The following is a 71262-nucleotide window of genomic DNA, read 5'->3' on the forward strand; positions in this document are numbered from 1 at the left end:
TACTTACGTTTTCTCGTGAGATCAGGCTGTCCCATCTGTGGCTAAAAAAACTATGTGATCCGAACTGAGATTTGTGATCAGTTGCACCACTAGCCAGGGCATTTTTGGCCCATAAATCAGCTAAAGCGTTAAAAAAAAAAAAAAAAAAAAAAAAGTTTTGTAACATTTTGCTATCGTTCCCATTAAGCTATAGAAATTTCATCTCTGAATATTTATTTTTTGTCAGTAGTGAGACTGTTAAGGCAAACGTAAATGTTTCTATTGTGCAATTGTTAATTTGAACTTGCACCAAAAATTTTGAAATAAGAACTAACATTTAAAAATATGTTTGATGAACATAAACCTAAAATACGCTCCAATAATGATATATAAATAAAATGTGTTATATTTTAAGACCTGATAACTTTTAGTTTTTTTAATATTTAGAAAAGGTTAATGTACAAGTGCAAAGTACAAGTGAGTTAAATCAGAGAAGAGCCAGCAGACGATTCAGCACATTGTAATCTTCAGTGCTCACTGTAACTAACATAGTTTCAGCTCAAAATCTTTTTTAAATGTTAGGTATAAACTAAATAATGTCATACACTTGATGATAATAATTGCGAAACCAACATCACTACTGCTATACACTTTTATACACATATACACTTATTTAACAACACACTTTACATGCCAATTTGCACATAACAGCTGCACATATAACGTTGTATATAGTTATATACCTGTACATACACTTGTCAATCTGTATATTTGCACTCACTACTTACTTCTATTTTTTAAAATATATTTATTATCTGTTTTTTGTCCTGTCTCTGTAATCCTGTTGCACTGTAGAAGCTCGGTCACGAAAACAAATTCCTAGTATGTGTGAACATACATGGCAATAAAGCTCTTTCTGATTCTGATTCTGATTCACATCTTTGATGAGCAGAGGATAAGCAAAACAACAGCAAATAATCATACTTGGGAAAACAATCCTTTAAAGGGCACCTATGGTGAAAAATCTACTTTTCAAGCTGTTTGGACAGACATATGTGCATGTATGGTGTATAGAGTGTCATATTGGGGTGATATAAACACACCCAGTCCTTTTTTTTTCAATTTAGCAACATAAAAACGGTGGATCAATTGGAGCGGTTTTCAGATCGACCGCAGCTTTACGTAGGAGTGCTTCAATCCTGGTTTGTGGACATTAAATCAGGTTTATTTTGTACATTAACATAACAGATATCCATACAGCAGTGGATATTGACACATCTGTTGTCTGACGCAGCCAAGGGAGGAGATTAAGGCACGCAGAAAGGCACGTAGAAACAGTGGGCGGGGAGGACTAGTCTTAAAGGAGCAGTACACCAAAACCGCCACCCAGTGCCAGGGGTGTAGTGGACATTTTAAAAGTGGGGGGGACAGCCAAAGGTTTACATTTTTAATCACCTGTTTCTAAATGGTCTGTCTCTAAAAGTGCGGGGGACATATCCCCCTCGTCCCCCCCGGTTGCTACGCCCCTGCCCAGTGCACAAATGTATAAATAAGAATTTAATAAAAGGTATGATAAAAAATCTGATGGGTCTTTTGAGCTGAAACTTTACACACACATTCTGGAGACACAAAACACTTATATTAAATCTGAAATAAGGGGTAAACTAGGTGCCCTTTAAATAAAAGATTTATAAGAACTACAAGTGACCAGTGGTGTGGTTAAATAAACATACAATTTACTTGTTTTAAACAATTAAATTCAGGTAAAACTTTCCAAGACCTATTTGTACCCATCAATTGATCCATGATTCAATTCAAACAGCATAAAAGAGCCAAGATTCAATTAAAGCAGTTCAAGAGCCAAGATTCAATTCAAACAGCCAAAAAGAGCCAATACTATTCAAACAGCCCAAAAGAGCAATGATTCACTTCAAACAGTCCAAAAGAGCCATGATTCACTTCAAACAGTCCAAAAGAGCCATGATTCAATTCAAAGAGCCCAAAAGAGCCATGATTCAATTCAAAGAGCCCAAAAGAGCCATGATTCAATTCAAAGAGCCCAAAAGAGCCAATATTAAATTCAAACAGCCCAAAAGAGCCAAGATTCAATTAAAGCAGTTCAAAAGAGCCAAGATTCAATTCAAACAGTCCAAAAGAGCCACGATTCAATTCAAACAGCCCAAAAGAGCCACGATTCAATTCAAACAGCCCAAAAGAGCCATGATTCAATTAAAGCAGTTCAAAAGAGCCATGATTCAATCCAAACAGTCCAAAAGAGCCAAGATTCAATTCAAACAGCCCAGAAGATCAATTATTTAATTCAAACAGTCCAAAAGAGCAATGATTCAATTCAAACAGTCCAAAAGCGTCATGATTCAATTTAAATGGTCCAAAAGCGCCATGATTGAATTTAAACAGCCCAAAAGAGCCATGATTCAATCAAAGAGCATAGAATTACCAAGAGGCGATATTCAAGTGCAATTTGGGAAACTAGATGGTGAGGCGGCCATTTTGGAATGAAAATTCCAATAGAGCAACAGCATATTATAAGTCTGTAAAATAAACTATTAAAAGTGCTGATGATTGTGATAGTAAGTGTTGTATTGTCGTCTTACGGGTTGTATCTCAGCTTTAATGCGCTTTTTAAATATATAAATAAAAAACAAAGCAGCTGCTTGCCATCACGACAGCAAGATCCAATGGACAGCTGACCGCTTTCACTCCAAAATAGCGGAATCCGGGGCTGTTGCTGGGCACTACTGTTGCAATGGAACGTTCTATTGAGTGTCGCCTCTTGGTCATTCTAAGCTCTTTGATTCAATTCAAACGGTCCAAAAGAGCCACGATTCAATTCAAACGGTCCAAAAGAGCCATGATTCAATTCAACCGGTCCCAAAGAGCCATGATTCAATTCAACCGGTCCCAAAGAGCCATGATTCAATTCAACCGGTCCCAAAGAGCCATGATTCAATTCAACCGGTCCCAAAGAGCCATGATTCAATTCAACCGGTCCAAAAGAGCCATGATTCAATTCAACCGGTCCAAAAGAGCCATGATTCAATTCAACCGGTCCAAAAGAGCCATGATTCAATTCAAATGGTCCAAAAGAGCCATGATTCAATTCAAACGGTCCAAAAGAGCCATGATTCAATTCAACTGGTCCAAAAGAGCCATGATTCAATTCAACCGGTCCAAAAGAGCCATGATTCAATTCAAACAGTCCAAAAGAGCCATGATTCAATTCAAAAGGTCCAAAAGAGCCCTGATTCAATTAAAGCAGTTCAAAAGATCCATGATTCAATTCAAACATTCTGAAAGTTCTCTATTTTTTTAAGCAATTTAGAAGTTCCAATATTAAATTTCAACAGTTCAAAAGTTGTATTATTAAATTCAATAACTACAGAAGTCCAATCATTCAGTTCAAACAGTACATCAAAATTCAATTTTGTTCAGTGCATCATGGCTCAAGCTTCAAACCTCTTCACTGATCAACTGAAAACTCATTTCTCAGGCCTCAATTCCACGTGCCAAAAAACACTCACACTCATTAGAAGCTTAATATCCAGCACATAAAAGGAGATTAAAAAGCACAGTACTTGTTCATCTTGTGTGCATTCATCCTGAAGCACAGACACTGCAATCTAGGAACTCCACTCATGTTTAATGCAGACTTGTGGCATTTCTCATCCATAGCGAGAAGATAGTCCTTAATCACTGTATTAAAATCCAATAAATGATCATGTAAAACTCTTCATCAAGAATCACAGATGGAACAGAAAGCAGGCAGGCTCTGGGCATGTGTTTTCCAAACACAGGTGCACATGTGCTCTTTTAACATGCTTCGTTACTCAAGACTCTCTCTGACACTTATCACCCTCTGGTGGACATTACAAAATGTTACATCTATAAGTTAGTAAATACTATAATAATAATAAATATTAATATAGTTAGTTTAAAGTAAACTGTTAATAAGCATCACTAAAGCATCACACAAAAAATGTTCATTCAGATTCTCCACCGCAACTCTTTAAATCAAACTGACCAAAAGATCCATGATTCGATTCAAATAGTTCAAAAGTTCCTCGATTCAATTTTAAGAGTTTGAAAGTTAAACAGAAATGGAGCATCACTGAAGCATCACACAGCGGGTTAAAAATGAATTCACACTGTCTGCTGAGTCTCTTCAAGCAGTGAGATGATGATTGACAGCAGCATATTCACTGCACTCCTGTTGATTGACACTGTCAGGACAGTCTGGTGTCTTGTGGAAATTCACCGCTGAGTAATTCACTTCCTCAGCAGACGAGATGCAGATCTGAGAGTCACCAGAGGATTCCTGAACATTGGAGTAAAGACAGGAATCAGAGGGTAATTGAGCAGTGGCGTAAGCAGCGCTAGAAGAGCCAGAGGTGTTTCTGGGTAATTGTTTGTGAGTGTCTTTAATTTCTTCATTATCACGACCAATATCAGGATGGAAAGCAATAAACTTAATCCTCATTATCATCAGAAAATAAACGTAACTAACCGCTTCAGTATTTCCATGAGCAGTCTGAGATGTAGAGTCACCACCTGCTGAAAACAAGTCTTTAATGACATTTCAACACTGATGTAAATGTAAATATTTACAGTACCACAGGACTCTTGAATGCTGGATTCTGATTAGCTGATGAGCTTTCTAAAGTGTGCATTTTTTAATAATTTAATTGTCTGTGATCATTTAATGAAGTATCTGTATGTTCCTTATGTCTTGTTGCAGCCTTTAGGTGGCGATATAATCAACACATCTTGTAAACTCCATAAATAGAAAGTTCCTGCATCTGTAGGAGTGAAGCAGGAGGAGTTTTACCTTTAGTCTGGTGCTTCCTATAGTGAAACAGTAATAAGAGAGCAGCGATGATCAGAAGCAGAAGAAGCAGAACCAGAGGGATGATCAGAGAAGGGTCTGGAAACAGGAGATTTAATAATTAGAATGACTATGAGTCAAATATCAGATGCATGATTTTATTCAGAACTTGGATACCTGTAAAAAGATCAGACTTTAAAGCTGATGTGATGTTAGACTTTCCTGAAACATTTGTGCTCATTGGAGTTTTGAATGCGGAAACGCATGATGATGATGATGATGTTGTTTTTGGAACATCTAAAACAAATACACAGATGAATAACTAAAAAAATACATGCATATTGAAGGATAGCATTTTTTATTGTTAGGCTTTGTTAACATTTGCTAATAAATACAGACATAAAGGGTTTCTTTTTTGAGGAATTAACTGCTACAGTATATTATTGCTGAAGGTTGCTGAGAACAGTACATTCTGTTATTGGGTATGGGTGTATAAAAGTGCAGATAGTTTTGAGGATGACAGAATGTATGAGCTGTGTGTTCGTGCTCTGAAACATCTGCAAGGTCAACTGTCAAGAGAAGATACACAGATGCCAGAAAGAGGAACGTCTGGTTGCTGAATGGTCAAACTGTCAAGGCTTGGGATTAGATAATGTGCGAAAGACAGTATAAAAGCATGAAGGAGAGCCTAAAAAAATGAGAGCTGAACTGAGGTTACATCTCTCCTGCGCAGAACTTGTACTCTCTAACTTCTTCCATTAAAAATAAAACTTCTTAATTTTCAACTCAGATCTCCGTCAATTTTTGAGCATGCAATGGACTACTTGAGTCCTACAATATCCTTCAGAAGCTTCATAGACTGTTGATCTAGAGCACAGGTGTCAAACTCAATTCCTGGAGGGCCGCAACTCTGCACAGTTTAGTTCTTACTGACACCTACAGGTAAGTGTGTAGGAGCAGGGTTGAAACTAAACTGTGCAGGGTTGTGGCCCTGGGGAGTTCGACACGCCTGATATAGAGCCAAAACATCCAATACAGGATATCCTAAACGCCCTAGTGGTTCGTAATAGGATAACAGCCGTTATCAATGAAAAACTAAGATTTAAATGATTAAAATGAACATAATAAATATTATATTTGTTGACCAGCATGGCACAGCGAGCTCAAACTAATAGCAGAGAATTGTGCAAGGACATGCAAATGTGTCTTTAAAGTACTGAATTAGTAATTACATACAAATGTGCATTTAAATAATTGCAAATCCTTTAATACGAGAATTAAAACATCCATCTACACACACACACACACACACATTAAATATACAGGCAGTTGTGAGGACACTTCTTTTTTGCTTTGTCAAACACACTGCTGCACTAGAAATAACGCTGCATAATAATCTACGAGAATAGCCTGGCTTTTTACAGTCAAGCAACACACAATGCTGTTAAACAAACACAGTACGGGGCCAAGTTCCGGTTCATGAAAGAGTTGCAACTGGGCCACAAGAACGCAAAATTGAACTCTATGCCATACCACATTAATCTGAGTTTCCTCTTTGAGAACCAATACCCATATTTGTGCACATCATACGCTGGGTGCAAAGTGGCACGCCACCGTTCAGTGTCTGTTCATATAATGTAAATACAGTTGCTGTGTTTAATAGTGTCTGCATATTTAGACATGCATTCTCAAGCAATTTCACATAATAGAGCTAGTGACCTCTCTAGGGTTAGTGTACACATTAAAAGCATACATGACTGAGAGTGCATGTGCACCTGGTCTGTAGCCAGACCCTTCTTGTCCTGCATGCTAAGTGACCCGCTTAAGTTTGGACAATGAAACGGAAACACTGACCAATTTAGTGTTTAATGTTTCATGGCTAAATTTGAGAGTTACTGTGTAGAGAAGCTTCAAAAAAGCGTACCACCCAGATTGCTGCATGCCCAGTGTAAAGCATGGGGTGGATCAGTGATGGTTTGGCCTCAATATTATGGTATTCCCTCAGCCCAATACTTATGCTAAATGAGTGCGGCATTGCCAAGAACTACCCAACCATTCGGGAGGAACATGTGCAGCCAATGGGTCAAACATTGTACCCTGAAGGCAGTGCCGTGTATCAGGATGATAATGCACCAATACACACAGCAAAACTGATGGTTTGATGAACATGAAAATTAAGTTGAACTTCTCCCATGGCCTTCACAGTCACCAGATCCAAACATTATTGAGCACTTTGGGGTCTTTTGGAGGAGCGAGTCAGGAAAGGTTTTCCTCCTCCAGCATCATGTAGTGACCTAAACACTATTGTGAAGAACAGCTCAAAATCCATCTGGCCACTGTGCAGGATTTGTATCTGTCATTACCAAGACAAATATATGCTGTATTGGCTGCAAAAGGAGGCCCTACACCAGGGGTGTACAAAGTCCTGGAGGTCCGGTGTCCTGCTGACTTTAGCTCCAACTTGCTTCAACATACCTGCCTGGACGTTTCTAGTATACCTAGTAAGAGCTTAATTAGCTTGCAGAGGTGTGTTTGATTAGGGTTGGAGCTAAACTCTCCAGGACACTGGCCCTCCAGGACCGAGCGTGGACACCCTCGCCCTACACCAAACTAAAACCAGGCGTTTCAGTTTCCTTGTCTAACTCTTGTAATTTGGCACTCCAATTGGTCAATGTGGCAAACCCATAATGGATGATGGGTAAAAAAACAAACATTTTAACACTACATTTTCTGTGCTGCAGACAAGGCATCACCCTTTTAAACTATGAAACATTACAAGATGCATAATATATTAACTTTAGATTACATGTGTCATGCTGAATTACAGACCCAATCTTTCCAACCCACCAGAAAAATCCAGCTTAAACCAGCCTAGGCTGGTTGGCTGGTGTTAGCTGGTTGACCAGCCTGGTTTTAGAGGGGTTTTGGCCATTTTCAGACTGGTTTTTAGCCCTTTACAGCCTGGTCTTAGCTGGTCAGGCTGGAAAATGACCAGCTAAATCCAGCTAAAACCAGCTTGACCAGCCTGGTTTAAGCTGGACATAGCTGGTTTTGGCTGGGCTCCCAGCCTGGCTAGGCTGGTCAAGCTGGTTTTAGCTGGTCATCTCCCAGCCTGACCAGCTAAGACTAAGCTGGAAATGGCTGGAAACCAGCCTGGAAATGGCCAAAGCCCCTCTAAAACCAGCCTTGTCGACCAGCTCAAACCAGTCAACCAGCCTAGGCTGGTTTAAGCTGTTTTTTTCAGTAGGGAAAGCACTCGAATCAGCCATTTTAAACAACAAACTGCATGTCTGTGCAAGTTACATTCACATTAGTATAAGTCAAGATGTTCCCTAATCTAGTCAATTTCTTGACATCACGTATAGGGGTCGAATAAAACCCCGGCAGTTCCAGCTTGAGCAGAGTAAGCACAGATGCAGATCTGCAGAGTGCCAGAGGGGGCGCCAGTGACTCCAATACAACACCATTACTGTCAACAAACCAGTAGTCATTTAAAAAAGAAATACATTTTTAGAAAATTACCAGTCATTTTACTAGGTAAGACCCTTATTTCTTGGCTAGGATGATTCAGAGCGTACAGAAGCTGCACAGAAATTGCATTTTAGAGGTTCAAACTCGTAAACTCCATTGAAGTTTACTATTTTGAAAAAACCTTCATTATGACTGTGTTCTGGAAGTGAACCAATCTTTTAATATCATTAAAAATCTGACCTGCATCAGTGAAGTTGATGATCATTCGTGTAATGAAGCTCTTGTGTCCTGCAGACTGAACTCCACACCAGTATTCAGCTGAATGTTCTGGACTCTCATGACTGATGGTTGCTGTCAGGAGCTGCTCTTCTCTGTCATCATACAGCCGGATCTTTCCCTCAGCTTTTCTTCCTCCGCTCTCCTCCTCAGACCGCGTCTCTTCAGCACAGAGATCAGCTCCAGATCTCCTGCAGATGAACTTGACATCAGCAGTGTGGGATTGTGGGTATTTGCAGCTGATGTTGACAGATCCTCCTGCAGCAGCTGATAGACTGATGCTCTTCTGACAGCAAGCAGCTGTTGGAGATTCAGATCAACAGTTAAAGCAGATCTTCAGCACTTCTAGCACATCAACAAATGCAGGAATGACTGAAAGCGGCTCACCGTGTGTGATGACCAGCTCAAACTCAGAGAACAAGCTGTAGTCTTCAGAAACTCTGACTATAATCCTATATTTTCCAGAATCCTGGACATTCAGCTCTCTGATAAACACATGTAAGAGACCTGCAGATCTGTCATCATTAATGGAGAATCGGCCGCTGTGATTCCATTCTGCTGCTCCATTAATGCTTATCAGAGTAAAACAAATATACTTTGCAGATTTACAGACATATTTCAGATAGTTCCTGTGTTGTATCTCATATCTGTAGTTTATAATGACGCTTCCTCCTGAATAACCCTTCACCGTGCCGATTTGTGAACCTGCTGAACACAGATTTTAACATTTAAAACTCAACAAACACATATTTGGTCAATCCTTAAACGGGTGGTCCACTACGTTATAATATTTAAAACTTTAGTTGATGTGTAATGTAGCTGTGTGAACATAAACAACATCTCTGAATGTAAGACGCTCAAATTCAATGCAAAGGGAGACATTGGCTTTTACAGAGTTAGCTTTGTAAAAGCTTTAGAAGTTTGGGAACTACAAAAAAATACATCCGGGCTAGTGAGATGACAAACGCTTCAGGTTACGTGCTTTCACCACACACATACACCCCGCGCAGCAATGGGGCGTGGCCAGAGCACTGTAATGTTATAGCAGAGAAAGCTAAAATGGCGTCCAAATGCTGATTTTCCACAGAGCTTCTTCTGTTTCTGTATTTGGGCTTCCGACACAAGGAGAGAAGAGCTTACAATTTAATTTTATTATTATTATTATATTATTATATTTAATTATTATGTTTCAGAGAATTCGAAATATATATAGCTACCATTTGACAAAGGACAGCTTCCAGAATCTCTCCCTGTTCAGTGCTGGATTCAGCTAAAGACTCCTCAAAGAAGGAGCACCATAATAACAGAAGCTGCGGATTGTGAGCCACAACCTGTAAGTGTTTTTATTTGGTAAAATTAATCTATTATGTGCACAGTGTCTAGTGTTAAATGTATGTTGTAGCAAGGACGTAAACAAGGATGTAAATTATGGGAAATGCTGTTTGGCACCGCTAACAATTTAGCTACAAATACAATCCGTCAAACCACTTTAAACACCCACAATCTTCACCCGCGCTGCAGTGTCTCTCTATGCCCGAGTTGGCCAACCTTGTTCCTGGAGATCTACCTTCCTGCAGGTTTCAGTTGCAACCCATATTAAACACACCTGCCGGTAATTATCAAGTGCTGTTCAGGTCCAAATTAATTGGTTCAGGTGTGTTTGATCCAGGTAGGAGCTAAACTCTGCAGGAAGATAGATCTCCAGGAACAGGTTTGAGCAGCCCTGCTCTATGCGGACACTTTCAGTGTCTTTCTATGTGGCCGCTTTTCCTGCGTTCTACATCTCAAATAACAAACTCGCAAAAGATATGTTAACGTTTCATATTAAACATGCTTATAACCAGAATATATATATAAAGACACTTGTCAGATTTTATTTTAGAGAGCAGGACTGAGATTTTCCTGGTGACATGGAGCCGATCAGAAATCTGTTGTTTTTATGTTAGCAGAGTAGCTGTATATAATCAAAATAAGACATATGAAAAAAATAACCTGATTTTCTATAAATGAATCATGAGCACACATTGCTTTGCATATTATAAACACAACCAAGCCTTAAAATACACTCTGGACCACCCTTTTAACCATCAATACTGTACAGTGTATTGATTTAAAGCATTATCGACAATTGATCAGACATTGATTAATCATGGCCATCCTTGATTATAAATCTGCAAAAATGTTGTGGAGTGTGTTTCAGGGTAAAAATAAGATTAGTGGATAGAAAATAAAGTGGTAGTTATTTACCCCCTTGAACCCCCCTGCAGTCAGTGTTGAGTTTGGTAATGTTGTGGAGCTTCATGAGCTCTCAGCCACTCACCTTTTATAACCTTTATATGCACGTTAGTGCTGAGATAAGATCCATATACATCAACTCCACAGTAATAAGTCCCAGAATCCTGTTCTGTCAGATCTCTGATGGTCACAGTGAAGACTGCTGCTGTTGTGTCGTCATACAGAGAGAATCTTCCAGACTGAACCCATTTATTTTCATTTTTCCTCTTAGTCTTGATGAGATCAGAGCATGTTATCCACTTTCCTTTACAAAAATACTTTGCATCTGTCTTAAATTCTCTATCATATTTGCATGTGATCATGACTCCTCCTCCTGAATATCCCGTCACACTGATGGAGCTCAACACACCTACAACAACCAACATCTATCACAACACTAATACAGTATAATCAATTCAATGTGTTTTTAAAGGTCATTTTACCATATCATCATTCATCATGAATACATCTGGTCAGTGGTCATTATATTTAATCTCTTCAGTGATGTGATTGTTGGATCAGGATGTGATCAGACTCTTACCAGGAATCATGAGCAGAGTGAAAGTCCAGATGATCTTCATTCTTCTCTCTTTTTCACTGATCTTCTGTCAGTAGTAGATTCAGCTCTTCTCAAACTCTTGTCTTCAGATTAGGGTTGGGTCTTTTTTCCTGGTTGAACATGAGAAGATGAACATGACAGAGAGACGCCCATTTCCTCTGAGAGAAAGACACTGAAGTTGATAAAGAGGAATTGAAACTAATTCTTCACACAGGCTCTTAGAACAGACAGAGGCTTCAGATTGTAGGTGTGAAAGCAGATTAATTACATGCATAAAAACAGTTAATTTGCACACGCTGAAGAGAGGAGGGTGATTCTGAGCAGCATTTACCAATCGTATCTGGAAGCAGCCTTTATGATGCAAGCTGAGATTGCATCACTCAGCGATGCAATGTCAGACACAATGCTCTCAAGGAAGCGAGTGACGTCACTTTGAGGGGTAGGGTTAAGGGTGGGGTTAGGTGAGCCCATTCAAAAGCATTGCATGCAGCTCAGCACTGCACCAGGTCTGCATCCAGACCCCTCTCGCATTTACAGCAGTTCTGAGAGCTGTAGAAGTGGAGGATCCTCCAAAATCCTCTGAATCACACAGTTTGGTTGATTATAGTGTAGGCACCCTGCCTTATCAATTTGAACCTTTGTACACAAACGAGAGCCTGAGTTCCTGTCAAGGCATGCACTGAAATCTCACAAGGGAATTGTTCCCAACTGTGTCTGTTAAAAATAATTAAACAGGTAATACAATGGCGGCGGTTCATTCTGCTGTGGCGACCCCAGATTAATAAAGGCACTAAGCCGAAAAGAAAATGAAGGAATAAATAATGCAAAGACCATTGTTGTGTTGTTTTATAGATAACAAGGTGGGTCAGGGGATAGCATGATCGCCTAACAGCAAGAAGGTTGCTGGTTCGAGCCCCGACTGGGTCAGTGGTCATTTCTGTGTGGAGTTTGCATGTTCTCCCTGTGTTGGCGTGGGTTACCTCCAGGTGCTTCGGTTTCCCCTATAGTCCAAACACATGCGCTATAGGGGAATTGAATAAGTTACATTGACCATAGTGTATGAGTGTGAATGCAAGAGTGTATGGGTGTTTCCCAGTGATGGGTTGCAGCTGGAAGGGCATCCGCTGTGTAAAAAATATGCTGGATAAGTTGGTGGCGTTGGTGGATGTTTTGGACTTCTCCTTTGTCTCTCACACCCATTACAGAGCTTTCTGTCTCTGCTAATGAGCTACTGATCTGAATCAGAGGTGTTTGGTTAAGGAGACAGGAAAATGTGCAGAGCTGAACAGATGAACATGACAGAGAGACGCCCTTTTCCTCTGAGAGAGAGAGAGAGAGAGAGAGAGAGAGAGAGAGAGAGAGAGACTGAGATTATGATGGTCACACATCCAAAGAGCAATGGAAAACAATGTAAAGTGCAGTTTAAAATAAATGTACACACAGATGCTTCAGAATGATTATAATAAATAATGCAATATACATTTGAAACTGGCTTTAGTAAGCATACAAATCAGATTAAAGGCAATTACAATTACAAAGAGTTAAAATAATGTAAGAAATGTTTACAATGTGAGATATACACATACATACCACATACACTTCAGCAATGTGCATGTCGAGGACAAAAGGTTGGCCTGAGACTGGTCAGATAATGTCATGCACTGGGCATGCAACAGACGTGAGGATCCAAGTCTTACAAACTAACTTCAAGAGGAGCATGTGATTTGATTGATCACGGCTGATCTCTCATCTGTAATCAGCAATAATCAGATTGATTCAAGAATCCCCCCTTCCACCCCATCTCCTCCTTTTCTACCTTTTACCAGGGGGAGCTCTCCAGACCTGATCTTGGACCCCCTTACATGCTAATTGACCAGGCGGGAGTCCTGGGCTCAATTATCTCCAAGCTCAGGGTTATCTCCTGGGGCAGCATGCCAAACCTGCTAATAGCATCAAGCGATATCTATGTGTGAACTTTTGAAATAAAGATGATATAAAAACCGCAAAAAAAAAAAAAATAATAATAATAATAATGATAAGGATAAATCCACAAGAGCAGGGGTGTCCAAACTCGGTCCTGGAGGGCCGGTGTCCTGCAGATTTTAGCTCCAACTTGCCTCAACACACCTGCATGGATGTTTCTAGAAAGCCTAGTAAGTGCTTCATTAGCTGGCCCAGGTGTGTCTGATTGGGGTTGGAACTAAACTTTGCAGGACACCGGCCCTCCAGGACCGAGCTTGGACATGCCTGCACAAGAGTAATCTGGTTTGAGTAATATGTGCAAAGAATTATGGGAGTTGGAGTCTGAGTGGCTCATCTGCTCTCCTACTAATGTCTGTTAATTAAAAACTCAAATGTTTTCTACTCTGAGCATCTGTGTTCAGTCTACAGCATCTGTAGTACTTGATGTCAGTCCTCCATCAGCTGAATTCTGCGTGGTTTAGTGCTTCTGTCACTTTAAGAGATTCAGCACCACGGACAGCAGCTGTCAATCAGACTTCAGCACCACTGATCACAGCTTAACAACAAACTTAGCTCAAAATCTGCATCGCCACTTTAACATTCCTGACTTTGATAACGAAAACATTCAAATTAAATTGAGGCTTTGTAATTAAACATTAAAAAAAACTAAATAAAATAATTGATAATAGCCAATTCATGCAAGCTTACTCTTACATTCCAGACAATCATGAAAATCAGAGTCATGTTTTGACCTTATTCTGCAATGTGAAGGTAAGTTCTATTTTCACGATTGTTTTAGGACTTCCGGTTGTCTATAAGTAAATAACAAGGCATAACAAATGGCAACAAACAAACTACTAAATAAACTACTCGCTCTAAAACAAGTCTTGTTTAGAATATACATATCAATTATATAAACAATGTGTTAAAGAAATACCAGTTTGCAACAATGAGCATCATGCGGTGCTGATGTTCCCTGTTAAAATTACTGGAAGTAAATGACACCACAACTCTCAAGTATTACTGTAGGTTCCAATGGCTGCATCAGTTCTTATGTGAAAGAATAAGGACCAAAGTTGTTTAAAATGTTATTCAAAATCCTATTTTTAATGTTAAAGTATGATTAAAATGTAAAACCCACCTACAATTTCAGCCATAATAAGACCATACTAGGTTTATTTCAAATTAAAATGATATTGTCCACTAGATGGAGCAAGAGGTTTCAGTTTTGATGTGTGGCGATGAACAGAAAGAAGAGGAAATCACAAACACAACCTCCAGAGAGTCTAATGGACAAATCTGAGCAGTTTAATAACTAGAAGAATATCTAATATCTAACAGACAGCTTAAAAATACTGCAGTTAATAAAAATGTCATACTGACATGACTTTTGGCAATCAGAGAATCCATCATAAGCCCTTAGTCCTTTGTAGATAATAATGTGATGTGGCGACGCAGTGGCGCAGTAGGTGGTGCTGTCACATCACAGCAAGAAGGTCGCCGGTTCGAGCCTCGGCTGGGTCAGTTGGTGTTTCTGTGTGGAGTTTGCATGTTCTCCCTGCGTTCGAGTGGGTTTCCTTTGGGTGCTCCGGTTTCCCCCACAGTCCAAAGACATGCGATACAGGTAAATTGGGTAAGCTAAATTATCCGTTGTGTATGAGCGTGTCTGAATGAGTGTGTGTGGATGTTTTCCAGAGATGGGTTGCGGCCGGAAGGGCATCCGCTGCATTAAAACGCTGGATAAGTTGGTGGTTCAATCCGCTGTGGCGACCCCGGAATAATAAAGTGACTAAGCCGAAAAGAAAATGAATAAATGATAATGTGATAGGCAATACTTTCATATATTACTCAAATTTACAGCATCTCTTTGAGTTGTAAAGTTAGTGTCCATCGTTGCTAAAGAAACCGTTTCCTGTCTTTATCACACTTACTCTAGGTGTCTGAAGCGCATTTTGTGTCGACCATAGTAACATAAATAGCAAGAGCATCAGCAAACCACAAGCAGCTCATTCCAGTTTCTGTTTAGCAAACTGACCACACGTTAAACAAACCTGCAAAACATGAGCAGATACAACTCACATTGCTTTTCTAGATCAGTGTTTCCCAACCCTATTCCTGAAGGCACACCAACAGTACACATTTTCAACCTCTCCCTAATCAAACGCACCTGAATCACCTAATTAGAACATAAGAAGAGACTCCAACACCTGAAGTTAGTCAGGTAAGGGAGACATCCAAAATATGTACTGTTGGTGTGCCTCCAGGAAAAGGGTTGGGAAACACTGCTCTAGATCATGTAAAATCCACAGTCTGAAATTAGTCAATTAGTTATTAGTATAATGTTAAGTTTTATGATTTCAAATAGGACTCACTTTTGATCTTTATCATATTCTAGGAATATTTAAAGTATATGTTTTAAATATTGTCTCATTTAATAGACTTTATTTAATCTGTTATTAATATGTTTTACTTTTACTCTATCTCACTGTGCGTTTCCTGAACATTTCTGAGAAGAGAGAATAGAGACCCTAAACCTTCACCTGGTTTCTGTGGTTTGAGCTGACTGAAAATATCCTGTTCATCACACAAACGCAAAACCAACCAGTGTTCAGGAAACACTTCATGACAAAAGAACAATCAAAGACTGTTTCCATTTTTAAACGTTTTTAATAATTTAATAATAAAACAAAAACATAGTAATTCATTTATAATACTGGGGGTTAAAATCAAGAAATTAACTTTAGTGCACTTTAGTGCATGAAGACACGCTCACCACTTCACTGTGTGTCGTCTGGTGATGATGATGAGATCATTCTTGAGATCACAAGACTAAATCAAACATTAACAACAGTGAGAAAAATATGGGAAAATGGCATTGTAAATTGAGTTTGTGTCTCTGTGTTTACATTGTAAGCCAAATGTCCCCTCAAGTATAGCAATACCAGTAAATTTGGACATTTTTTGGTCCCTATGATAAGGAAAACAGCCTACAAATCAGACAAAATTAAGTATTTTGAATATGCAATAGTGTGTATGTGAATGGCGTTTATGTAGTGAAGGATATCAGTGTAAATGATCTGCTTCTGTGCATATGTTGGTGTCCAGATTGAAATCAGCTGTAGCAGGTAATCAGAGTCTGAATTGGCACAGAGTATGATGGGATGTGTAGTCCGGGTGGACAGCTGGTGGAGTGTATATATAGCTGGAATGCCTTCTAGTAAGTCTGGTTGGTACTCAAGCTGAGGACCATAAGGAAACTTTTCCTCTGATACGCCAGTCGTTGTAGGTTTAATAAACAGTATAAGCTCTATTCACATAAAGGGCAGTGTCTGTTTTGGGCCCTAAATAAATGGACATCCCAGACTCATTTAATATGAATTATTTCCTGACACACATTCTCTGCAGTGGAGATTCAATCGATGATGAAGATGAGGATGATGGTGATGATGATGAAGTTCTTTCTGAAGCATCTGTATACAACATAGCACATCAATAATCTTACACAGACCTCTTTTCTTATGGTTAAAATAAGTGTTATTACATCATTCACACATTCATGTCTGCTAATGCTCAGAAACAAAGCTGTGAGTTTCCAGAACTGAAGCCTGAGGTTTCACAGTGAATATTAATGTAGAGTTGATTTAAAGCATTATCGACAATCAATTGGTCATTGATTAATCATTGGTATTCTTAATTATGACTTTGTTATTAAATTTACATTTACATTTAGTCATTTAGCAGACACTTTTGTTTAAAGTGACTTACAACTGAGGAGGGGTTCAGTGATTCAACAAAGAGACGCAATACACATAACAAGTGCTAATTATATAAAGGAAATGTTTGTGCTTAGAGAATTAGTAATAGAGTAAAGAGGGGGAAGGTTTTTCTACAAGTGGTTTGTCAAGCCCACTCACCTAAATGTGGCACACCCAGAATTAATAATATTTTGGGGTCGGCATGTGATGTGGTTGGGGAGAGAAGAGGGTCTTGGTTTTGTTCACAGGAGCCATATTATCATGCAGCCGAAGAGCAGTTACTCACTATAGCAGTGGTGAGCCTGGTCAGTACCTGGATGGGAGACCCCAAGGGAAAACTAGGTTGCTGTTGGAAGTGGCATTAGTGATGCCAGCACGGGGCGCTCAACCTGTGGTCGGTGTAAGCCCTAATGCCCCAGTATAGTGAAGGGGACACTATACTGTCAGTGGGGGCCGTCTTTCCAATGAGACGTTAAACCGAGGTCCTGACTCTCTGTGGTTATTAAAAATCCCATGGCACTTCTCATAAAGAGTAGGGGATGTCCTGTCCAAATTCCCTCCATTGGCCCTTACCCACCATGGCCTCTGAATCATCCCCATCCACTGAATTGGCTCTATCACTGTCCCTCCACTTCACCTATAGCTGGTGTGTTGTGAAGCACTGGTGCTATTGTCCTGTGGTTGCCATCGCATCATCCAAATGGATCTGCACACTGGTGGTGGTGTGGAGAGACCCCCCTCATGATATGTCTAAGACCCTCTTCTCTTCCCCACCTCATCACATGTCAACCCCAAAATGTTATTAATTCTGGATGTGCCACACACAGGTGAGTGGGCTTGACAAACCACCTGTAGAAACATTCTCTCTTTCAAAAAAACCTTCCCCAAGGACCCACACACACTCGTGGACACACTCTTGATCTACTTATAACTAAGGGTTTACACATTTCATCGACTGTTGTTAAGAATCTGATCGTTTCTGTATATTCTTTAATATATATTGACCACTCCAGCTGTTCAAGACAGAAAGAGTCTCTCTGTCAGAAAGAGATGCATAAATGAAAACACTAATGAGCAGTTTATGAAGGCCATATCACTAGCACTAAGCATTTCTGCAGACTCTGTTGATTCACTCCTTGATTTAGTTAACTCTAAAGTTAAGAATGTCATAGATGACATTGCTCCCGTTAAAGTCAGGATAAGAACTGGGAGAAAAAATCATGGACAAGGTCAACAGGAGTTCAAATGATGAAAAGACAATGCAGAAAAGCTGAGCGTATATGTGGAGGAAGACCATTATAATATCTATAAAGACAGTCTTCATGCTTTTATTGTGGAACTAAACACTGCTAGGCAGACTTTCTTTTCAAGCCTTATAAACAGCAACCTAGATAACCCCCGCACCCTCTTTGCAACAGTAGAGAGACTCACAAAAATCTCAAATCTCCCTTTTATAGGCAAAATCATTATGTCTGATTTCATGGCAATTAATGGTAAAATCTTAGAAGAGATCATGCAAGTTATGAAAACATCACCCTGCAGTCTTGATACACTCCTCACATCTTTCTTCAAAACAGTGTTTACCTGTTTAGAAATGGATCTTCTAAAAGTGGTAAATGCTTCACTTCTCACAGGGATTTTTCCAAACTCACTTAAAACTGCAGTTGTTAAACCCCTCTTGAAGAAGAGCAACCTGGATAATACCCTATTGAGCAATTACAGGCCCAACTCAAATCTCCCTTTCACTGGCAAAATCTCCCTTTCATTGGCAAAATCATTGAAGAAGTTGTTTTTAACCAGGTTAACAAGTTCTTAAACTTCAAGGGGTGTTTAGACAATTTTCAATCTGGTTTCAGACCACATCACAGTACAGAGAGCGCCCTTATAAAGATAATCAATGATATACGCCTAAATACAGATTCAGGCAAACTAACAGTGCTGGTACTGCTCGATCTCAGTGCTGCATTTGACACTGTCGATCACAGCATACTTCTGGATAGGCTGGAAAACTGGGTTGGGCTGTCTGGGACGGTCCTCAAGTGGTTCAGATCTTACCTTGAATTGAGAGGTTACTATTTTAGTATAGGTGACCATAGGTCTAGGTGGACATCCATGACATGTGGAGTCCCACAAGGCTCGATTCTGGCACCTCTCCTGTTCAACGTTTATATGCTCTTTCTGAGCCAAATAATGAGAAAGAACCAAATTTCCTACCACAGCTATCCTGATGACACTCAGATCTACTTAGCCTTACTGCCTAATGACTACAGCCCCATTGACACCCTCTGCCAATGCATTGATGAAATGAATAATTGGATGTGCCAAAACTTTCTTCAGTTAAACAAAGGGAAAACTGAGGTCATTGCATTTTGGGAACAGAGATGAGGTTCTCACTCAAAGTGAATGCATACCTTGGCACTAAAGGTCAAACAACAAAAAATAAGGTCAAGAATCTTGGTGTGACTCTGGAGTCAGATCTGAGTTTCAATAGGGATGTTAAAGCAGTCAGTAAATCAGCATACTATCATCTCAAAAACATTGCAGGATTTAGATGCTTTGTTTCCAGTGACTCAGAGAAACTTGTTCATGCTTTTATCAGCAGTAGGGTGGATTACTGTAACGGCCTCCTCACGGGCCTTCCCAAGAAACAATCAGACAGTTGAAGCTCATCTAGAACGCTGGGGCCAGGATTCTGACCAGAACCAGGAAATCAGAGCACATCACACCTGTCCTCAGGTCTTTACACTGGCTCCCAGTTACATTCAGAATAGATTTTAAAGTATTATTACTGGTCTATAAATCACTAAATGTCTTAGGACCTCAATACATTATAGATATGCTCACTGAAGACAAACCTAACAGATCACTCAGATCTTTAGGATCAAATAAACTAGAAATTCCAAGAGTTCAGTCAAAGCAGGGTGAATCGGCATTCAGCTACTAACAGCGCCCCTCGCTGCTGGAATCAGCTTCCAGAAATGATCAGATGTGCTCCAACATTAGGCACGTTCCAATCGAGACTGAAAACACATCTGTTTAGCTGTGCCTTTACTGAATGAGCACTGTGCTACAGCCCACAGATCACTTTTTTTTTATTATGTCTTTCTTTTCTTTTTTTGTTCTTTAATAACCTGTTTAACACATTTTAATCTGTTTTTATCTGTTTTTAATCATTTTTATCATTTGTTTTTTTTATTTTCTTATACTTGTCTTTTCTTATTCTTGTTTTTGTAAAGCACTTTGAATTGCCACTGTGTATGAAATGTGCTATATAAATAAACTTGCCTTGCCTATAGCGCATGTGTTTGGACTGTGGGGGAAACCGGAGCACCCGGAGGAAACCCACGCCAACATGGGGAGAAAACTCCACACAGAAATGCCCACTGACCCAGCCGAGGCTCAAACCAGCAACATTCTTGCTGTGAGGCCACCGTGCTAACCACTGAACCACCATGCCACCCTAAACAGCACCATAGTATGTGTATATACTGTAGGTTACAGAAAATCTAAGACTTACCCATTTTAACCCTGAGGTTGACTTTAGTGATGACGTGAGCTCCACACCAGTAAACTCCAGAGTCGTCTGCTCTCAGATCAGTGATGTTGACAGTAAAGACTCCAGCAGATGCTTCATCACTGATAGAGAATCGAGCATCTCTGATGGTCTCCAATGAATCTCCATCCTTCACACACGTGGAGGCTTCATGTGCTTTGCAGAAGCTTTTCTGATCTCCATCATGATGTCTGCACTGGATGGACACGTCGTCTCCTTCATACTTAGTCAAGCTCAGCTCTGGAAATGATCAGAAACACAAGAACATCAGTGGACAGGCCTAGTTTTCCACATTCAGATGTGTGAAGCTTCCTCACCCTGCTTGATGATGACCATCAGATGAGTGTAAAGATAATTCAGCTCTCTGTCTAATGTCACTGCGCACCAGTATTTCCCAGCATCCTCTGCTGTCAGTCCAGTGATGGTCCCAGTGAAGACACTTGCTGTGACGTCTTCATGCAGAGTCAGTCTCTCTTTCTCTTCTCTCACAGTCTCATCCAGAGGATGTGTGTCTCTAGTGGAGCACTTCCCCTTACAGAGAGACTTTGACTTTGATTGATAGATTGAATCATAAGGGCAGAAGATCTGAGCAGATTCTCCTTCACGTCTCACTACTGGAGACACTGCACACAAACACACACACATTTAACACACAGATGATGGTGAACAGACTGGATTTACTCCAGAATCATCTGAATGGACTCACTGATGACGCTGAGCTGGATTTTAGTGGTCAGGGAGATGAAGGTCAGATGTGTGTCTCTGGTTTCTGCTCCACACCAGTAAACTCCAGCATCTCTGACACTCACATTACTGATTCTCACTGTAAAAACTCTCTCTTCATTTCCCACAGATTCTGCAGGAGTCTTTTGGGGCTCTTCAGATGCTCTTGTTGTCTGGCAGCTCTTATAATTATCCTCTTTGCAGAAATAAACTTTCTGTTCTTCTGGGATCTGACAGCTCATCTTCACTTCTCCACCAAGATGAACAGATTCATTCATGATTTTTTGATATTTTCCATCTGCTAATCAAGATAATAGACAGTCAGAAGAGATACTTTATATACTCAAGTTAAAGTATCTGCTGTTTCCTCACCATGTCTGATGTTGAGCTGAAGTTGAGTGAATCTCTCAGTATATTCAGAGTCCTTCCCTCCACACCTGTATGTTCCTGCATCTGCAGCTTTCAGCTCTCTAAAAAACACCATCAAGACTCTTGCTCTGGTGTCGTCATCTACAGAAACATCTCCATTCTTCATCCATTCCTCCTGACCTCCTGAACATCCAGCTGATGTTTCTTTACAGATGTACTTTGTCTTGGTTTTGTGTTGAGGATGCTCACACTTGATCATCAGAGCAGCTCCTGGGTAGCTGCTGACTATAGACATGGCCGATTTAGCTGCCAATAAACAAAATATCAGACTAAATCAACATAGAAACAAACAATCTTGCTTCATTTTTTTTTGACAGTTTGCTCTACTCACCCATAATGTGCAGATGAACAGTACTAATAATAGACGAGTATCTGCTGATTGCAACACCACATAAATAAACTCCTCCATCATCTAGTGTCACGGTAGAAATTCTCACATTGAAGAAGTTATTACGTCTGTCATCAGAAATACTGAATCTTTCTTTATTTCTTGTGCCAGTGGAGTGTATCATCTCTTCAATTATGTTTTGTCTCTCTTTGAATAATACTTTTGCATCATAAATATGATTCTGGGAATATTCACAACTGAAGACAGCAGTTTCTCCATTATTCACTATCACTTTCTTTGATAGCACACGGCGTGAATCTGTCATTTACAAAAAATAAATAAAAGTTAATATATGTCGAAACAAGCTATTCTTAAAGAGTAGAAGCATCACACGCTTGCTTACCTTCTTTAACATTCACACTTATATCAATATACCACTTGTCAACAACCCTAACTCTGTATTTTCCAGCATCTTGTGATTTCAGATCCCTGATGAAGATCATGAGGTTTCCATATGTGTTGCAAAATAGAGTGAATCTTCCTTCAGCAGTCCATTTACTGTGTTTCTTGTAATTTATTATGGTTCTCCATGGGTCATGTTTAACCATGTATTTAGCAGAGTCACTTAACCAGAGTTTCCCAGAATCCATTATCAGGCTTTCTCCAGAGTATCCAGTGACTGAAAGAGAAAAGCTCTGATCTGAGATCAGGTAGACAGTAAAGAAGACGAGGAATATCTTCATTATTCACTTGAGTTCTGCAGCTGTGTGAATCTGTTCACAGGATGTTACGGACCTTTATGCTTTTGATACCTTGCACTAAAGGGTGGGTTTTACTTTCGAAAGCCTATGACATCAGACTTCCTTCAACTGAGCATTGTGAAAGAGCGCCATCTAGCTGACGTTACTGATTCTATCAATCTTCTTCAATCATTGTGTTTTTTGGATACTGCAGTGAATGCAAGAACTTTACAGGTTTTTTGCTTGTATTTTAATTAAATAAATGAATTAATAGATGAGATAAAGATAAAGTAAACACTTGCTAATGCTTAACAGAACCAACCTCGTGACATAGTCTGAAACTCATCACTGAATTACTTGTTTTATATTTAACATTTGTTATGGTAACATTTAAATGTATTGATATCAATGTGGAGTAATTGGTCATTGATAATATGCTATTTGGCTGACAGAAACTGACCAGATCATTATTAGCACCCGGCATTATAACCTGGTCCAGATAACAGGCTGATAATGGATGGATAGATAGAGCAATCCATCCATCCATTATCAACCTCTTATTTAGGTCCTCTTTCATCAACTTCATCAGCTTCTACATTCCTACTCATTTTGGTTTCATAGGGCCCAAACTGGCTAGTGGTGCCCCTGGGTGAAAATAGAAACAATATCGATTGGTTATTCAAAAGCTTTGCCTTCTGGCTCTTCTCTTTCTTCACCACAACAGACCAGTACATCAACTGCAGTCTGTCCGCCAATCTCATATTGTATCCTTCCCTCATTTATATACAAAACCCAAATATACTTGAACTCCTCTACCTGAGACAAGGACTCACTTCCAACCTGAAGACAGCAAGGCACTTTTTTTCCAATCGAAAAACATAGCCTTAGACTTGGAGCTGAAGGTCTTGAAGGTCCGGGTCCAAGGAAATCATCATCTGCATCATCCCCTAATCAGACTCAGGACAGCTAGTGAAGTGCTGTGCAGGTAAACCTCACTCCTCTGACCTCTAAAGGTGCTCTAAAGACAGATGCTAGAGGCCATGGTCTTTAGCCTCCTTGTAAGAGCAACCGACTCCCATGTGGAAAGTCGCCGATTCGATCCTAGCGCGGAGCGGATTGGGTGGTGTAGGACCGGCAAGGTTACACACCTAAACCTTATAACCTTGCACTAAAAACAAGCCAGGCTTGCTAGTGGCAATGCAAAACAGGAGAGAACAGCCCTTAAAAAAGTGCCTCAGACCCCCTACTCCTAGAGCACCCCCCACTGAATTCCACAAGCAACACAGTCGAATGCCTTCTCCAGGTCCATGAAGCACATGTGAACTTGTCAGGACAGCTCCTGCAAACCATTGAGCAGATGAAACTACATAAATTGTTAGATTGGACAATGTGATAAGGATATTTGGACCCCAACATGTGGTCCCCTTTTCTACAAAGGGGATGCACCACCTCAGGTGTCCAGTTCAGAGTCATTGCCTCTGACCTCTATACGATCATACAGAGGCATGTCAGCCAAGACAGCCACACCACATCCAGAAAACTGAGGTACTCAGTTGTGAATCTCAACTATCCAGTGTATCTCAGACTACCTCAATAACTTTAGCTTGTGTGATAACTGGGTCAGTCCTTCATCTCTGATTCCTCAAGATCCTCAAAGTATTTTTTGAACCATCTGACAGCATCAACAATCTAAGTCAATGGTCTCAAACTCAATTCCTGGAGGGCCACAGCTCTGCATAGTTTAGCTCCAACCACCTCCAACTCACACCTGCTAAATAGTCTCTAGTAGTCTTGAACACCTTAATTAGTTGGATCTTGATTAGTTCGATTAGGGTTGGAGCTAAACTGCAGAGCCCTCCAGGAACCGACTTTGAGATCTATGATCTAAGTCAACAGCAAGAAATGCAAGCGGTCAAGCGTGTTGATTAAAGTTTATATTCTGCTTAAATATACAGCTCTGTGTTCCACAACTTTTAATAATAGCACTTTTTACATGAAACTGACAATACAAAGGGTTCTGTATAAAGATTGTAAGCGTAATCTGAAGAACCAAACACTACACTGTTAGTTAAGATGCCCAAAACACCCAAACTTAATGCCAGAGATAAGGTGAAGTAACATCCCTCAGCTCATTCAAGTCTCTTCAAGCAGTGAGACGATGATTGACAGCAGCATATTCACTGCACTCCTGATGATTCCTCAAACGGACACTGTCAGGACAGTCTGGTGTCTTGTGGAAATTCACCACTGCGTAATTCACATCCTCAGCAGATGAGATGCAGATCTGAGAGTCACCAGAGGCTTCCTGAACGTTGGAGTAAAGACAGGAATCAGAGGGGTTTGTGGGTAGTTGAGCAGTGGCGTAAACAGCACTACAAAACTCAGAGGGGTTTGTGGGTAATTGTTTGTGAGTGTCTTTAATCTCCTTGTAATCACAACCAATATTAGAAACCTGAGGAGAAACAGAGAAATGATTTACGTCTCATTTAATAAACGTTACATCTACAAATAAACGTTTTATGCAGTGACAGTAACTAACCGCTCCAGTATTTCCATGAGCAGTCTGAGATGTAGAGTCACCACCTGCTGAAAACAAGTCTTTAATGAAAGTACATCACATTTCAACACTGATCTGTTGTGTGTAATGAAGTATCTGTATGTTCCTCATGTCTTGTTGCAGCCTTTAGGTGGCGATATAATCAACACATCTTAGCTGTAAACTCGGTGAACAGAGAGTTTCTGCATCTGTAGGAGTGAAGCAGGAGGAGTTTTACCTTTAGTCTGGTGCTTCCTATAGTGAAACAGTAATAAGAGAGCAGCGATGATCAGAAGCAGAAGAACCAGAACCAGAGGGATGATCAGAGAATAGTCTGGAAACAGGAGATTTAATAATCAGAACCACTTTGAGCCAAATATCAGATTGTTGTCAGCACTTGGATACCTGTTATGGTGGTAAAAGATGGTGTGAGGATAGACTTCTCTGAAACAGTTGTGCACAGTGGAGTTTGTGAAGTTGAAATGTATGATGACGATGGTGATGATGAGGATGAAGATGTAGTTTTTGGAGCATCTAAAACAATAACACAGAATAACTAAAAAAAGAAAGGCACAAGCTCTTCTTATGAGGTTTAGGAACTTATAAATAAGCACTGGTAAAATTATTAGTTTTACTAATGACTGATTTAGTTTTTGCCATGATTACAGACAGGGGCGTAGCCAGCAAATTTGGGCCCTATGCAAAAGGTTTGTAAGTGGGAAAAGTGAAGACCGGGCGAGGTGCGAGGGGATTGGGGAAGTGGGTATTTGGGGTGATGATGGTAAAGGTGACTTTAGCGTGATCTCCAAAGTGAAGACCGGGACTGGTGGGTGTGGGGGTGGTCGGGAGGTTGGGATTGCCACACATCCCCTCTACACCACAACCCATTGCTGGGCCCCTAAATTATGCCACCCTAAACTCTGTCACCCCCTTCCCCCCACCCCACCTACTACACCCCTGATGACAGCACAAACTATTCTCCCAGTTATTTTACAAGATACTACTTTCCAGCTTAAAGTGCGATTAAAAGGGTTAACTAGAATAATTTGGTTAACCTGTCTAGTTTGTTGACATTGACACTGTATCATAACTCAAGTATTGTAATAATACTGTATCATGTGATTCCCACCTATGAAAAAAACACCCCCAAAATGAAAATGAGCTCATCCTTTATTCTTCCTCATATTGTTTAGAATCTTTCTGGGTTTCTTGCTTCTGTTGAACGCAAAACAAGATATTTTTGAAGAGTTCTGGATTCAAGCAACCAGCAATCTTTAAAATATCTTTCCTTCTGTTCAACATGGAAACTCAAATAGATTTTAAACAAGTAAAATGTGAGTATATGATGATAAAATTTCGATTTTTGGGTAAACTTTTAGTACACTTTAAGTAACACTGTGTGCACATGAACACACTAATGCTGCAACACTGCAGAAATGTCCAATTACCACACAAACTGTCACAATGCGTCCTGTTCCTGTATTCACACACTGCTGTAGACATTCTCAACAAAACTACAACTAGATATTTCATAAACTGTTGATCAAGACCAGTGTTTCCCAACCCTGTACTTGAAGGCACACCTACAGTACACATTTTCAACCTCTCCCTAATCAAACACACCTGAATCAACCTATCATAACATCAGAAGAGACTGCAAAAGCTGAAGTTATGGGTCAGGTAAGGGAGACCTCCAAAATATGTACTGTTGGTGTGCCTCCAGGAACAGGGTTGGGAAACGCTGCTCTAGAGCCAAAACATTGATCTATAACAATATTTTGCAAACGGGATATTTTTACAATGGAAAAGCAGCTAAGGTTTAAATTATTAAAAAAAATGAAAGTACATTCATTCATTCATTTTCTTTTCAGCGAAGTCCCTTTTTTCAATCAGGGGTCGCTACAGCGAAATGAACCGCCAACTTATCCAGCATATGTTTCCTACCATCAACAGATACAGGTTCATGCCATATATTGGTGGAAAGCTGAGGGTAAATGGAGTACAATGGTGTCACTTAATTATTTTTTGCATGAGAACTGCCAGAGTTGTGATGTTTTTACTACCGTCCAATAATACGTTTCCTGTAAATCACTGAAAATTGACCCAATTGAAATAAATATTTTTAAAGACAGGAAACAGATACAGCTTCATGCCATATATTGTTGAAAAGCTGAGGGTAAATGTGGTACAATGGTGTCAATTAATTCATTGTTGCATGAAAACTGCCAGAGTTATGATTTTTTTACTACCGTCCAATAATGCGCTCCCTGTAAATCACTGAAAATTGACCCAATTAAAATAAAATCGCATGATTTTTGCATGATTTGAAAATTGCCACCGCGGAATGAACCACCAACTTATCCAGCATATGTTTTACACAGTGGATGCCCTTCCAGCTGCAACCCATCACTGGAAAACACCCATACACACTCATTCACACTCATACACTACGGACAATTTAGCTTATCCAATTCCCCAATAGCACATGTGTTTGGACTGTGGGGGAAACCCACGCCAACACAGGGAGAACATGCAAACTCCACACAGAAATGCCAACTGACCCAGCCAAGGCTCAAACTAGTGACCTTCCAGCTATGAGGTGACAGCGTTACTCACTGTGCCACCACGCCACCCATGAAAATACATCTTTAAAAAGTATTTTATTTGTTGGCGCAATCGCCTAGTGGTTAGTGCGCTGACATATGGTGCAGTAGCACGCCAGAGTGTCCTGAGTTCGAATCCTGGCTTGAGGATACTCCCCAACCTTACCCTCCTCTCTCTCTCTCCCACTGTGCTTCCTGTCCTATATAATACTGTCCTATCTAATAAAGGAAAAAGGGCCAAAAATATATATATATTTAAATTATTTGTTGACCATGTCATGCGAACACAAACTAATATCAGAGAATTGTGAACATGCTAATGTGTCTTTAAAGTAGCCGATAAGTAATTAAATATGTATTTGCTTAACAAAAAACGTTTGTAAATCCCTGATTATGAGAATTAAAACAGCCTTATGACAAACAGAGGAGTTAAAGAAAGGAGATACAAGAATAAAAAAGGAAGTTGTGAAGTCACTTCCTCATTTTAATTGTTTTTTTTCTGGGTCAAACACACGGCACACCTCTACACTAAAAATAATCCTGCATGTTAATCTATAAGAATAGCCTGGTTCTTTGCTGAAATTGCATTTGGAGGATCAAACTTATGAATCACTAAATGGACAAAACATTTTAATTGTTTTCTTCAAAAACCTTAATTTCTTTATGACTGAAAAAAGACTTTTTTGATGAGAAGGAAGTAAGAAAAGTGTCTGTTGATTTTTGTTCTGGAAGTAAATTAATGTTTTAACCTGACAGAGAAACAGCAAGCAGCTGTTGGAGATTCAGATCAACAGTTAAAGCAGATCTTCAGCACTTCTAGCACATCAACAAATGCAGGAATGACTGAAAGCGGCTCACCGTCTGTGATGACCAGCTCAAACTCAGAGAACAAGCTGTAGTCTTCAGAAGCTCTGACTGTAATCCTATATTCTCCAGAATCCTGGACATTCAGCTCTCTGATAAACACACGTAAGAGACCTGCAGATCTGTCATCATTAATGGAGAATCGGCCGCTGTCTTTCCTTTCTGCTGACCTGCTGATGCTGATTAGAGTTGCACACTGATGTTCTCCAATTTTACAGACCAGTTTCTCACGATTCTTGTGTTTTTCCTCATATTTATAGTCTATAGTGATGTTTCCTCCTGAATATCCTCTCACTGTCCCACTATTAGTGTTCACCTGTTTCCTGAAGTCTGTTGAACACAAACTCATATATCAGCATTTAAGGAATAAAAAAATAATTTTTATTAAATCATTGACAAATACTGCCATCAGGGGCATCAAACGTGTAGACAATTTGTTATTTTATACTGTGTGAACAAATTTGCAGTTCAGTCTTGACATTACTGTATTAACAAATTTAAGATCGCTACATAACTGTACATAATAAATGACTATTATATTTTAAAAACATGCTTTTATGCACTGCTGTCATTTTAAAAGTTACTTATAAGACAGTAATGTCAGTCAGTGTTGAATTTGGTGATGTTGTGGATCTTCATGAGTTTGACTCTCAGTTACTCACCTTTTAGGACATTCAGATTCACTTCAGTGTCGTAATCAGGTCCAAATAATTGAATTCCACAGTGATAAATGTCAGAGTCCTGTTCTCTCAGATTTCTGATGGTCACAGTGAAGGCTGCTGATTTTGTGTCATCGTACAGAGAGAATCTTCCAGACTGAACCCACTGATGTTTAATTTTCGTCCTGATTGATCTTTGCACTCTGACCACTCTCCTATACAAAAATACTTCTCATTTGTCTTATATTCTTTATCATATTTGCATGTGATGGTGACTCCGCCTCCTGAATATCCCGTCACACTGATGGAGCTCAACACACCTACAACAACCAACATCTCAATACAACACTAATACATTCATTTAAATACGTCTTTAATTACATTTTATCATATTAGTTTACTATAAAGCCATTTTCTCATTGTATAATTAGTTCTTCAGTGGTGTGATTGTTGGATCAGGATGTGATCAGACTCTTACCAGGAATCATGAGCAGAGTGAAAGTCCAGATGATCTTCATTCTTCTCTCTTATTCACTGATCTTCTGTCAGTAGTAGATTCAGCTCTTCTCAAACTCTCCTGTTCAGATCAGCTCTGACTCTTTCTTTCCTCTTTTAACATGAAGAGATGATCATGACGAAGAGACGCCCATTTCCTCTGAGAGTGACAAAGAGAGCCTGAAAAAGAGGAACTGTAACTAATTCTTCAGACAGGCTCTCTTTAGTGACACAGACAGAGGTGTGAAACCTGTACTTGCTAATACTGCAGTTCCCAGAGGCTTGAAGGATTCCATAATAAAGTCTGGAGGCCGTGAACACAATTTAATCAAAAGAGACCCAAAGCAGAAACCTGTTCATGGGGTCCTGAACCATTTCTGACAGCCCTGCATGCAGATAAACTCATGAAATACCTTATTTTACAGAGGTTTTCCACAGAAGCGTTGCACTTTCAGTTTAATGTTATTCCAAATTCAGAATATTTAATGTTTCTAACTATTTAAAGAGTTTAATATGATGTTTTTTTTTCTGTTTATCACATTTATTTCACAGATGATGATGGTGGTCAAACCAATAGTATCTGGATGCAGCCTTTTTTCCCCCAGAGATTCTCCTGTATTTCACCATTCTATCCTGCTGTCATCCTGTTGAAAATTTTCCTATATTTAATCTATATGTTAACATTTCCTGTTAAAGGTAGCAGCAACATCTACACAGAGCAGACCCTCACTCTGCACATAGCACCTCCAAACCACCAGATGGCGGCATTGCTCTTTAATGTGATATAATGACCAGCGCTGTTCTAGAGATTTGGGCTTTTGTTTTTTTTATTTTGACTTTAATGATTATATTGAATTGATTATATAAATAAGCGTATTCTCTTTTTTTCCCTTCAAAGTCATGCATTGTCCCCCTTTCTATGTCAAATTTCGAAAGAAGTGAACATGGACACTTTGGGATTTGGGTGTATGTTTAAATAGACGTTTTTGGGCGTCTATCCCTTATTATACACATTCAAATGTTGACAGGTATGTAAATGTGCAGTGCTGAAGAATTGAACACACTCTACATTAACTCTGCTGATCCACTGATATGTTATGATAGGTATTGTTGTTTATTTGTGGCCTCTTTTTTATGTTTTTGTAATGTTATTAATAGCCCAGTCTTAAAAAGAGCACTTACTATTGTCTATGGTAGTAGTAAATATATTAGTAAATAAATATTTAATGATACGTTGAGATTTGAGTATAAATTATGGATGGATTATTAGATCAATCTAAAGTGAACTCAACACTGGTTGGAGCAGTTTGGGAAAAGACGGATTGATCATTGGGAAACAGCAGCAGTGTTGAAAACAAGTTTGAAAATGGTATTGTGTTTGCTTATAATGCCTATAATGCATTAGAAATACACTTCACTGTCAAATAAAAAAACAAATGTTGTACCTTTAAGTAAATCTAGACACTAGAGGGTTAATAAAGCTGTCATTTTATTTGTTATTTGCTTTTTTACAGTCAATCTCGATTGAAAACAGCTTTACTGTATAGTCATGTTAATAGCCAAAGACTTAAATACAAAACTGAGACGCCATGGACAACAAAACAACAACAACAACAACAACAACAAAAATAAAATGTTAAATCATGAAACCAAACAAGCAATCTCTGATCTACAGGAAACTGATATCCCAGCCAATACATTTAATATGCCTTCATTCATCTTCTTTTCGGCTTAATTCTTTCATCAATCTGGGATCACCACAGCGGAATGAACTGCTATTTTATCCAGCATATGTTTTATGCAGCGGATGCCCTTCCAGCTGCAACCCATCACTGGAAAACATCCATACACAGTCAATCACACACACACACACACACACATACACTACGGCCAATTTAGCCAACCCAATTCATCAATACCACATGTCTTTGGACTTGTGGGGGAAACCAGAGCACCCGGAGGAAACCCACACCAACACGGGGAGAACATGCAAACTCTACACAGAAATGCCAACTGATCCAGCCAGGGCTCGAACCAGCGACCTTCTTGCCGTGAGCTACCCACTGCGCCACCGCATCGCCCACATTTAATATATATATGTCCTATTTACATAATGTGTGTCATTTGGTGCTTAGTGTCCGCTTGGGCCCTGAAAACATCTTTAATATGAATCATTTCCTAACACACATTGTCTGCAGTGGAGATTCAACCACAGATGAAGATGAGGATGGTGAAGACGAAGATGGTGAAGATGAAGTTGTGTCTGAAACATCTGTATATAAAATAGCAAAACAATCAATTCACACAGAGAACTTGATACCAACAGGGTTATCTTTCACATGTCCATTACCCAGAATTCAAGTTTGTTTATGCAGAGTGAAAAAAAGTTGTGAGCTGTTTGTGTGAGTTTTCAGAACTGAAGCCTGTGGTTTTACAGTGAATATTAAAGTAGAGTTACTTGAGGACAATCTTTAACTGAAAAAACACAGCAGTACTAAAAACAGCATTTCTGCTGCATTGAAGAGATAACGCTAGAAATAAACTTACAGAACTGTAGTAATACTCTGAATGACCACATCAATGCTGAAACCCAAACACTTCAGAAAAACCAAATGATGACAAAGTGTCAAACTAAACTCACACACTGCTTAGCTTATTTATATACATTAACCAAGATAGTCTCTAAATCACTGAGAAACTGACCTGCATCAGTGAAGCTGATGATCACTCGTGTGATGAAGCTCTTGTGTCCTGCAGACTGAACTCCACACCAGTATTCAGCTGAATGTTCTGGACTCTCATGACTGATGGTTGCTGTCAGGAGCTGCTCTTCTCTGTCATCATACAGCCGGATCTTTCCCTCAGCTTTTCTTCCTCCGCTCTCCTCCTCAGACCGCGTCTCTTCAGCACAGAGATCAGCTCCAGATCTCCTGCAGATGAACTTGACATCAGCAGTGTGGGATTGTGGGTATTTGCAGCTGATGTTGACAGATCCTCCTGCGGCAGCTGATAGACTGATGCTCTTCTGACAGCAAGCAGCTGTTGGAGATTCAGATCAACAGTTAAAGCAGATCTTCAGCACTTCTAGCACATCAACAAATGCAGGAATGACTGAAAGCGGCTCACCGTGTGTGATGACCAGCTCAAACTCAGAGAACAAGCTGTAGTCTTCAGAAACTCTCTCTATAATCCTATATTCTCCAGAATCATGGACATTCATCTCTCTGATAAACACACGTAAGAGACCTGCAGATCTGTCATCATGAATGGAGAATCGGCTGCTGTGTTTCCATTCTTCTGACCTGCTGATGCTGATTAGAGTTGCACACTGATGTTCTCCACTTTTACAGACCAGTTTCTCACGATTCTTGTGTTTTTCCTCATATTTATAGTCTATAGTGATGTTTCCTCCTGAATATCCTCTCACTTTCCCACTATTAGTGTTCACCTGATTCCTGAACTCTGTTAAACACAAACTCATATATCAGCATTTAAGGAATAAACTAATTTAAGACATTTTTGATTAAATTCTTTCACTCTCAGGAGCATTAAATGTGTTGAGAATTTGTTCATTTATACCTTGTGAACACATATCTGCAGTTTAGTCTTGACATCATTAATGCATTTAAGATGACTACATAAGTGTCCATGGTATTAAATTACTATTTTACATTTAAAACGTCGATATTTATTTGCACTGCTGTCATTTTGTGAATTATGTATAAAAGACAGTAATATCAGTCAGTGTTGAGTGTTTGGTGATGTTGTGGATCTTCATGAGTTTGACTCTCAGCTACTCACCTGTTATAACCTTCAGATTCACTTTAGTTTTGGGATCAGGTCCATACACTTCAGTTCCGCAGTAATAAATGCCAGAATCCTGTTCTGTCAGATCTCTGATGGTCACAGTGAAAACTCCCGCTGTTGTGTTATCATACAGAGAGAATCTTCCAGACTGAACCCACTGATGTTTGGCTTCCATCCTGATTTGGACTTTGCATTCTGACCCCTCTCCTTTACAAAGATACTTCTCGTCTGTCTCATATGCTTTATTATATTTGAATGTGATGGTGACTCCGCCTCCTGAATATCCCGTCACACTGATGGAGCTCAACACATCTACAACAGACCAACATCTCAATACAACACTAATACATTCATTTAAATACACCTTTAAGGGTATTTTCACCATTTTAGTTTACTTTAAAGCCATTTTCTCATAGTTTAATCTGTGTTGTGGTTCTCCAGTGATGTGACTGTTGGATCAGGATGTGATCAGACTCTTACCAGGAATCATGAGCAGAGTGAAAGTCCAGATGATCTTCATTCTTCTCTCTTATTCACTGATCTTCTGTCAGTAGCAGATTCAGCTCTTCTCAAACTCTCCTGTTCAGATCAGCTTTGACTCTTTCCTTCCTGGTTGAACATGAAAAGATGAACACGATTGATAGACACCCATTTCCTCTGAGATAGAAAGAGAGACAGAAAAAGAGTAAGTGAAACAAATTCTTCAGACAGGTTCTCTGAACAGACAAAGAGGCCAGTAAGTGTGAAAGTGGGTCACAGAGTTCCTTCTGCAATGCATGCACGGAGTTCTAAAGAAGACTATATTGAAGTCTGGAGGCCCTGAACACCATTTAATCCAAAGAGACTCAAACAGAAACTGTTCATGGGTCTCAAAACCAATGCCGCATGTAGATAAACTTATAAAATGCCTTATTTTACAGATTTTCATAGATGAATTGCATTTTTTATAGGCTCAACATATATTTTTTTCCAGATTCAGAATGTTTCCAACTGATTAACTGTATTTTTTCTGTCAGTTCATCAAATTAATTTCACAGATGATGGTGATGATGGTGATGGTGGTTGTTTGTGCCATCAATCCGTCTCTTCTCTTCTTGTTTCTTTCTTTGAATAGCAGGGTTTGAACGCGAGTAACACAAGACAGTCCAGTGATGTCGTTTCGAAAATGTTTAATAACAACTTAACTGAACTATATTACACGGTCAAAAAACTGTCTTGCTTCCATCTTCATGACACAACAACAACTTCCTCCTTCCTGGAAGTGACATCAGCATACACTCTATATTAAAAATTAAATTACTTTTAGTAAAATATTTTCGAGTTTTGCTTTTCACATTGTTATTAATTTAACATAAATAAACCAATGAACTTATGGCTCTTATAGTGGTCAAACAGCAGTGATTCTCAATGTAACTGTGAATCCATACCTGTCGCCCCTCCTGTTTTTCCCAGGATTCTCCCCTATTTTACCTTTTTAGGCTGTGATCCTGTTGAAATATTTTACCGTATTCATCCTATATATTTCTTTTTTTTTTTTTTTTTGACCAGCACCGCCAAACCACCAGGGGGCAACCTTGTTCTAAAATGTGATATAATGACCAGAGCTGATTTAGAGACTTGTGCTCAAAACTACTTTAGATTACAAAAATGGGTGCATTCCCATCCTTTCCATTAGCGTCTTGCATCATTGCCCTTGCCCAATATACTGATGACACCTAACTCTAGACTACCTGACAAAAGTCTTGTTGTTGATCCCAGTTGTAAGAGCACCAAATATTAACTTGACTTCTAGTTGTTCATTTGGAAAACTGTCAGAAGGTGAATTTTTCTCATGAATCAACAGTTGAACTGCATCCAAATCATCACAAATACTGCAGGAGACCTACTGGAACCCGCATGGACCCAAGATTCTCATAGAAATCAGTCAAGTTTGGTGAAGGAAAAATCATGGTTTGGGGTTACATTCAGTATGGAGGCGTGCGAGAGATCTGCAGAGTGGATGAACAACATCAACAGCCTGAGGTATCAAGACATTTGTGCTGCCCATTACATTACAAACCACAGGAGAGGGCGAATTCTTCTGCAGGAAGACATTTTTTTCACATTTTCACATCCAATCTCGACTCAAAACAGCTTTACTGACGAGCCAGGTTAATAGCTAAAGCCAAATACAAAACTGACAAGCCAAAGCCAAACAACAAAAAGAAAATATTAATCTCTGATCTGCAGGAAACTTTTCTTCTGATATTTCAGTCAATGTCCATTTAAAATGCATGTGCTATTTACATAATCTGTGCCAGTTGGTGCTCAGTTTCCATTTGGGCCCTGAAAACTGAACACTTTAATATGAATCAGTATTTAACACACATTCTCTGAGGTGGAGATTCAACCACAGATGAAGAGGGTGGTGATGAAGATGAGGATGGTGATGAAGAAGGTGGTGGTGAAGATGGTGATGATGAAGATGAGGATGGTTGTGGTGGTGATGAAGATGAGGATGGTGCTGAAGTTGAATATGGTGATAAAGATGATGGTGAGGGTGGTGATGGTCGTGGAGAAGTTGTTTCTGAAACAAAACAATAAATACACAAAGATAACTAGAAACCACATTGCTTATGTGTAAAACTAAGTGTAAAGCTAAGTGCTACTGGCGTCAGTCACACATTCATTACCCAGAATTCATGTTTGCTGGTTAAAAAAAAAAAGCTGAGCTGTTTTCAGAACTGAAGCCTGTGGTTTCACAGTGTGATTGATATAGTCACTGAAAGAGCATCTTTAACTGCAGCTTCTGAACTGAAGAAGTAACTCAGAGCTACATTAAAAACTGCATTCAAATGATCACACTAGTAATGAAGTTAAAGGTTTGCAGTAATACTCTGTCTAAATGACCACACCAATGCTGAAATAAAAACACTACAGAGAAACCAAATGATGGCTGAAAGTTTTAAACTATATTGACTCATGACTGTAGCTTATACATGCACATAGACCAAGACGATCTCTAGAGCAGAGTTCAACAAACTCCAGTGTCCTGCAGAGGTTAGCTCCAACCCTAGCTCCCACCCAAACAAGCTAATCAAGTCTTACTAGGTATACTTGAAGCTTCCAGGCAAGTGTGTTGACAAAAGTTGGAGCTAAACTTTGCGGGGACACCGGCTCTCCAGGTCAGAGATTGTAAATAAGTAAGTAATGTGCATTTATATAGCGTATAGCCATGCACCCAAAGTACTTTACAATCACTAGGGGGGTCAGGACAAAGGCGCCAGTGCGCTCACCACACACCAGCTTTTGGTGGAGTGAAGAGATAATGATAGAACCGATTCGGTGGATGAGGATGATTGGGAGGCCATGATGGGTAAGGAATGATGGAAGGTATTTGGCCAGGACATCAGGGTTACACCAGGGGCCTCATGTATCAACGCTGCGTACGCACAAAAACTTTTTGTACACTAGATTTCACACTCACGTTTGGATTTACTAACGATGAAATTAATGTGAGTGTGCGTTGGTCCACGCAAACTTTATGACTAGCATATGTGCATTTCTTGTGTGTGTTTGTTTAATTTCCACTGTATCTTTGAGCCGTGCAATGGCAGTTGTATGGGACGGGATCAGCCGCATGTCTAGCAGGTATATAAGGTTTGCATAAAATACAGTTGAACCACAGTAAAGTTAGTTTGACGTTTGACATTCATTAGACATTCGATTTCAAACTTTCAAACCAATTAAATTCTTTGCTCCTGTTATAGTTTGAGCCAAAATAGGCCAGATTGGCATAAATATATGCCCTTTATGATGCACAAGGCTTAATTTCTCGATTATAAAAAAAATAACCATACAAATGAATTAAACAATTCAACCGTATGAAATTATACAATAAAACCAGTACCAAAATGTTCAGAAAAACATCCTGCTTATTGCACAAGACTCTGTTTTTGGAATTAGCACTTTATTTATTTTATATTTTTAAACTCTGACACCATTTGAGATTAAATATTCAAATCAACTCTAAAATTGTGTGTCGCCCACAATTGAGGCAACCCTCTCCTCCAGTGGTGTAGTCAGGGCTATACGCACGTATACTCAGTATGCTTACTTTTTTCCACTAGCTGTTTGGGTATTACGACTTCTGAGGATCAATAATTGCGTATTCCCTCGGTATACTCACTTGTTTTGCTGATTAGGCTTGCCTAATTTGCGTGTATTCGCATCCCTTAACTGTATACCAAATGTTTTCTTTTAACTCTCATCTTAATTTGTTGTAATTGGTGCATTTTGGTTGATATTTTGTGCCGCCCCCCTGATGACCACAGCAGCTGAGAGAAAATACCGTGAGTTTTTCAAAGTCAACTGAATGATGTCTTGCTGCAACGTTCAGGTAAAATGATCAAACAGCATGGGAGGGTTGGGTGGGTAATAGTACACCACTTTTGTTCTTAGGACTACACCACTGCTCTCCTCAAAGGGTGTTAGTTCAGCATCCCCTGTTCCCCCACCTCTTCAGTCCACACTTTGACGGTGCGCCGCTGTTCTCTTCTTAACCTGCACCTTCACATCTGACCATTTCTTTTTTAATTCACTCAGTGCAATGTTCAGACTTCACTGTGTTAACCACGTCAGCTAAACTCTCCCACTCTATTTTTTTCTTTTGCTATTAATTCCGGAGGACAAACTTGCAAATAACACCGTTTTTCACCGGTCTACCTCCGATAGAAGCACCTCCAATTCACATTCTGTTCAAAGTTTCTCTTCCTGTTTGCTTTTGCATTTGCTTTTTCCTTTGGTTTTTTGCCAAAGTGGAGTCATTACCATATTTATTAGGGGGAGGAGGCAAGGAGGGGTTTTGCGTTCGTGTCTAAAGGTTTCACGTCAATTCGGATGTACAAAGAGAACATGATTGGGGTTCAGCGTACACAGTGTTTCATACATCTGAATTTTTTACTGCGTTCGCACATTTACAGCTTTGTCCGTAGACAATGTTTTAGTATGATTCAACGCAAGTCTTTGTACATGAGGCCCCTGGTCTTTATGAGAAGTGCCATAGGATTTTTAAGGACCATAGAGAATCAGGAAATTGGTTTAATGTCTCATTTATAAGACTGCGCTCACTGACAGTATACTGTCCCCTTCACTTTACTGGGGCATTAGAACTCACACAGACCACAGGTTGAGCGCTCCCTGCTGGCCTCACTAACTCCACTTCCAACAGCAGCCTATAGTTTTCCCATGTGGTCCCCCATCCCCTTACTGACCAGGCTTGACCATCCCCTTACTGAGTCTTGAGCTGCAGGGTGATATGGCTGTGGCAATTTTGACAATTTCTAGAGATTGGTGATCTCTGCTTTTAAAAATTAAACAGGACACTACCACTTTTTAAAAGTGGTTTTTGGATACCACACACAGCATACTATTAGACACTAGAATAACCCGGCTAAAAAAAGCTAAAGACTTAACTACAAAACTGACAAGCCATGGACAACAAAACAACAACAACAAAAATAAAATGTTAAACCATCAAATCAAACAATGTCTGACCTGCAGGGAACTTTTCTCCTGATATTCCATTCAATGATATGCCCTGTTCACATAATGCTAACTGTCTGTTTTGGGCCCTGAAAACTGAACATCAGGTTGATTATAAAGATGTAGGTGATAAAGTTGTCTGAAATATCTGTTTATAAAATAGCAACACAATGAATTTACAGAGAACTAGATACCAACAGTGTTACTGATGTCATTCACACATCCATTACTCAGCATTCAAGTTTGTTTATGCATATTAAAAAAAAAGTTGTGAGCTGTTTGTGTGAGTTTTCAGAACTGAAGCCTGTGGTTTCACAGTGAATATTAAAGTAGAGTTACTAGAGGACAATCTTTAACCAAAAAAAAAAAAACACAGCAGTACTAAAAACTGCATTTCTGCTGCATTGAAGAGATAACGCTAGAAATTAACTTAAAGAACTGTAGTAATACTCTGTCTAAATGACCACACCAATGCTGAAACCCAAACACTTCAGAAAAAACAAATGATAACAGTGTCAAACTAAACTCACACACTGCTTAGCTTATTTATATACATTGACCAAGATAGTCTCTAAAGCAGAGGTCGCCAAACTGAACTGACAGCAAGCAGCTGTTGGAGATTCAGATCAACAGTTAAAGCAGATCTTCAGCACTTCTAGCACATCAACAAATGCAGGAATGACTGAAAGCGGCTCACCGTCTGAGATGACCAGCTGAAAATCAGAGAAGAAGCTGCTCTGGCTATAATCCTATATCCTCCAGAATCCTAAACATTTAGCTCTTTGATAAACACATGTAAGGCTGTATTAGGCTGTCTTCCAAATGAATTATTTTACCGTGTTTATCCTGTAAGGTATGTTTTATATTTCTTTGACAGGAGGCAGCACCACCAAACCACCAGGTGGCAACCTTACTCTACAATGTGATATAATGACCAGAGCTGTTTTAGAGATTTGTGCCTTTTTTATTTTGGCTTGAAAACACGTTGGATTACAAAAATGGGCACATTCCCATCCTTTCCATTAAAGGCTTGCATTGTTGCCCTTTCTATCCAACCTCAGAATCAGTCAATTCATGTAGCACTATGTGACTGAAGTAATTTCGAACAGGACTGAAACAGCAGCAGTGTTGAAAACGATGATGATGCTAATGATGCATTAGAAATACACTGTCAAATCTCAAAATAAATGGTGTACCTTTAAGTAAATCTTGACAGTGGAGGGTTAATAAAGCTGTCATTTTATTTGTACTTTGCTTTTTCACATTCAATCTCGATTCAAAACAGCTTTACTGTATAGTTACGTTAAAAGCTAAAGACTTAAATACAAAACTGACAAGCCATGGACAACAAAAAGAAAATGTTAATTCATCAAATCAAACAAGCTATCTCTGATCTGCAGGAAACTTTTCTTCTGATATTCCAGCCTATGTACTTTTAATATAAATGTCCTATTTACATAATAGGTGTCTTTAGGTGCTCAGAGTCCATTTGGGCCTTGAAAACTGAACATCTCAGACTCCTATAATAGGAATCATTTTCTAACACACATTCTCTGCAGTGGAGATTCAACCAATGATGAGGATGGTGGTGGTGAAGATGAAGAGGATGGTAATGAAGATGGTTGAGGTGAAGTTTTTTCTGAAACAAAACAATGAATTCACAGAGAGCACTAGAAACCACATTACTTATGGTAAAACTAAGTGCCACAGTACTGGCGTCAGTCACACATTCATTACCCAGAATTCATGATTGCTGGTTAAAAAAAGCTGAGCTGTTTGTGTGAGTTTCCAGAACTGAAACCTGAGGTTTCACAGTGAATATTAATGTAGAGCTACTTAAAGCATCTTTATCTCCAGCGTCTGAACTGAAAATACAGCTCACAGCCACACTAAAAACTACATTCAAACTACCAGACTAGTAATAAAGTTAAAGAACTGCAGTAATACTCTGTCCACATGACCACACCAATGCTGAAATAAAAACACTACAGAGAAACCAAATGATGACTGAAAGTTTCAACTATATTCACATGCTGCTGTAGCTTGTACATGTACATAGACCAAGACGGTCTCTAGAGCAGTGATAGAGAAAGTGATAGAACCAATTCGGTGGATGGGGATGATTTGGAGGCCATGATGGGTAAGGACCGGTGTAAGGGCATCAGGATACACACATACCCCCTGCTGGCCTCAATTACACCAGTTCCACCAGCAACCTAGTTTTCCCATGTGGTCTCTCATCGAGGTACTGACCAGGCTTCAGTGAGTAACTGGTCTTGGGCTGCAGGGTGATATGGCTGTGGCAATCCCTAAAGATTAGTGACCTCTGCTTTTGAGAAATAAACATGAGACTACTACTTTTTAAAAGTGGTTTCTGGACTTGCTTTATCAAACACACAGCATACTATTTGGACACTAGAATAACCCTGAATGTGAACCCCTAGAAGCCGTATGGTTCTTCAAGAGTTGTGCATCACATGAGAAACTGAGAATCTGACCTGCATCAGTGAAGCTGATGATCACTCGTGTGATGAAGCTCTTGTGTCCTGCAGACTGAACTCCACACCAGTATTCAGCTGAATGTTCTGGACTCTCATGACTGATGGTTGCCGTCAGGAGCTGCTCTTCTCTGTCATCATACAGCCGGATCTTTCCCTCAGCTTTTCTTCCTCCGCTCTCCTCCTCAGACCGCGTCTCTTTAGCACAGAGATCAGCTCCAGATCTCCTGCAGATGAACTTGACATCAGCAGTGTGGGATTGTGGGTATTTGCAGCTGATGTTGACAGATCCTCCTGCAGCAGCTGATAGACTGATGCTCTTCTGACAGCAAGCAGCTGTTGGAGATTCAGATCAACAGTTAAAGCAGATCTTCAGCACTTCTAGCACATCAACAAATGCAGGAATGACTGAAAGCGGCTCACCGTCTGTGATGACCAGCTCAAACTCAGAGAACAAGCTGTAGTCTTCGGAAGCTCTGACCACAATGCAATATTTCCCAGAATTGTATTGCTTCAGCTCTTCAATGAGTACATGTAAGAGACCTGCAGATCTGTCATCATCAATAGAGAATTGGATGCCAGATTTGCTGGTGTAGATTTGTCTACATTGATCTGCTCCACATTTACAAAAATATTTCTGTTGGTACTTGTGTTGTTTCCCATATTCGTAGTCAATAATAACTGTTCCTCCTGCGTATCCTCTCACCGTGCTGATTTTTGGACCTGTTGATTACAAACAAATCATTTGGGATCATTAGGAGAAAAACAGACCGTATCTGTTTGGCATCCTTTGATAAGTTACATGTGCAAATCGTAGTAATACAGTGTTGAGAATGGTGATGTTGTGGATCTTCATGAGTTTGAGGCTCTCAGTCACTCACCTGTTATAACTTTCAGATTCACTTCAGTTGCAGAATCTACTTTTGCATATATATCAGTTCCACAGTAATAAATGTCAGAATCCTGTTCTGTCAGATCTCTGATGGTCACAGTGAAAACTGCTGCTGTTGTGTCGTCATACAGAGAGAATCTTCCAGACTTAAACCATGTGTCTTTAGTTCCCGTCTTGATTTTGTCTGTGCACTCTGACCACTCTCCTTTACAAAAATACTTTGCATTTGTCTCATATCCTTTATCATATTTGCATGTGATCATGGCTCCGCCTCCTGAATATCCTGTCACACTGATGGAGCTCAACACACCTACAATAAACCAGAATCTTAACATAACACTATTATAATAAGAGTGATTTTTAAGGTAATTTCAGCATATTAATACATGTTAATGCCATTTCTCAGTGTTTAATCTGTGTTGTGGTTCTTCAGTGATGTGATTGTTGGATCAGGATGTGTTCAGACTCTTACCAGGAATCATGAGCAGACTGAAAGTCCAGATGATCTTCATTCTTCTCTCTTATTCACTGATCTTCTGTCAGTAGTAGATTCAGCTCTTCTCAAACTCTCCTGTTCAGATCAGCTTTGACTCTTTCCTTCCTGGTTGAACATGAAGAGATGAACACGATTGATAGACACCCATTTCCTCTGAGATAGAAAGAGAGACAGAAAAAGAGTAAGTGAAACAAATTCTTCAGACAGGTTCTCTGAACAGACAAAGAGGCATCCGATAGTAAGCTCTCGTCTTCAGATCAGGGTTGACTTCATTTCCTGGTTAAACAAAAATGTGACAAATGCTCACTTCCTCTAAGAGAGTAAGTGTAAGTGTGTGTGTGTGTGTGTGAGAGAGATAGAGATTGATAAAGTAGCTGTCCCAGAATCTACCAGAAAGCTTTGTCCAGAATATATAATGATGCAAATGTATCCTCAACATGGGTGGATTGTTTTAATTTCTCCATCAGTATTCCCGCCATCATCTGGCAACATCCCCAATTAAAGTCATCAGCAAGAAATCCAAGTGGTCAAGTGTGTAGTTTAAAATTAAAGAACAACTTCATATTAGGCTTCAATATACAGCTCTGTGTTCCTGTCACAGGCAGACCAGATTCTCCCCACTCACAGTCACACGATTCACCCCGTTTACCATCCCCACAATAATGTACACCTCGTATCAGTTGTGTCGCTTCACTCCCATTCATGAATTCTCTCACGGTGCATCATGGGAGAGCGTAGCGTCCATCGGATGTGCACTTCAGAATCTCACCGGAAGTAATAGGTCATCTGGGTACTTCTCGCATACTGTTTTTCGAATTCTATCAATTCTGACATACTACTCGGCTCACATACTGTTTTTAGCGTACTATATAGTATGGAAGTATGCGATTTCAGACGCAACCTATGTTTTAAATGCAGCATCAAATAATTAACACAAGTAATTTACAAGCAAAGTAATGAATACTAAACATGGACACCTAATGCCAAAAACCAGATGATAAAAAAACTCTCAGTTCATTCTAGTCTCTTCAAGCAGTGAGATGATGATTGACAGCAGCATATTCACTGCACTCCTGATGATTCCTCAAACTGACACTGTCAGGACAGTCTGGTGTCTTGTGGAAATTCACCACTGCGTAATTCAGACCCTGTGCAGATGAGATGCAGATCTGAGAGTCACCAGAGGCTTCCTGAACTGTAGAGTAAAGACAGGAATCACAGGGGTTTGTGGGTAATTGAGCAGTGGCGTAAACAGCGCTAGAAGAGTCAGAGGGGTTTGTGGGTAATTGAGCAGTGGCGTAAACAGCGCTAGAAGAGCCAGAGGGGTTTGTGGGTAATTCAGCAGTGGCGTAAACAACGCTAGATGAGCCAGAGGGGTTTGTGGGTAATTGTTTGTGAGTGTCTTTAATTTCCTCATAATCACAAGCAGTGTGAGAAACCTGAGGAGAAACAGAGAAATGATTTACAGCTCTGATGATCTTCAGGGTAAAAGGCATTACTATTATCAATAGAATAAACATTTTATACAGTAGCAGTAACTAACCACTTCAGTGTTCCCATGTCCGGTTTGAGAATCATCGCCTGCCAAAAACAAGTCTTGAATTAATAACATCTAATCAAATTTTCACACTGATTTCTGTTTCACTGATACTTCTGTTTGCTCACTGCAGTCTTTAAGTGGCAATAGAATCACAACTCTTTATAAAATGAGAGTTTCTACATCTATAGGATTTCAGGAGTTTTACCTTTAGACTGGTACTTCTTATAGAGAAACAGTAGTAAGAGGCCAGCGATGGTCAGAATCAGAAGAGCTAAAATCAGAGGGATGATCAGAGAAGAGCCTGGAAACACAGGCGATTTAAAAATCACATCAATCAATGTGATCAATTGGATTAAAGGCATACTAGTAATCGAATTATGATTATTTTCACATTATTCATTCACAAATTTGACCAGGGAATCAGACAATATCACATACTAAATTTTACTTTAAGGTCTAATGTACTTCAAAGCATGTTTTCCAGAGGCTTTTTACAATTCTTTTAATTGTAGCACCACATTTTTAAAAATTGCACTGATAAAGCACTGAAAGAGCTCCAACATCTAGCTACTGGAGTGGCCCAGGGCTCTGTTCTTGGACCGCTTCTTTTCTCGATTTACATGGCATCACTTGAGACTGTCTTTCAGAAACATGACTTTTCCTAGCATTGTTGCAATATACTGATGACACCCAACTCTAGACTACCTGACAAAAGTCTTGTTGTTGATCCCAGTTGTAAGAGCAACAAATTTTAACTCGACTTCTAGTTGATGATTTAGAAAAGTATCAAAAGGTGAATTTTTCTCACGAATCAACAGTTGAACTGCATCCAAATCATCACCAATACTGCAGAAGACCTACTGGAACCCGCATGGAGCCAAAATTCTCACAGAAATCAGTCAAGTTTGGTGAAGGAGAAATCATGGTTTGGGGTTCCATTCAGTATGGAGGCATGCGAGAGATCTGCAACATCAACAGCCTGAGGTATCAAGACATTTGTGCTGCCCATTACATTACAAACCACAGGAGAGGGCAAATTCTCCAGCAGGATAGCGCTCCTTCTCATACTTCAGCCTCCACATCAAAGCTCCTGAAAGCAAAGAAGGTCAAAGTGCTCCAGGATTGGTCAGCCCAGTCACCAGACATGAACATTATTGAGCACGTCTGGGGTAAGATTAAGGAGGAGGCGTTGAAGATGAACTCAAAGACTCTTGATGAACTCTGGGAGTCCTGCAGGAACGCTTTCTTCGCCATTCCAGATGACTTTATTAATCAGTGATTTGAGTCATTGCAGAGATGTATAGATGCAGTCCTCCAAGCTCATGATGGAGTCAGACACAATATTCATTCTGTTTCCACTGCAGCATGACCACATATTCTATACTGGACATTATTGAAGGTTCAGTGACAAGACTTTTGTCTAAGCAAAGTCAAACCTTACCGTCCTAAATAAATCATTAAACACCAAGGCATGATCATATTACATTTTGGTAAAATAAGCGTCATCTACAGGTCTTTGACTTTCATATAAGCCACTTCTGACACCAAATGATCAACTAGAAGTCAACTTATTATTTGTTCTACCTAAAACTTGAATAGGCGACAAGACGTTTGGTATATAGTGTAGTATTCCAGCTAAATGACCAACTGCTACACCCATTAATCATAAGTTAGTATTTCACACAAGTTCACCTGCTGATGTGTTTGGAGATGCTGTTTTGAGAGCATATGGAGACGTTTTGGGAGATGAACACAGTGAAGTCTTGTCTAATGAGGAAGAAGAGGCAGATGATGATGGTGAGGAGGAGGAAGAGGGTGATGGTGAAGATGATTTGGATACAGATGAGGATGTTGTTGGTGGTGATGATGAAGGTGTTTCTGCAACATTTGAAAATAAAACAATTAAACAATGTTATGCTAAATCATAGGTCTTAAAATTTCTGGAGGGCCGCAGCTCTCCACAGTTTTGCTCCACCACTAATCTAATATGGCTGATATACCTAATCAAGGTGTTTAGGAGTCTTGAATTAGTTGTGTGTCTGATTAGGCTTGGAACAAACTGTGCAGGAATTCCAGAAATTAAGTTGAGACCTATGTTCTAAAGGATGTTTTTCTTTCCTCTTACACACATGCTGTAATTTGACAAGACTTTTCTCGTGGTAAAGTGTCATTTCCGTCATTCATACAGTTTGCTGGAGCTTAGCAAAAAAGTTGTGAGCTGTTTGTGTGAGTTTTCAGAACTCAAGCTTGTGGTTTCTAAGTGAATAATAAAGCAGTTACTGGAAGAGCATCTTAAACTTCGGCTTCTGAACTGAAAAAGCAACTCACAGCAGGACTAAATACAGCATTTCCACTGCACTGAAAACACCACGCTAGAAATAAACATAGCTTGCGAAAGCCAAGATACCATAGTCTCTAGAGAATGAAAAATGATGCTTCCTCTTTTCATTTATGCTTTGTAGTTTTGCTTTGTCAAACCTACATCTTAGTGGAGTCATTGGAAATATGTGCTCAGGGCTACCTTTTTGTGAACTGTGAAATACATTGCTCTGGCGATGTGTGCTTGCAGTTTGTGTTGATAAATCCACCAGCGGCCGCTGCCTACATTACTGCAAATCTCAAATATCTTACTGTGCTTAGTCCTTTTTAATGCAAGTTCATGAGAAGCCAGATCTTGTCATCCATATATCACCTTGCAATTGACTGACCCAACCCCTTCCCTAAATCCAACCGATAGTGTTTTCAAAAGCAAATGAGACCAGAGAAGTGAATTGTTTTTGCTTTTTCCTGGTTTCTGGAACCATCTTTGTCTGACTCAATCTCGATTGACGACTCAGATTAAGCTGTCTATATGGAGATAATCGGCTGAGGTGAACATGTTTGATTACAGACAACAGATGACCACACCAAAACCATCCCTTATCAGTCGATAATGCAATTCATTCATTTTCCTTCTGCTTAGTTCCATATTTATGAGGGGTCGCCACAGTGGAAAGAACCGCCAACTATTCTGCTATATTCCCCTATAGCGCATGTGTTTGTACTGTGTGGGAAACCAGAGCACCCGGAGGAAACCCATGCGAATGTGGTGAAAACATGCAAACTCCACATAGAAATGCCAACTGGCCTAGCTGGGACTCAAACCAGTGACTTTCTTGCTGTGAGGTGACAGTGCTAGCCACTGAGCCACCATACTGCCCTCAGTCGATAATGTGTCCTTGTAAATATTAAATAAAATAATAGTTGACTTTGATATACTATCGGTATCATTAGTTTTACCCAAAAACTGCAGGCCAACATACGCCAAGAGTTGTGTATTTGAGAATTCCCAAACATTTAGCCTTACTCACGTACTCCCAGTGAGCCTGTATTATATGATTAATATGAGAATCTGACCTGCATCAGTGAAGCTGATGATCACTCGTGTGATGAAGCTCTTGTGTCCTGCAGACTGAACTCCACACCAGTATTCAGCTGAATGTTCTGGACTCTTATGACTGATGGTTGCTGTCAGGAGCTGCTCTTCTCTGTCATCATACAGCCGGATCTTTCCCTCAGCTTTTCTTCCTCCGCTCTCCTCCTCAGACCGCGTCTCTTCAGCACAGAGATCAGCTCCAGATCTCCTGCAGATGAACTTGACATCAGCAGTGTGGGATTGTGGGTATTTGCAGCTGATGTTGACAGATCCTCCTGCAGCAGCTGATAGACTGATGCTCTTCTGACAGCAAGCAGCTGTTGGAGATTCAGATCAACAGTTAAAGCAGATCTTCAGCACTTCTAGCACATCAACAAATGCAGGAATGACTGAAAGCGGCTCACCGTCTGTGATGACCAGCTCAAACTCAGAGAACAAGCTGTAGTCTTCAGAAACTCTCTCTATAATCCTATATTTTCCAGAATCCTGGACATTCAGCTCTCTGATAAACACACGTAAGAGACCTGCAGATCTGTCATCATGAAGAGAGAATCGGCTGCTGTGTTTCCATTCTGCTGCTCCATTAATGCTTATTAGAGATAAACAATGATATTTTCCAATTTCACAGACATATTTCTGATGGTTCCTGTGTTGTATCTCATATCTGTAGTTTATAATGATGTTTCCTCCTGAATATCCTCTCACTGTCTTGATTTGTGTACCTGCTGGACAGATTTTTACATTTACATTTCTATAAACACATATGGGGTCACTTTACTTACATTCAGAAGTCATCCCTCTTTCACACTTCCACAAACAGTTTTATGTTTGTGTCTGAACAGTCTTGTCTTGGAATATAAACACTTTATAACATACATTTTAAAAAAGCAAGATTAAGCTAAATTGTTATATACAGTTGAAGTCAGAATTATTAGCCCCCCTGAATTATTCGCCCTCGTTTAACTTTTTTTCCCCAATTTCTGTTTAACAGAGAGCAGATTTCTGCAGCACATTTCTAATCATAATAGTTTTAATAACTCATCTCTAATAACTGATTTATTTTCTCTTTGTCATGATGACAGTAAATAATATTAGACTAGATATTCTTCAAGACACTTCTATACAGCTTAAAGTGACATTTAAAGGCTTAACTAGGCTAATTAGGTTAACTAGGCAGGTTAGGGTAATTAAGCAAGTTACTGTATAATGATGGTTTGTTCTGTAGACTATCGGAAAAAAAATAGCTTAAGGGGGCGAATAATATTGTCCCTAAAATGGTGTTTAAAAAATTAAAAACTGCTTTTATTCTAGCCAAAATAAAACAAATAAGACTTTCTCCAGAAGAAAAAATATTATCAGACATACTGTGAAAATGTCCTTGCCCTGTTAAACATCATTTAGGAAATATTTTAAAAAGTATAAAGTAATAATTCTGACTTCAACTGTATCAAGAGTTAGTCTAATTAAAGAATGGTCAGGCAGGGGTAGAAAAATACCATTACCAGCATCAATCCAAAATCATAATCCATAAAGAAGGCAAAGTATCAAAACATGGTATAAACAGTCTGCTTACGAATAGACTGCAGTAGCTAGACAAGACTCAGCAATTGATGTGTGAAAGCAAGGTGTATAAATAGTCCACATAATCAATAATGATGAGTGTGTGTGTGTGTGTGTGCGTGTGTGTGTGCGTGCGTGTGTGCGTGCATGCGTGTGTGTGTGTGTGTGTGTGTGTGCGTGCGTGTGTGCGTGCATGCGTGTGTGTGTGTGTGTGTGTGTGTCAGTGTCCAGAATACTGAAGATGTCCACGCATACCATCAATATCAACCATCAATGCTGTATTGTATATTGATCACTTCATTTAGTCTCTGCTAGTGTTGTAGGGTGTGTTACAGGGTAAATATAACATTTGTGGATGGTGAAGTAAAGTAAGGCTGGTTAACCTCTTGCTTCCTCAAACCATTCATCCTGTTCTCCTTTACTTACACATAAATACTGTACTGTATTTACAAAACAGCATCAATTAAATTTGGTTTACTGACTATATTAACTGTGGGATGTAATGTAAAGTGTTGATGTTAAATAAGTGTAAAGTACAGTAATGTCAGTCAGTGTTGAGAATGGTGATGTTGTGGATCTTCATGAGTTTGAGACTCTCAGTTACTCACCTGTTATGACCTTCAGATTCACTTCAGTGTAGACATCTAATCCTGATATATCAACTGCACACTGATAAGTCTTCGAGTCCTGTTCTGTCAGATCTCTGATGGTCACAGTGAAGACTGCTGCGGTTGTGTTGTCATACAGAGAGAATCTATCCTTCTGAATCCATTTGGTATTAATCTCAGTCCTGATGAGATCAGAGCACCACTGAAGCTGAAAAATGTCTGTTTTTCCTTTACAAAAATACTTTGCATTTGTCTCATATTGTCTATCATATTTGCATGTGATCATGACTCCACCTCCTGAATATCCTGTCACATTGATGGAGCTCAACACACCTGCAACAAAACATCTCAATATATATATATATATATATATATATATATATATATATATATATATATATATATATATATATATATATATATATATATATATATATATATATATATATATAGTATTATATACGTATTATTTAAGTGCCTTTAAAGGTAATTTCACTATATTAGTTCATGATTAAGTCATCTGGACAAATTTATTTTCTGTTGTGGTTCTTCAGTGATGTGATTGTTGGATCAGGATGTGATCAGACTCTTACCAGGAATCATGAGCAGAGTGAAAGTCCAGATGATCTTCATTCTTCTCTCTCATTCACTGATCTTCTGTCATTAGTAGACTCAGCTCTTCTCAAACTCTCTTGTTCAGATCAGCTTTGACTCTTTCCTTCCTGGTTGAACATGAAGAGAAGAGCGTGACAGAAAGACGCCCATTTCCTCTGAGAGAGAGTAATAATAAAGAGGAACTGAAACTAAACACAGTGACATCTAAGGGACCAACATATAAATCGCATATAAATCATAAGTAATGCTTCTTTTCAGTTATCATACAAAGTCATATTAATAAAACCTTTTTTTGTTTACCAAACATTTATCCATGTTTGAATAACTTTTACTCCCTCAGATGAGCCGTCAGTCTCTTCTCCCCATCAAGAGACACACAAAACCCTGCACAACAAAACAAAAGACAGACAGAAATACAGAAATGAATAATAAATCAAGTGTGAACTTTCCCATTTGGTCAGTTAGCAGGAAAATGTATTCAAAGTGATGTACAAATGAGAAAGCAATTCATCGTAATACAAGAAGTGCTACTAATACAAGTTTCTGGCATTGCTAGAAAAATAAAAACAAGAGTAAGAAGGGATTAAAGAAACACATAAGAAGCAGATGTTTTTTTTTATGATAGTCAAATGCTATAAGTCAGAAGGGGCAAGTTTTTAGATGCCCAGGGTTTCAGCAGTTTGTATGTGATTGCGAATATCTTTCCACCAGTGAGGAACAGTGAATGAAAAGGTTCTGGAAAGTGATTTAAAGTCTTTCTGTGATGAAACAGTGCTCACTTATCAGCTGGAGGCTCCTGGAGGGGATTTGAAGAAGGAATATAGCAGAGTCTGTGGCTGTTCAGTATATAAGCATCAATAATTTCAGCTTAACATGAGCTTCAATCAGTAGCCAGTGCAGAAAGACAAAGAGAGGTGAGACCAGATCAATTTGGATAATCTGAAGATGTTTCACAGCACATGATGGACGTCCAGTGAGGAGAGCATTACAGAAGTCTAATCTAGAAATTGCACAGTTGGGGTTGAAATTGTGGAGTGATTGTAGCTCTGCACAGTCATACGATTATCATAATACAACATAAATCATAAAGCATGTAAATGGATTGAATCCAAAGAAATGTAGTCGTGAGCACAATTTACAGATATTTCTATATTTAATGTATTATTATGAGGTCAATCAATGTCCTGTTAAGGTACAAAATCTCTTCTAGCAGGGAGTTCTGGTCATTCTTCCAGTGGACAGAAGAAGTTCAGCACCATGGACAATGGCTGAGATTCTTTAAACATGCTCACAATACACACACACGCGCGCACACACCCATGCAGGTTTGTTTTTGTGAATTGTTAGGACATTACAGAGGTTTCCATTGTTTTTATGCTGTACTAAACTATATTATCTATTGGCCTAACCCCACACTATCCCTAAACCCAACCTTCACAGGAAACCGTGTACAGTTTTACTTTCTGAAAAACAAAAACCCATTCTGTAAGATTTCTAAGCTTTTTGATCAGCAATGTCCTCATAATTCCCCCCTTCTTGTAATATCTGTCATATCTATATCATTATACACATTTGTGTCCTCATACGTCACAAAAACGCGCACACAAAACATAAACACACTTCCCATATAGACATAATGATGTTTCTATGGTACAGACTGAGTATTATATCTCAATACCCCAAACCAACCCTAAAATAAAGATAATCTGCATTTTTTTTACAATTTGAAAATACATTTTATGAGGCATTTAATGGGACCAAAAATAATGTCCCCACAAGGTCAAAATGATTGGATTAATACCAAGACCACACACACATACTGAACACACACACACACACACACTTTCTGTTTCACTCTCAAAATGACGCTTCCTTGATATCTCATAATATTGACCTTTGGGCATCACGGTTGCTCAGTGGTTAGCACTGTCATCTCACAGCAAAAAGGTTGCTGGTTCGAGTCCCGGCTGGGCAGGTTGATGTTTCAGTGTGCGCTATAGGGGAATTGATTAACTAAACTGGCAGTAGTGTGTGTGATATGCTAGAATAATTGGCGGTTTATTCTGCTGTGGCGACCCTTGATAAGCTGAAGGAAAATTAATCAATATTGACCTTTACAAAAATGATCCATGGTATACTATATTAATAATGTAGTAGCATTGTTTTTTGTTTGTGATGCACCATGCTGAGAGCTGTAAAACCATGAAGGACACAAATCATGAAGCTGTTTATACAAGACACAACACCAGCTTTAGTCATTATTATTCTGATTTTAATAACGATCTGATGATATAACATTACATTCTATTTCAGTTTGTCAAATGCATCCGGTTTTAGGCATATTGGTCACATCTCAGCATTAAAATTGCTGTGTGTACTGAAAAACAACCCAATGCATTACAAATCAATGGATTATGTGAACGTCTGCACTGTTAATCTGCAGTATGAACTACATTTGAGGAAGCAGACGGGAAGCTGATGGGTTGATGTGGAGTAGCGTAAACTGTGCTACAGGAAGCAGAGGGGTTTGTGGGAAATTGTGGGGTTGAATAAACTATACTACTGGGAGCAGAGGGGGTTGTGGGTTGATGTGGAGTAGCATAAACAGTGCTACTGGGAGCAGAGGGGGTTGTGGGTTGATGTGGAGTAGCGTAAACTGTGCTACAGGAAGTAGAAGGGTTTATGGGTAATTGTTGAGTAGCGTAAACCGTGCTACAGGAAGCAGAGGGGATTGTGGGTAATTGTGCTGTTCTGCAGTCAGTTTGAGGTCTGGCGTTATTGATTTCTTCATAAAAGTGCGACATTTGAGGAACCTGAGAAGGAAATGAGAAATTATTTACTATTTCCGTTGACCGTTTTTTATTAACAAATAATTTAGCAAACAGAAAGATTTTACAAACCGCTTCACTGTTTCCTGTTTCATGAGTTATAGAGGCTGAGTTAGAGTCTATGAAAACAAATTTACACACTTTTTAATAAACTCTTTCCTCAAAAAAACAACGTAATTCAGTGATTGATGTAATGTATTCGTCCTATGTAAGTTAACCTGACTAGATTCCATTTTACATGATTATCAGGACTGTTATGCATTATGAATACACACTGGCAGCACGGTGGCTCAGTGGTTAGCACTTTGGCCTCTCAGCAAGGTCGTTGGTTCGAGTCCCAGCTGGGTCAGCTGACATGCAATGTAATGTACGTTAACACTTTATTTTGATGGTCTATTTGAGTATTAGTAGACTGTCTGCTTAAGAAAACACCAGCAAATTAAAAAAGGTCCTCATTGCTTTGACAGCAAACGTGTTGCAAATCCTCACAATGCAAACACATTAAGAAATCGCACTGCATTCTCTCAAATAGTACAGTTGTGCAATGCTTTATAAATGAAAAGAAGGATTTTAAAATCAACTCTGATGGTGTCAACTAGATGGTGCGGCAGCCATTTTGGAATGAAAATTCCAATAGAACAGCATGTTATAAGTCTGTAAAGTAAGCTATTAAAAGTGCTGATGATTGTGATAGTAAGTGTTGTATTGTCGTCTTTCAGGTTGTATCTCAGCTTTAATGCGCTTTTTAAATAAATAAATAGAAAACAAAGCAGCTGCTTGCCATCGAGACAGCAATAAGATCCAATGGACGGCCGATCGCTTTCACTCCAAAATGGCGGAATCGCTTGCAAATAGTACAGAACACAATGGAAATGTTTCAAGGGGACCCTAAAATGTGTTGGACCCGACTATTTAGGTTATGGTTATTTATGCTAATACTGTACAAAAGACAACAGAATTGTGTAATCAAGATGTTTAAATAGAGCACATCTCACCAACTCACCTACAACTTCACTGAGCAATAAACATGGCACAATAGACAAATCTCAGCTGGGTCTGTCACTTTTTTGGGTCGCCTTGAAACATTTCTGTTGTGTTCCCAGCTATTTGCATGTACTGTGTGAAAATAGGAAATAGGATAGGACAACACAATCTCACGGCAATTCGTAACTTTTTGATTTAGTGGCTAATTCGTACGAATTCGTACAATTTAGTTCGATTTGCTCATCCCCCAATGACGGTTGGGTTTAGGGGTGGGGTTAGGTGCCACGCCTCCTTTTTAAAATCGTACTGACTGAATCGACTAAACTCGTACGAATTAGCCACTAAACTGACAAAACGTAAAATACTTACGTTTTCTCGTGAGATCAGGCTGGATAGGAAACACGTTTGCCATCAAACTGATGAAGATCTTTTCTTAATTAACTGGTGTTTTTTTTTGTAATGGCATGTGTTTCATTAAATTGCAGCCTGTTAAGCTCCCTCGACCACCACAGACCATGGTTAATCTTAAAAACATTTGAACATCTTTGTAACTCTGCAATATGGTTGTTCATTGTATTATAATTTGGGTACTATTATTTACAAATTTCGCATGTGCACTTTCAGATCCACACACCAACACATGCATCTACAATGGAGATTAAATTATTAATTTAAATGTTTGTTTGTTTGTTTGTTTTAATCTTGGACTGAGTTTGTTTTCTGCCCTTCCTGACCTAGCCCTGTTTATTGTACTCTTTGGATAACCCTGGACATTGCTACTATTCAGCACTGGCTGTTTTCACCATGCTTCTTTTAATAAACCTGCATTTGGATCCTTATTTCCGTTGTCACGCTCCAAAAACTAATAAATCACCTTGAGTCTGACGCCTCTTCCAGAAAACAATTATGCTTGAAACAAATCCAATAATGAGCAGAATCACAATCACAGACACTCCGATGTTCAGAGATGAACCTGAGAGAAAACACAGCATGAACAATCAAGAAAGACTCTCAATCAATGAAAATAAATGAGCCAGAATCACAGTTTGGTACCATTTGAGCTTGATGGTGAACTCGATGTTAAATAAGATTTAGAAGGGTTGGAATTTAGCGTCGTTGTACGTTTAGTTGTGGTTGATTGATGACTTGATAATGTGTCAATCACTAAAGAAGAAAATAAATAAAAAACACCTACATTAGAGGCATTGACAGGTGGGTAAATCCTACTTAGACCAGTATCCCAATACAAATAGAAAGTGACTCTCCGGAAGTGATTTGTGTGTAAGTAACACGGATTGTTCAATTTTGGGTGACAAATTAAGTTGTCCCAATGAAATCTCAATAGTTTTGTTGTTTCAGCTCATTTTAAAGTAGTTTAAACAAGCGAAAACATATATATTTTTGAGTGTAGATAGGCAAAGCAGCATTTTCTAAAATGCACACTATTATTATTTAACAGTATGCAATACATATGGTTTAACCTACCCAATTGTGGGCTGTAATCTAAAGTGTTACCGTTAAGTATGTGTAAATACAGTACTTGCAGTCAGTGTTGAGTTTGCTGATGTTGTGGATCTTCATGAGTTTGAGATTCTTTGAGTTATTCACCTGTTATAACCTTCAGATTCACTTCAGTGTAGTTATCTGTATGGTTTGGTTTATCAGCTCCACAGTAATAAGTCCCAGAATCCTGTTCTGTCAGATTTCTGATAATCACAGTGAAAACCGCTGCTGTTGTGTTGTCAAACAGGGAGAATCTATCCTCCTGATCTTTTTTTTTACTAGTCTCAGTCTTGATGAGCTCAGAGCATGTTGCAAACCGTTGTCCTTTACAAAAATACTTCACAGTTTCCTTATATTCTTCATCATATTTGCATGTGATCGTGACTTCGCCTCCTGAATATCCCGTCACATTCATGGAGCTCAACACACCTACAACAGAAAACTAATAATTTTGTGTTTCATCAAACAGAGAAAATCTTCCTTTATTAGTCTATTTATTCTTCTGGTTAGTCCTGGTGAGCTCTAGTCATGATTGATATTAACTACAGTGATCTGAAAACTGCAAAACATACTGTGGTGTACTTTAGTTTTTACTACAGTCCATAATGTATTGTAGTATATTATACCCTTCAGTTGTGGAAAACTACAGTATTGGGTCAATTGTTTATATTACTATAGTCCTTGTGTTACTAGAGCAAATGTAGAATCTCAACAACAGATTAATTCAAGTACTTCAAATAATATTCAGTAGTTTAAAAACACTATAGTATTTACTATACTGACAATATAAGTTTGGATTGATTAATAAAACCGAATGTGGAACTGCTTTCAAAAGTTGATCAGACTCTTACCAGGAATCATGAGCAGAGTGAAAGTCCAGATGATCTTCATTCTTCTCTCTTATTCACTGATCTTCTGTCAGTAGTAGATTCAGCTCTTCTCAAACTCTCCTGCGTGTTTCTGGTCGTGTTTTCGTGATGAAAGTGAAGAGATGGAAACTTCCTCTTCTTTTGTCTTCTGTGTCCATAATAAATCTGAATATTAGAAACAGAAGCACAGAAACACAATAACAGCAGACAGAGGTTTGCTGGTGGTTTTCTCCATTTTGGAGTTCCTCTTTGTTTGACTTTACTTCCCTTCTCCAGTGCTCAGGGGAAACCCTCAATTTCCACATTCTCATTCACAAATTAATTCAGTTCTGCAGAAATTACAGAAAACACACAGAGTGTTTCGATTATTGGAACATGAAACCGGCTCAATAGGTGGATCCACGTGCAGCAAAAGTTTATTAAAAACAAACCAGGAGCAAGACAAAGGGCAGATAACTAACTCACAGAGACCAGCCACAACTCAGCTACCACATTCAACAACAGACAAACACACACTGAAACACAAGGGATATTTCTGTCACAGTTCAGTGAGGGGGAAAAGGGACGAGGACCGAAGTGCAAGGTAAATTAGTATTTATTTATAATAAAACAAAATAAAAGGCAAAAACAGCAAAACAAACTACCCCGAGGGGGAAAACATTAACAAAACAAATAAACAAACAAACCAAACTAGACTGGGCAGGCTGGCAGAGATCAGGACTGGAACAGACACACGACAAGGCAACATACAATTATGATCAATGACATAAAATGAGGCAACATACGATGACGAACCGGCACAGGACAGCAGACATGAGGAGAATATAAGCAGTAGTAAATTAACTCAAACAGATGAACATAATTAACTAATAATGGGTTAACAAGGAGGGTGGGACTAGATGATAGAGGGGAGAGCACATGACACAAAAAGACAACACAAGCCATGTGCTCACATTAAACAAGACTAGAACACGCAGCCAATGAGAGAACTCATTAACCGCGTGTTCGTATGACAAGACAAACACTGAAGCACACAACAAAAGCACGCGACCACAATGTAAACACAGAGCCACGTGCTTTGACAATAGACGCAAGACACGAACACATGATAGGTGAAAACACCTTACCGTGCGCTCACACAAATGCAACGCACATGTCTCATCTCAGCGTCAACCAAAACCGAAACCAACTAGACGGAGACGCTAAGAATGAAACAGCGCGATGCTGATGGAACAAAACACAAACACGAGTACTAGAGCGCGCGTCCCAAGGACACGCAGACCCCGCGGGCCCACATCAAGCAGGAGCGCGCACGGTCCGCGCGCACCTATGACGACGCGCACCCAGACAAATGACAAAACAAGTGCTCGACCCAAGAAAACTCGAGCCGAGCACAACAGGACAGGACAAGACAGAGCTAGTGTCCAGACTCTGCCACCAAAACAAGAATTTCCAAGACCAGAGTGGCAGAACCCAGGTAACAGCATTATTTAAAATGAAACTATTCAGATGGTGCTCTGTGGTGCGGCAGAAGTATGAACAGTGTCCTGAGTCGTAGCTGGTGCCGTGGACAGCCGCCGATCTGTGGTGCAGGTGTGTGTACCCTGAGAGAAACCTATGTTTAGAATTCTAAAATGTGCGGCACATGTGGTCTACGACCCACTTTAGAGTAGATCTAAATTTATTACAGTGCTACTTTTATTATATTACAGCACTTCATTATGCTGACATATTAAACTAAAAAGATCTACATACAAATGAGGAGGATTTATCAGAGGGCAATAACACCATATAAAAATACTACAGTAATTTATAGTAAATATACAGTGTTTTTGAATCATAAGTGAACAATTTGAATGAGTATTTTAGGGTTGTTCTGCAGTTACTATGGTAACACAACAACTAGAGTAATTGATCTGTTGCGTTGATTCTACTGTTGCTATGGTAAGACACCAACTATATTAACTGATCTGTAGCGCTGATTCTACTGTTACTATGGTAATACAACAACCATAGTAATTGATCTGTTCCAGTGATTCTACTGTTGCTATGGTAACACAGCAAATATAGTAATTGATTTGTTTTGGTGATTCTATAGTTACTATGCTAACAGCAATTATAGTAATTGATCTGTTGTGGTGATTCTACAGTTGCTGTGGTAACACAGCAAATGTAGTAATTGATCTGGTACGATTATTCAACAGTTGCTATGGTAACACAGCAAATATAGTAATTGATCTGTTACTGTTATTCACTAGTTGCTATGGTTGCACAGAAAATATAGTAATTGAGCTGTTGTGGTGATTCTACAGTTGCTATGGTAACACAACAACTATAGTGGTCGATCTGTAGTGGTGATTTTATTGTTGCTACGGTAACAACAACAAAATAATAATATAAACAAATGACACAATGCTGTATTTGTACAACTAGAATATATTATACTACAATACATCACAGTTTACTGTAGTAAAATGAAAGTAAACTATGGTATTTATTACAGTTCATCAGTTTATTAGTCATGCTGGAGCATCCATTAGTTATATATACAGTATAAAACACTTTACTATTGTATATTTCAAAAACAGTATTGTGTTTATGTATGACTGCTAAAGCATGTGCAGATGTTTCCAGGAAATAATTAAATAAATAAGTACAAAAAGTTTAATAACATGTACATCAGCACACAACTATTTTAGCTATTATTGGTCTTTATGTTCCTCTTTCTTTTAGTTCCTGTATTTCTTACCAATTTTATTAACTTTATCAACTAAATCATTTTGACTTGCACATCATTTACTTTTTCAAACATTTTTACCAGAAAAACATCACAGATCAAACTGCTAAAAAAACATCAGTATGACACAACAATGTGATGAAACCAACCCAGGCTCATTCTGAAAACGTACGGCTATATACATTTTTGGAGAGCGCCAAGGATGTCCCAGGAGCTACGTTTTTTTGCCATTTTTGTTTTCGCAAATCCACCACAGTGCATGCTTTTTCCAACACAGGCTCATTGTGAAAACGTAGCCCTGCGGACATATCTGGAGACAGCGAAATACGTAGGTGGAGGTACGTATGGCTGCATTTCATTTCTTTAAACGAACACTGCGGAGTGGTGTGACGCCGTTCCTTTTCGCGCTTACCAGCTGACCGATTACTTCCGTATGGACGGCATTCCACCTGCAACTAGTTTGTCCCGTTAATGCGCCACATCCGTCGGCGGATTTGAGATGCAGAGAGGAGTTGACCATGAAGACGGGGGTGTGAGTTTATTGAAGAGCGGTTCCAGAAAGAATGTAAGACAAAAACCGAATCCAAAATATAAAACAAGTGAATAGACAGGGGCTTTAATTTTTTGGGATTGCTTTTGAAACATGTTGGTTGGGTTTAGGGAAGCGGGTGGGCGGGTCACTCGATAAAGTTGGTTGGGTTTAGGGAAGGGGGAGGGTGGGTCAGCCGATCGTTCGCTCAGTCAGTCAGAAAGTCTGTCAAAAAGTGAGTCGACAGTGGCCTCTGGTGGGTTTACACGAGAACAGCAGGCGAGAATGGCACTCGCGAGGGAAATTTGAGATCTCAAAAAGCGTACACGGCTACCTCTGGCGGATTCGTGAAAACATAAACTGCAGAAAAACGTGCCACCGGGACATATTTCTAGGTCTCCAGAAACGTCCGTGGAGGTACGTTTTCAGAATGAGTCTGAGTTGGCTTTTTTTTAGATCTCAAATTTCTCTTGCGAGTGCTGTTCACGCCTGTTGTCCTCACGTAAATCCACTAGAGGCTGCTGTTGACTGACTGACTGACTGACTGATCGATTGACCCACCCTCCTCCTTCCCTAAATCCAACCAATAATGTTTTCAAAGACACCAATTGACCTAGCGGCCGAAATGAGTTTCCTTCGCAGGGTGCCAGGCCGCACCTTTATAGATAGGGTGAGGAGCTCTGTCACTCGGGAGGAGCTCAGAGTAGAGCTGCTGCTCCTCTCAATTGGGAGAAGTCTCTCTTTCAGATGCCTCCTGAACCCCTTCATAGGGAGGTGTTCCAGGCATGTCCCACCGAGATGAGGCCTCGGGGAAGACCCAGGATACAGTGGAGGGACCATGTCTTTAGGCTGGCCTGAGAACGCCTCGGGATCCCCGGGAGGAGCTGTTGTTAAGTTGAATAAGGAATCATTTGGTGTATCCCCTTTTGGGTAGATCAGTGAGTCATCTGGTTGAGTGGATCAGTGAATCATTTGGTTTATCTGCTATAGAGTAGACAGGTGATTAAATCTGGATCATCAGTTATTGAGTTGATCAGTGAATCATCTGGATGACCAGTTGTTGAGTAGATCAGTGAATCATCTGGATCATCAGTTGTTGAGTAGATCAGTGAATCGTCTGGATCATCAGTTGTTGAGTAGATCAGTGAATCATCTGGTTTAATATGCTACTGTATAGATCAGTGAATCACCTGGATCATCAGTTGTTTAGTAGAACAGCGAATCATCTGGTTGAGTGGATAAGTGAATCATCTTGTTTATCTGCTGTTGGGTAGATCAGTGAATCATTTGGTTTATTTGCTGTTGAGTAGATCAGTAAATCATCTGGATCATCAGTTGTTAAGGAGATCATTGGACCGTCTGGATCATCTGTTGTTGAGTGGATCAGTGAATCATTTGGTTTATTTGCTCTTGTATAAATCAGTGATTCCATCTGGATCATCATTTGTTCAGTAGATCAGTGAATCATTTGGATCATCAGTTGCTGAGTACATTGTCAGATCACTTGGTATATCTGTTGTTGAGTCGAAAAAGGAATCCCTGGTTTATCCACCTTTGGGAAGATCAGTGAATCATCTGGTTGAGTGTATCAATGAGTCATTTGTTTGTTTGTTTTTCTGCTGTTAAGTAGATCAGTGAATCATTTGGTTTATCTGCTTTTGTGTAGATTAATGAATCATCTGGATCATCAGTTGTTGGGTTTATCAGTGAATCATCAAGATCATCAGTTGTTGAGCAGATCAGTGGATCATCCGGTTTAACATGCTGTTGTGTAGATCAGTGAATCATCTGGATCACCAGTTGTTGGGTGTACCAGTGAATCATCTGGACCATCAGTTGTTGAGCAGATCAGTGAATCATCTGGATCATCAGTTGTTGAGCAGATCAATGAATCATCCAGACCATCAGTTAAGTAGATCAGTGAATCATCTGGTTTAATATGCTGTTGTATAGATCAGTGAATCGTCTGGATCATCAGTTGTTGGGTATCAGTGAATCATTTGGATCATCAGTTGTTGAGCAGATCAGTGAATCATCTGGATCATCAGTTGTTGGGTATATCAGTGAATCATCTGGATCATCAGTTGTTGAGCAGATCAGTGAATCATCTGGATCATCAGTTGTTAGGTAGATCAGTGAATCATCTGGATCATCAGTTATTGAGTAGATCAGTGAATCATCTAGTTTAATATGCTGTTGTATAGATCAGTAAATCATCAGGATCATCAGTTGTTGGGTATCAGTGAATCATCTGGATCATCAGTTGTTAGGTAGATCAGTGAATCATCTAGATCATCAGTTGTTGGGTATCAGTGAGTCATCTGGATCATCAGTTTTTGGGTATCAGTGAATCATCTGGATCATCAGTTGTTAGGAAGATCAGTGAATCATCTGGATCATCAGTTGTTGGGTATATCAGTGAATAATCTGGATCATCAGTTGTTAGGTAAATCAGTGAATCATCTGGATCATCAGTTGTTAGGAAGATCAGTGAATCATCTAGTTTAATATGCTGTTGTGTAGATCAGTGAATCATCTGGATCATCAATTGTTGGGCATATCAGTGAATCATCTAGACCATCATTTGTCTCGCAGATCACTGAATAATCTGGATCATCAGTTGTTGAGTAGATCAGTGAATCATCTGGTGTATCTGCAGTTGAGTAGATTATCAGATCATCTGGTTTATCTGCTGTGTAGTAAATCTTCAAGTCCTCTTGGGTCTCTGTGGTGTAGTAGATCTTTGCTCTTTCTGCTGTGGTGTAGATAGAGGTGAGGTGTTTGTTTATGGACTGCAGCTCACTGATATCTTGATATTTATGCTCACTGCTGTCTAACTCCTGCAAAAGAACTCATGTTACCTTCTAAATACATACACATGACAGACTGGTATTTTTAAGCTGCAAATATCATCATCATCATCATCTTTACTCACCTCTTCAATGAACTCTACTCTTGTATTTAAAGGCAAAATCCCAACAGAAACTGTCAAAACAAAATGAAAGTTACATTAAAAGACTGTTAGAAAGTGACATTTAGTTTCTTGAGAAAAGTGTGCATGTGCTTATGTAACGGGCCAGCTTTGTTAGAGAAACTGACTGCCATGCGAAGAGTCGCAGATTTGATCCCAGCTTGGAGTGGGTTGGGTGGTGTGGACCGGCTAGGGTTACATTGGTGCTGTGACCCGGATGGAAGTGAGGTTTAGGGAGTGAGTGTAACAGATGCCAGCTAGTAAAGTGCTGTGCAGGTAAACCTCACTCCTCTGACCTCTAAAGGTGCTCTAACGACAGATGCTAGAGGCCATGTTCTTTAACCACCTTGTTAGAACAACTGACTCCCATGCTGAAGGTCGCCGGTTCAATCCCAGCTCAGAGCAGGTTGGATGGTATTGAACCGACGGGGTTATATTGGTGCCTTGACCCGGACGGGACTGAGGTTTAGAGTGGTGAGTGTAGCGGAGGCCAGCTAGTGAAGTACTGTGCAGGTAAACCTCACTCCTCTGACCTCTAAAGGTGCTCTAGCGATAGATGATAGAGACCGTAGTCTTTAGCCACCTTGTTAGAGCAACCGACTCTCATGCGGAAGGTCGCCAGTTCAATCCCAGCTCAGAGAGGGTTGGGTGATGTAAGACTGGCAGGGTTACATTGGTGCCGTGACCCGGATGGTAGTGAGTGTTACAGATGCCAGCTAGTGAAGTGCTATGCAGGTAAACCTCACTCCTCTGACCTCTAAAGGTGCTCTAGTGGAAGATGCTAGAGGCTATGGTCTTTACCTTCCTTGTTAGAGCAACTGACTTCCAAGCGGAAGGTTGCCGGTTCAATCCCAGCTCAGAGAGGGTTGGGTGATGTAAGACTGGCAGGGTTACATTGGTGCCGTGACCCCATGGTAGTGAGTGTTAAAGATGCCAGCTAGTGTAGTGCTATGCAGGTAAACCTCACTCCTCTGACCTCTAAAGGTGCTCTAGTGGAAGATGCTAGAGGCTATGGTCTTTAGCTTCCTTGTTAGAGCAACTGACTCCCAAGCGGAAGGTTGCCGATTCAATACCAGCTCAGAGCGGGTTGGGTGATGTAAGATAAATGGGGTTACATTGGTGCCGTGACCCGGATGGGAGTGAGTTTTAGGGAGCTGAGTGTAGTGGAGGCCAGCTAGTGAAGTGCCGTGCAGGTAAACCTCACTTCTCTGACCTCTAATTATGCTCTAGCGACAGACGCTAGAGGCCATGGCCTTTAGCCTTCTTGTTAGAGCAACAGACTCCCCTGCAGAAAGTCGCCAGTTCGATCCCAGCTTGGAGCAGGTTGGGTGGTGTAGGACCGGTAGGTATTAGAGCAACAGACTCCCATGCGACAAGTCACCAATTTGATTCCACTTTGGAGTAGGTTGGGTGTTGTTGGACCGGCGGGTGTTACTCTTGTATGTAGGAAGTTGATGCCTTAGAAGTGAAGTAAACCTGACCAATGTGATTTTAAAAGTGCACACTTTGGTTAATGCCTAACCATTTTACATTTAGTTGTATTGGTGTATAATTCATGTGAATTCAGGATTGAATTGAATATTTGAATTAGCATTAATGTGTCAGCCTGGGTCATTTTAGATTCAGACACAGAAGCATGCTGAAGCCCAGTGTAATATTTTTTGGCATCTGTAGAGAGTGTAATGTAACAGATTTCTGAACTGCAATGTAGTGATAGCTGATTTCAAAACACTGCCTAATGAAACTTCTTTTATTTCCAATCAGTGGTTCTGAACATGTATCAAATAGTCAAGGTCATGTAATTTTAGCAAACAATCGAGGCTTCGTTACATCATCACTGTTTGGAAATGGTTCGAAAATTCATTGTTTCCCCACTAGGGGGTGATTAGATTAGATTAGATTAGATTAGATTCAACTTTATTGTCATTACACATGTACAAGTACAAGCCAACGAAATGCAGTTTCAGTCTAACCAGCAGTGCAATAGCAGCAGTGCAGGATACAGGTATAAGTTATAAATTGCAGTTACAGAAAAACTATGGTGATATTTACAGATGGATGTACTATGAACATTAAATACAGGTTGTATTAGCTATGAACAGATTTACAATAAATGAATATATGTACAGGATACTATTAATAATCAGGAGTGTGCAGAAAGATAAACATAATTACAAATGTCCATGTCCATGATCTGTATAATACCATGAAAACCAGAAAAATCGCGCCCAATGGACAATCACTGAAAAGGTTCTTATAGTTTTTACCTGATCACTATGGCCAATTTAGTTATCCAATTCACTTATAGTGCATGTGCTTGGACTGTGGGGGAAACCGGAGCACCCAGAGGAAACCCACATCAACACAGGGAGAACATGCTAACTCTACACAGAAATGCCAAATGATGCAGCGGGGACTCAAACCAGCGACCTTCTTGCTGTGAGGAGACAGTGCTAACCGCTGAACCATTGTGCCGCCCCACTTCAAAACAGTGAATCATTTTGTAAACCATTTGATTCAGCAGTTTCAAAGCTTTGAAAAGCTTCGTTTCTTCCATCACTACTGCAATTATAGCTGGGTTGCCAACTGATGACCTAATTTTAAACGGCCAAGCTGTTGTAAACATTTGACACAAGTATATTTCACTTAAAATGCTTATACTTAATTATAACATTGAACTTTCTTCTATAATCTGCTTAAGGTCCAATAATGGTTAAATTTAGGGGTCTTGTTTAATAAATTAAGGGACATGCTTAACAGAAGTCGCAATCAAAATATTTGTACAATTTTATACGGATACAACTTTCCAGACTGATGTCTAAGACCGGTGTATCTTAAAGTATTTGTAACTACAAGTTTATAAAATACATAAGATCAACTTCAAGCTGGGTTGTACTATTACAATGTTGGGTCAAATAATGAACAACCCCAAAGTGTGTTCAGATTTATTTTATGACTATATTTTAATGACACAACGGTTAGATTTGTCCATGTTTGGCTCAACATTGGGTTATGACAGCTCAGCATTTTTACAGTCTAATACCCCCATTCGGACTGGAAGAAATGAGTGTGTCTTTAGTTTCGGGAGTAGTTTCTAGATCTGACCTTGCTGCGGAAGTCCTGATTGTGCAACTCTCTGTGATTTCATGTATTTTCTCTGTTTGCACAACACCGTCAGCGCCAGCAGGAAGATGATCACCATGATGGATAACCCAGCAATGACGTACATGACTGACCCTGCATGCAAGCCGTGAGTTTTACTGTGCTTAAAACCTACTTATAAAATACATATTTAAATATCATGTGTATAAAAGATAAGAGAACCAACCTGTTGATGAAGTGTGATCAATTGACCTGAAAGTGATGGTTGATTGTAGATTCAAATCAGTTGTGCTGAAGTATGTCAGTGTGGTTGGAAAAACGCTGCTGGTTGAGACTTCAGTGGTCTTCTTATCTGATAGATGACAGGTAATATTAAGCAAGAGATTCTGACATGCTAACAATAAATACTTACAATAACTTTTACTGTCTGTTTGTTTCTATCAGTTTGTTTTGTGTTGTGCTGGAAATCCCTTAGATTTAAAGGGCACCTATTATGCTAAAATCGCTTAAACAAGGGGTTTATTCACAGTTGTGTGATGACAGTCTGTGAAAATAACTAGCTTCTAATAGTAAACATGTATTAACTGCATTGTTTATAATCAGACTTGATAAAAAACAGTCTGCAGAAACACTTCGATTGACATTCTCTCTTTGTACGTGTCATCAGAGGGGAAAAGCCCCGCCCACAAGTGACCATCGAGTCCTCATTAGTATAGGACTTGAGTCTTGTTTTTGAATCTGCCACTATGCTGACACACAGGCATTTGTAGCTCCGCCCTCTTCTGAAAAGAGCACAGTCTGATTTCAAATTAAAGCGACAGTCACCAAAACGCCACAAATAGGATCAAAGCCTAAACCGGTCCGTTTCAGAGGGTTATAAAATATTATATGTGTGGTATTTTGAGCTGAAACTTCACACACACACAAACACACACACACACACACACACACACACACTAGGGACATCAGAGACTTGTTTTACATCTTGAAAAAGGGGCATAATAGGTCTCCTTTAAATCTAAATCACTGTAGGAGAAATCCACCTACAAAAAATTCACAAATCTCCAGCTTTTAAAATGCTAATAAAATATAAACAGGATACAGAGTTTGTCACAAATAAATTTCAGTATTGCCAGGAAACTTTGATATAAACATATGGATTACAGCTCACCAAAAACGGACAGCTCTTACATTTAATTATAAGATAAAAATGAAATAATACCAATTTAGGTCAACCAATTATCAAGTAATGTCTAGTTTTATTCAGTCTGTGGTATAAAAAGATGACATTAGCAATAATAATAACTAGAAAACTCTAAATATAGTCAGGATAATGTCCCTACATCATTTTTGGTGACAAATTTTATACCAATTACTTATAATCTATTCTCGTTTACATGAATCAACTTTTACAGCCTGAAGTCTAGTTAAAATAAACCATGAAAACATCTCTGATGTCTAAATAAATAGTGGGAGTTTTTGGATGTTATATTAACACACTCAAATTAGGAAGGCAATCAAATTAACACTGCAATATGAGTCTGTTTATAAGATTTAACAATTAATTAGTCAACCATTCTAGTTTGTTCTACAGACAACAAAATGTGTCCCTTACCCTGTTTGACCATCAACAAAATCTCTGAATAGACATCAGTTAAAGCTATATCTGTTAAACCCCTCTTCACACCACACCAGTATTGTCCCTCGTCCGCTGTTCTCAGATCAGTGATGGTGATGGTGAAAACTCTGTTTATTGTGTCGTCAGTCAGAGAGAATCTCTTGTCTTTTGCTGGAGATCCTGATTCTACTATGATGTCTTTATATCCAGGAGTACACTTGCCTTTACAGAAATACTTTGAGTTTGTCTCATATCCAGACTTATATGAGCATCTGATGTCCAGTTTCTCTCCTCTGTGTCCTGTAACTGTAACTCCAACAACAGCTGAAAACACAGATATGATCATATAGAGCTGTGATGAGCGAGAGATTATCAGAATACAATCTGATGGTCATTCACTAAGTAGGAAATGTTGATCTGTGAACAAAAGTCTTCAGAGTTTTAATCTCACCTGTAAAACAACTGTAAATGAGCAGCAGAATGACGTCCCACATGCTGAAACTGCAGTGTTGTGCTTGAATAAAACACACAGATTGTATGGCGATTGGTACCGTCCTTCTCTTCCGTACTAAGAGCTCATGTGGTGTCAGAGTCTAAAATGAACATTTCCTTCCCCTTTATATTTATCTTTAACCACATCAGCTCTTTAACATGTCATAAAAGAGCACATTCACTCTGACTAAAAAGCACAATCCTCTTATTTAACTGATCTAACTAGTATGGTTTTTAGACTCATAATATTTCGTATTTGTCCATAAATAATATATAGTATAGTGACTGTGTAATCAAAAACCAGCTTACAATTTTTAGGTTTTCAAAATGTTGTTTCGGAGTTGTAACATTCACCAACTCATAGTCCTGTAGTGGACAAACGAAGAATAAACTTTTCATTAATTTTGAAAAAAGATACCAAAAAATACAGCAGTCTTTGTCTGTTTTTAATAACTAGTTTCATCAACACTACTCCTTGATAATAACACTTTTATTCTTTTCCTAAAAAGCTGAACTGCATGTGTTTACTGTACATTTGCCGCTGCATGGGTCATTTTACTGTGTAAAAAGTGAGACATTTGTGACTCCTGTGTAGTATTGCATATCACCTGTAGAGGGCGCAGCGTACTGTAGACTTCTGAACTACAATCAAAACCAATGTTGTGTTCCAAGCTAAATATATCACCCTCTGAAGGGCTCTTCAGAGTGAAAACTAAAATGACCGCCATTTTGAAGGATCGTTTTAAACTAATGTGCTCAAAACTGGCCACATTGAAGAGCCCTCCTGAGGGAAGGATTTTGAGGGGTAAAACTGATGGACACTTCAGATCCCCATGATTCTTACGCAGGGAAGTGGTTTGGACTTTACCTATAAATATATGCATGGTGTTTTTATTCTGTAGATAACTACTGTAAAATTTATAAGTATATATATAAATAAAAATAAACTCATATAATATATTAGAATTATTCATTCAAAGAAACATACATGAATAAGGTGCAGCACAATGCACTCATTTTTTCAGAGTGTGTTTTATGGATGCCAACTACAGGATAAAAAGTATGATCATATTGTTAGGAGTGTGTTCCAAAAAGAAAATTGAGACCCTTTGAACAGGGCATTGGGATGAGCACTTTTGAATGACATGCAGGGAATACCAGTAGGGTGTTCTAAATGTTGAATTCCTATTTTATTCTAATGGTGTTCCAATGTTGAGTTTCGAGGGTGTTCCAAATGTTAAATACAAATGTTCCAATGGTGTTCCAATGTTGAATTCCAGTGTTGGTCCAATAGTGTTCCATTGTTGAATTTCGAGGGCTTTCCAAATGTTGAATTCCAATTTCTTTCCAATGGTGTTCCAACGTTGAATTCGGATGTTGTTCCAATGGTGTTGCAATGTTGAGTTTCGAGGGTGTTCCAAATGTTAGATACAAATGTTCCAAATATTGAATTCCAATTTCATTCTAATGGTGTTCCAATGTTGAGTTTCGAGGGTGTTCCAAGTGTTAAATACAAATGTTCCAATGGTGTTCCAATGTTGAATTCCAATGTTGGTCCAATGGTGTTCCAATGTTGAATTTCGAGGGCTTTCCAAATGTTGAATTCCAACTTCTTTCCAATGGTGTTCCAACGTTGAATTCGGATGTTGTTCCAATGGTGTTGCAATGTTGAGTTTCGAGGGTGTTCCAACTGTTAGATACAAATGTTCCAAATATTGAATTCCAATTTCATTCTAATGGTGTTCCAATGTTGAGTTTCATGGGTGTTCCAAATGTTAAATAAAAATGTTCCAATGGTATTCCAATGTTGAATTTCGAGGGCATTCCCAATGTTGAATTCCAATTTCTTTCCAATGGTGTTCCAACGTTGAATTCAGATGTTGTTCCAGTGGTGTTCCAATGTTGAATTCAGATGTTGTTCCAGTGGTGTTCCAATGTTGAATTCAGATGTTGTTCCAATGGTGTTCCAATGTTGATTTCCGAAGGTGCTCCAAATGTTGAATTACAGTTTTGTTCCAATGTTGAATTCCAAATGGGATATATCAGCCTCTGACGGGCACATTGGATTGAAAACAAACCGAAGTGTAGTTTAAGTGCTTAAAACTGGACACTTTAAAGTGCCATTCAAAAAGAAGGATTTTTAAGTCTACAAATGATGGAGGCTTCAGATCCCTATGGTCCTTTGCACAGGAAAGTTGTTTGGATTCGTACACTGGCTAGTTTGGAGCACTTCAATGTAGAACTACACTTTAGTATGGTGGATATGTTTTATTCACTCTGAAGTGCCTTTTAGAGAGCGATATATCCCATTTGGAACACAACATTAGTTTTCCCTGTGTTTCTTTCGGATGTGCTCATCTCTATGCCGTATTTAAATGTTTTACCCTCCAGAGTGACAATTTCAAAGAGCTTAAGAATCAATAAAATTGTCTTTTTGGAACGCACTCTTGATGAAACAATCACTTTTTGTCCGGTAGTTGTTGCCCATCTTAATGAGGAGTACATTGTGCTACACCATATTTATTCATGTATGTATATGTGCGGCTATGTTTGTTTTCACTCCAAAGTGCTCTTCAGAAGGTGATATATCCTATTTGAAATGTGACATTGTTTGGCTCTGAGTTCC

At 39.3% G+C, this 71262-nt stretch overlaps 5 protein-coding genes and 1 long non-coding RNA gene across 14 annotated transcripts; all 6 read right to left on the reverse strand.

The window, feature by feature from the left end:
• Positions 1-16256: 16256 nt before the first annotated feature.
• LOC130241230 (polymeric immunoglobulin receptor-like) lies at positions 16257-22240 on the reverse strand. The gene is made up of 6 exons (XM_056473300.1): positions 22156-22240; positions 21768-22070; positions 21379-21642; positions 20990-21295; positions 20637-20912; positions 16257-16834 (listed from the first exon to the last, which is right to left on the reverse strand). Exons 1-6 carry the CDS (start codon positions 22157-22159, stop codon positions 16743-16745), a joined length of 1245 nt encoding a protein of 414 aa, XP_056329275.1. The 5' UTR covers positions 22160-22240; the 3' UTR covers positions 16257-16742.
• Positions 22241-24936: 2696 nt separating this feature from the next.
• Positions 24937-30072, reverse strand: LOC130242054 (CMRF35-like molecule 8). The gene is made up of 7 exons (XM_056474436.1): positions 30033-30072; positions 29558-29782; positions 28890-29225; positions 25834-25962; positions 25667-25762; positions 25432-25475; positions 24937-25344 (listed from the first exon to the last, which is right to left on the reverse strand). The coding sequence occupies exons 1-7, from the start codon at positions 30070-30072 to the stop codon at positions 25036-25038; spliced, it is 1179 nt and encodes a 392-aa protein (XP_056330411.1). The 3' UTR covers positions 24937-25035.
• On the reverse strand, positions 29705-34457 carry LOC130222640 (polymeric immunoglobulin receptor). Of its 2 annotated transcripts, XR_008836530.1 has the most exons (6): positions 34337-34457; positions 33851-34168; positions 33176-33511; positions 32753-33088; positions 30033-30229; positions 29705-29874 (listed from the first exon to the last, which is right to left on the reverse strand). XR_008836530.1 is itself a non-coding variant. In XM_056455174.1 (5 exons), the coding sequence occupies exons 1-5, from the start codon at positions 34374-34376 to the stop codon at positions 32221-32223; spliced, it is 1131 nt and encodes a 376-aa protein (XP_056311149.1). In that variant the 5' UTR covers positions 34377-34457; the 3' UTR covers positions 31635-32220. The 2 variants fall into 2 exon arrangements, 1 of the variants encoding a protein (XP_056311149.1); XM_056455174.1 differs by lacking the exons at positions 29705-29874; positions 30033-30229 and adding an exon at positions 31635-32321.
• On the reverse strand, positions 34360-51089 carry LOC130222655 (polymeric immunoglobulin receptor-like). Of its 7 annotated transcripts, none has more exons than XM_056455206.1 (8): positions 50389-50578; positions 48625-48945; positions 48202-48537; positions 43242-43370; positions 42759-43079; positions 42301-42600; positions 41878-42213; positions 40683-41018 (listed from the first exon to the last, which is right to left on the reverse strand). In XM_056455206.1, exons 4-8 carry the CDS (start codon positions 43279-43281, stop codon positions 40912-40914), a joined length of 1104 nt encoding a protein of 367 aa, XP_056311181.1. In that variant the 5' UTR covers positions 43282-43370; positions 48202-48537; positions 48625-48945; positions 50389-50578; the 3' UTR covers positions 40683-40911. The 7 variants fall into 7 exon arrangements, with proteins under 7 accessions (XP_056311199.1, XP_056311193.1, XP_056311181.1 ...); XM_056455194.1 differs by having other exon boundaries at positions 43242-43418; positions 50389-50577; XM_056455202.1 differs by lacking the exons at positions 48202-48537; positions 48625-48945; positions 50389-50578 and adding exons at positions 43656-44704; positions 44809-44846; positions 45011-45090 and having other exon boundaries at positions 43242-43418.
• A 2291-nt stretch (positions 51090-53380) lies between these two features.
• Positions 53381-57364, reverse strand: LOC130228903 (CMRF35-like molecule 2). 2 transcript variants are annotated; one of them, XM_056457439.1, is made up of 6 exons: positions 57170-57364; positions 56424-56747; positions 55869-55979; positions 55690-55788; positions 53904-53950; positions 53381-53816 (listed from the first exon to the last, which is right to left on the reverse strand). In XM_056457439.1, the coding sequence occupies exons 1-6, from the start codon at positions 57207-57209 to the stop codon at positions 53436-53438; spliced, it is 1002 nt and encodes a 333-aa protein (XP_056313414.1). In that variant the 5' UTR covers positions 57210-57364; the 3' UTR covers positions 53381-53435. The 2 variants fall into 2 exon arrangements, with proteins under 2 accessions (XP_056313414.1, XP_056313497.1); XM_056457522.1 differs by having other exon boundaries at positions 56424-56760.
• Positions 57365-63387: 6023 nt separating this feature from the next.
• LOC130229026 (uncharacterized) lies at positions 63388-66839 on the reverse strand. The gene is made up of 3 exons (XR_008837825.1): positions 66753-66839; positions 66530-66661; positions 63388-63438 (listed from the first exon to the last, which is right to left on the reverse strand). It is a non-coding gene; the product is annotated as an uncharacterized LOC130229026 (long non-coding RNA).
• Positions 66840-71262: the final 4423 nt, after the last annotated feature.

This window comes from Danio aesculapii, chromosome 1 (genome assembly GCF_903798145.1).
Source record: "Danio aesculapii chromosome 1, fDanAes4.1, whole genome shotgun sequence".
Classification (NCBI taxonomy): Eukaryota; Metazoa; Chordata; class Actinopteri; order Cypriniformes; family Danionidae; genus Danio; species Danio aesculapii.

Bases quoted from the DNA above. Each gene is read 5' to 3' on its own strand.
- LOC130241230 (XM_056473300.1), bottom strand. The intron at 21,643-21,767 runs GTGAGGAAACAG...TTGGTGGAGAAG, and splicing joins TCAGCTCAACATCAGACATG to TGAAGATGAGCTGTCAGATC. The intron at 21,296-21,378 runs GTGAGTCCATTC...GTTTGTGTGCAG, and splicing joins AATCCAGCTCAGCGTCATCA to TGTCTCCAGTAGTGAGACGT.
- LOC130242054 (XM_056474436.1), bottom strand. From the start codon at position 30,072: ATGAAGATCATCTGGACTTTCACTCTGCTCATGATTCCTG. The intron at 25,763-25,833 runs GTATCCAAGTGC...TCCTGTTTCCAG, and splicing joins ATCTTTTACCACCATAACAG to ACTATTCTCTGATCATCCCT. The intron at 25,345-25,431 runs GTTAGTTACTGT...GTTTCTCCTCAG, and splicing joins CTCATGGAAATACTGGAGCG to GTTTCTAATATTGGTTGTGA.
- LOC130222640 (XM_056455174.1), bottom strand. From the start codon at position 34,376: ATGAAGATCATCTGGACTTTCACTCTGCTCATGATTCCTG. The intron at 34,169-34,336 runs GTAAGAGTCTGA...GGTCTGTTGTAG, and splicing joins CACTCTGCTCATGATTCCTG to ATGTGTTGAGCTCCATCAGT. The intron at 33,089-33,175 runs GTGAGCCGCTTT...AATCTCCAACAG, and splicing joins TGAGCTGGTCATCACACACG to CTGCTTGCTGTCAGAAGAGC.
- LOC130228903 (XM_056457439.1), bottom strand. From the start codon at position 57,209: ATGAAGATCATCTGGACTTTCACTCTGCTCATGATTCCTG. The intron at 55,980-56,423 runs GTGAATAACTCA...TTTCTTCTTTAG, and splicing joins GAATCTGAAGGTTATAACAG to TGATTGACACATTATCAAGT. The intron at 53,951-55,689 runs GTGATTTATTAG...TTGTTTTCATAG, and splicing joins GAAGAGGCGTCAGACTCAAG to ACTCTAACTCAGCCTCTATA.
- LOC130222655 (XM_056455212.1), bottom strand. From the start codon at position 51,021: ATGAAGATCATCTGGACTTTCACTCTGCTCATGATTCCTG. The intron at 43,080-50,981 runs GTAAGAGTCTGA...GGTTTATTGTAG, and splicing joins CACTCTGCTCATGATTCCTG to GTGTGTTGAGCTCCATCAGT. The intron at 42,214-42,300 runs GTGAGCCGCTTT...AATCTCCAACAG, and splicing joins TGAGCTGGTCATCACAGACG to CTGCTTGCTGTCAGAAGAGC.